The sequence below is a fragment of the Echinococcus granulosus genome, assembly GCF_000524195.1.
Source record: "Echinococcus granulosus chromosome Unknown EG_S00015, whole genome shotgun sequence".
NCBI lineage: Eukaryota > Metazoa > Platyhelminthes > Cestoda > Cyclophyllidea > Taeniidae > Echinococcus > Echinococcus granulosus.
In genome coordinates, this window is record NW_020170395.1 from 842,260 (window position 1) to 902,045 (window position 59,786).

The window sequence follows — 59,786 nt, forward strand, 5'->3', positions numbered from 1 at the left end:
TCAGCTGGATAGAACTCAGGGGGAAATGGCTGAGCAGCACCGAAGTGAGAACAAAGTGGCAAGGAGGAATAGGCGCGAGGCCCTCTTCTCATGGAACTTTTTTGAGCCCCCTTCTCAACTAAACGATTATGCTTTTAGACCTGTGTTCTTACGACTATCGATGGACATGTATGATGGCCTGCACATCCCCCCTCCCCCAGTACAGTTCGCAAACAGGAAGAAACCCCAGGCCCAGTGTAATTGCCAAGAGGGATCAGCGACGCTGCAGTCGAATATATCCTCAGTTGCGCGTAAATTTGATGACTGGCACGATTGATTTGTATGGCATGGACTACACTGTGGTGGTCGATGTGGGAGGAGAGGAACTGTGTAATACAACTTTTCGTTTTAGTGACGTAGACCCTAAAGGCCACGGCCATTGTACGCCCATCCAGTGACGTGGCCTCCAGATCATGCCGGTAGTCTCTTGGTCCATCCTAAAGGTGGTGGAGATGGCCTCTATGTTCAAAATATACTTGCAAATCCGGACAAAGATCGATGGTCCGTAAAATGTTGTCCTTTTGATTTGGGGGAGCATAACTTCCCTCCAGCAACACAAATGAAAATCAGACTTACTAACACCCAGTTCATTGGCCGCGGCTGTGAAGTGTGATTTATTAAAGAAGATTATACCCTTATAATAACACCATCGCTGACCACTCATCCTGTATCCGCTTTCGCTTGCTAAATTGGTAAGAGGTTCTAATTGTGATCTGCAATATCAGTCGAAAACTCAGGACTCAACTGGAAAATAAGTCGCTTCTTAGAATCAGCAATCAAAATCACTCATTTAAAAGGTCTTGGATGCTAATAAATTCATTTTTAATTTCTATAAATGTCCTTAGTTAAATTTGGGTGATGTCCTTATTCGCCTGCGGGCGTTATGCTGTGTTTCACGCAGTGGAGAGGTATTCCGTTCCCCTTTCCTGTAGATCGAATTCCGGGGGAGAAGGGAAAGAAGCATCATAGCAGAAAAGCAGATGAAAAAATGTGCAACTTTTGTCCAAAAGCGATACAAAGTTGTGTACCGACTTGGCCAAGAGAATTGCCCTCTTAACCACTGGGCCGTGACTGAACAAACCCTCGTAACGATGAAAAAAAACTGCAAACACCGTAAAGGCAAATTTCCTGGTGCCAAATTTTCCGATCATTCCCTCCGTATAAACAGGAAGTCAAGCTGAATGTCGAGAGAGAGGTTTAGCTATGAAAACGGTTAGCACTTGTATCTACCCAACTTATCGATGTCTAGTTTTCCAAAGCTTCTATGAGAGAGCAAATTCGGACTAAAAAATTGAGCAACTCATCCTAACTACAGAGAAAAATGCACTTTGAAAAGTAACAAACATCTAACAAAAAGATGCGCATGCTGCCTTGCACTCTCGCCAATGACCAAAAACAAGAATTTACCTGAAAAACTGAAGAAATTTTGCAAGAGAAGCAGGAAAAGGAAGGGGGGAACTGGAAGTGAAATTTATAACACCAGTGTGTGTGCGTGTGTCCTCACACGCTAAAAAAGGCTGACAAAGAGAAAGGTAATAATAAAACCTTTGCCTTCGCCGCCTCTGCATCAGTGTGTCATTCGCTTGTCAGTGGAGTCTGTCTTCACTAGTTCGGTACTGCCACGCTTCATCATCCTTCGTGGGGGGCGTCTGACCTTGGAGGCGACGGCGGTGGGGGGAGAGGATCTTATGGAGCCTAGTGACTCTTCCGACATCGATGTCGTGGCGGTATTCGTGGTATTGCTAGTGGATGAGGAGAAGGCAGAAGAATCTGAGGCACTACTAGCGCTCTTGGAGACCGAAGCGCTACTACCATTCTTCATTCGCTCTAGTAGAGTGGTCTCGCTCTCGGATATTGCTCTGGAAGGGAGAATCGGCCGTTTGGAGGAACAGAGGGTAGAACCGTCCACCAGTTGCTGCGGGCGTCCTATCACACCATTAGAGTTGGCAAAAGATTCAAGGAAGGGGCGGCGGGAAACCTCGCCGCAACGTTTTATGCCGCGGTTGGTGATGTAGGAGTGGCATTCGTAGGAGGTTAGGCGGTTATAATCATATTTGCGTGGAGGCAGACCGCCCAGTGAAGGCCCTGTGTTGGAGTGACATTGCCAGAAACCGCTGAGGACGTCTTGATTCACTGGGTTTGGCTGCTGCATTGCGACCATTTTGGCCTGCAATGAGAAGAGGAGAGGACTCTTACATGACTCATTTCTTTATTTTTACTATCCACTACCTGAGACAAATGAATTCACGTTTCCTCCTTTGTCTCCTACTATGAATGTTTGTTAATCTAACAATAAACAGAGATGGTTTGTCGAAAGAGAGTAAGTGAACTCTGTGCGATTGAACATGAAAGCTTGTTTTTAGTAGCTCCATATTGCATATGGCTACCGATCTAAATGAGTGAGGTTAGAGAGTCTTACATGCCAACTACATCTCTTAAGTAGTCAGCACGAAACATGACGTCCGACTCTGAGTGAACTCACTAAATTTTAGCATACAAAAGTAGGTAACAGATTTTGCCCAACTGTGATGCAAATAAGCAATTAGAACTAGCCTTGTTAGTACGGACACAGAGAATCTTATTGCCTCCAGAGATATCTCACCTTTTGCTGCTGAACTTCGTAAATCCAACCCTTGAGGTCCTTCCCATCACTCGAAAATAGGTAGGCGTCCACGACCAAACCGAGATCGTTAGTTACGATTCCAGCAAACGAGTTCGGATCTGAGAAGGTCAAACAAGGGACAAGGATTTCATTCATTAAAGTCCTAGTACATTTGGCTGCAGTAAATTTAAAATGACTTGCGACAAAACATAAAGGATTAATTGAGCTCACTCGCTCGTTCCATTTTACCATTCGCTTTTTCTCAGCAACGTTCAACAAAATTACGTTACCCTTACCATCCCATTTATTTTGGATTGTCAGGTTGTTAAGAAGGATGGGAGGTCGGTGGACGTAGATGCGTCTCCTTACGACAGAGTGCTTGCAAATGAGGATCATGTCGGAGAGTAGCATGCAGAGAGCATTGGAGATCTGTGGTACCAAAAAAAATACTTGACCATCCACCTCCGATACACACGCTTTACGGGGTGGATGGAATATTCCAGTCACCTATGCAAACCTTTGCTAACCCTGAATGCATTTACTAAAAGCAGTATTTTGATGAAAGCCCTGGACTACATTGATTTCTTAAAACACATTTTTCGATGTTACTTTAGCAGAGGAAAGTAGTTCAATATGTTATCAGCTGTAGTTCTGAAAGAATTTTTAACAAACACTGCACAAAGTGATGAGACGGGGGTTGAAATAGGCCTCCAGAGCAATTCTCAAAGTTTAAAATAATGGAAAAAAAAGCGAATGTAAGACATACAGATTAAAATTTTTATCTGAAATATTCACTGAGCTACTTATCAAAGTTTCGATATAAAAAATGTTCAATTAATAATTTGACACTTGCAATTCAGTTGCCTCTGGACTTCTTCGCTGTTGAAGTGATACTGGTTCGCCATTGCGATAAAGCGGTTTCGTATTTTACTCGTGTTCTCATATAATACTTTAGTGGTTTGTTTGACTCTCGGTTTCGACAATAGGGTAACTTGGAACCGCCGCTTTTATACCTCCACCAGGCGGTCTGACCTCCGGGCCATTTCAGTAGCCCCCAAACCCTTCAATACGTCTATAATGCATATTCTGCCCTAGCATTATGTTTTCTCTCGTCTTCAGGGAAGTCTCAAGGCGCTACACTAGTGACATCGAAATGCGGACTTAATCCTAAAGGACAACTATTCCCAATTCTACTAATAAGTGATAAACCTTCACGGGGCAGAAGTGCATATGCTGTGGATGGGATAATACTACGATCCCTAGAAGAAGGTCTGAAAATGACGTTGACCTTCGGCAACCACTCCGGACTCGTGGTCTACAGGAATGCCATTTACAACTGAATCTACACTAGCTAAGAAACATTTGGAAAAGTTCGTTACGGAACTTGTCTACTGTACCTGTGTGGAACTATCAATTAAGTGAACACGCGATGCCTCCCACCTATCTACTAGCTGGATAGAACCCAGATGGGTAAGGGTTGGGAAGCATTGAAGAGAGAACAAAGTAGTACGGTGGAATAGATGCGAGACCTTATCCAAACGGAACTATGTTGAACACCGCCCTTTATTATATGACTTTCCTTTTATGTCAGTGTTCCTACCACTAGCGATGGGTATGCGTGATGGCCACCACATCCCCCCTTCCTCCAATATAGTTCTTAAACAGGCCGAAACTCCAGATCCAGTAGAATTAGTAAGAGGGATCAGTGAGATAGTCAGATATCCTGTCGGTTTCGCGCAAATTCGGTGACTGGCACCGCTGGCTTGTGAGTGGTTTGTCGCGGCACTGATTATGTTATGACGGCTGACGCAGGAGATTGATCAAGAAAGGCGCCGGCAACGACACTTAAAAGGGGAGGGGGCTGTGTGATGCTTTAATCGGTTCCGGTAACAGGCCGCTTAGAGCCTCTGCTGTTGTACCTTTATCGGACGGCCTGGCATCTGGCTATGCCAGTAGCCTCCTTCCCTTCTGTACGTCGATAATACATATTCTGCCCGAGTGTTGTGTCTTCTTTCGTTTTCAGGGCTGTCGAAGGGCGCTAAACTTACATTAACTACCAAAAACCTACCACCTTCACGTTTATCAAAAACGTAGTAAAAATAAGTTTTATGATGACAAAAAAAATAAGTTACGGATCAATGGCCGATAAAATGCCGTACCAGTGATCATCATATCCCGTCCTTAAGCCTCTCGAAACATCTTGGGACTTCACTAGCGATCTTATGATGTAATCCGTTGAACATTTAATTCTTCATTCCTCGAAAATATTCCTATCAGGTTTCATATTTGAAATAAATTGATTGAAACAATTTATTTCAATAAAAGTAGAGAAAAGAGTAGTATCCGAAACCACTCAATTTTTGAGTCCAATTTACTGGCCGATGACCCTCCCTTTGACGGGTGTCTAAGTTAATTATACGTTCTCGTGATGCAAAGGTATTCATCACTTATTCTCGGTAGCAAAGCTTCTGCTTACTTTTCCTCCTGTATACTTGACCTTGGCCTGGACTTCGGCGATTGGTTTTCGTGTGCGCAACCGTCCGTTAATCCTCATTGGCTGACGCAGAATGGACCTAATATCCGCCGATCCCGCGGGTAACTCCATATTGAGTTCAGATCGGATAGAATCGGTGGTGGTGTATTTGTGGATTCGCTGGATGAATTCGTTAAGTTTTGTCCTAGATTCCTCCTTGGGCTGATTGACATCAACCTCCTTCACAAAATCTTCCACTGCTTCTAGCTGAGTGTAGTAGATATTCATTTCGTAATTCACTTTATTTTATTCCTCAAAGGACTAAATTCCACAACGCTTACCATTTCCGTCAGGTCTGAGGTTTCATATTCATCAGTGGTAGTTTCCTTAATTCGTCGAATGAGAATGCCATATCGGGTTAGCCTCTGGAAGGGTTGTGCCAGCAAACCGCTCAAGCTTTCTCTGGAGTTCAGGGGATTGTTGGATCTTGTCCACTAACAAACCGGGTGAAATAGCTAGTAGTGATGGAGTTTTTAGTTAACTGAGGATGTCTGCCAGTTTTGTAATCACGGATTAACTGAGGACGTTGTTTTGATTATGGAATTCACACTGAATTAATGCATGTCAACTTAATCATTCCATAAAACACTTTGTAACGAAGTTTTCACACAGATTTGAAAAATTAAATGTGCATCGGATTTGACCTTTTCTAAAAAAACACTCAACACACCCTGTGGTAGATGGAAAAGAACTTGTTGTTTTCATCCAAGTATTTGATATTGGAAATGAGGGTACCGTAGGTCTCCAGAAAATTGATGTAGGGATGGAAGTAGCTTGCAAACTGAAAATAAAACACTGAAAATTACTACAGTTTGAAAAAGTCTAGGGAACAAAACAGAATCTCCAAAAAATGTATCCGCGTAGAAATTACGTTTCACATTCTACCATTTGCTGGCTAAATGTCATCGCTGTGGATGGCTGATAATGCAAACGCGCCCAACAAGAGGCTCATTATAATCCCATTCAACATCGCTCCTTAAAAGTACTTCATATTATGTGTTTTGCTAAATAATTTACTTTTGAATATACTCACCATAGAACATTACCCATCCTTAATGAAAAAAGGAGCATGATATTCTGCAGCCGAAACCAAAGTTAAAATAAGAAGCTTTCTCTCACAGATGGAGTATCAGCTAGCTACCACCTCTTTCGTCTAGCGACCAAAGTAGTAGAATAACCAAGTAGTGTCAGGTGCTACGCAATGGAGCGTTATTTCATCTTCTGCCAGTTTGTTTTTTGCTCTCTACGCGGCCATAACGCTACTGGGATAGAGCTAAGGTAGTCTCATCTAAACTACTCTCTCGACCCTTCCGTGCCCTAATAATAAAGATGCTTCGGCGGGGATGAGTAGGGCACTAGAGTTCTACCATAGTGCTTTGCGATTCCATTTGTTTATTAATAGTGGGGAACGAGAGGATGCAAAGGGTCATACTAACCTGAGAGAAGGCCTTTGCCATGCTTCGAATGCAAAATTTCACATCAATCGCGCTTTCATTGGTGATCCCCGGCTCGAAGCAGTCGGTCCAAAACTGATGATTCACCTTATATATAGTGCCGATATTTCCAAAGACGTCTTCAAACGGGGGGGCTGTGAAACCAGGAAAATCATACAGGGAAAGGGTGCTGAGGTTGCTGAGGGAGGAGGTGCAAGAGGTGAGGTCATGGCTCCCACGACCGCGAAACCGTCGATGCATATGAGATCCAGCGGTGCTGGCAGTGGGAGTGCTGGGACCCAGCTCAGTGGGAACAATGGGATCCATGGAGGGTACCATACTTAATCGATTGAGGGAACCACTGCGGGAGGCGTAATCATGAGACCCGGTGGTGGATTTTGTCAGGTCAAGGTAAACGGCGATGTGAACCTATTGCAGCAAATAGAACAGTTGATTGATGAATACTCTCAAAATTCAATGCAATTTAGGAATATCTTCATTATTTAATCTATACGTGCTCATATTGAAGTCAGTAGCAATATAAAGTTGAGCAAAAAAGCAGTTCATATATTTAGCTCCAAATGAATTTCGGGTCATCGGTAAACACTTTTGCTTGACGAACTGTTGGAAATAGCAATTTAGGTTCAGTGGATGAAGTGGTGGAGTGGGGCTGCACCTGCTTTAGTTGTGTACTTGACTACGTAGGACTTTTGAGTTGCACGTGATTTGGTCCACACACCGTCGGGTTGGCGCCTGATCGTTCATTTTGCCTTACCAATTATCTTTACACTCCTTCCAGGATGGCGTTACGGAGTCAGTGGGAAGTAGCTCAGGAATAGCCATAGTCCATTCCAAACATGGTACTAATTGGCATTCATCAATAAGAAATCGGTCAATGATGAGCTATCCGGGTCTTCACAACCAATTGACCGATATAATTTGAGAATTCCTAAGTTCACAAACGTTTTGTTAGGTTGGATTTATGTGTTTCAACCGACAAATGACAGAAAATCCTAAGATTTTAACTCTTAGTGAAATCAGGTGACTGCCTTGTAGGAATCTGGCGCTAAGGGACCAAGAATAACTAGTGAAGTGACTATCTGACCTCCTGCGTATTTTGAATGTGATGTTAGAGCGGGGGCTAGATGAACCCCTTTTTAGCTAGAATTTGTGTCAATGGGTGAAAATCAGTGCTATCGTTTTGTGAATAAGTAAAGTAGCTCTCTGCCTCATTGTTAGCGTTCACTTGGGATGTTGTGTTGGATGACAAAAGCCGGAACGGTATCTTGCGTGTGACAATATTGAAGGTGTTTCGAGCAAGAACACACGCACACCCATAAAAGGGTGGTCGATAGTGGGAAGGTAGTGCACAAGTAGTTGCGCACTAGCAATGGCAACCGAACCGAAGTAAGGCACTTCTTTGCGTGACGTTGGATTCGTGCCACCTACCCCAACGAGGGAAAGCAATGCGCCAAACATGAGAGGTTGTACAGTGGTGACAGAAAGTTTAATGTATTTAGTGGTTGCTAAAGTTACCGAGATCGTGATATGTCACCGTTAACTCTTGTAACGAGCATAGCCTCGTGAGCTCTGCGTCATGTTTGGAGTTCGAAAAAACCTTAAAGAGAACTGTAGGAAATGGTAAACGGTATGTTAGACTCGGATAGCTGGTGCCTCTCTAGGTTGGGCAAACATGTTAAGGCCCATGCAGGTGACCGCAGCTCTTCAAATAATTCGTCATTTAAGCCGACTTTTCTTGGAGAAGAGATCGGTCTACGAATCGGATTTGCTGTAAAACATCGTCGAATGAAATCCAACGATACAGTTCGCCAGAGGTAGACCCACTGAAATCTAAGATGTGCATAATTATCATGGAATTTAGAGAACCTCTAATGTAATGGCCATTCCTTCCATGATATTCTTCTTCATTTCAATGTGGATTTCACTTCACTTGAATACTATCGGAGTACGTAATGCCGGCAAGTAATTGCTTTAGGTGGTGAGTACATAGCTTTAAACACACTGGAGGCTATGACATTGATTAGCTTTTGTTTCAACTATGACGCAATATTGTTGCTTTAATGTTACAGCTGGTAAGGTCACCACCTCGGTGTCATGATAGCTGTGTTTGTGCCTATGCCATCCTGGGTCAGTAACAAACCATCTTTTAGAGCGACACGTCTCAATGCACCATCTCATTGCATCATCTACTACTTTTCCTGCAGAGTTTTTTAAAAAAAGGGGTCTTCCCTCTCCTCAGCCCTCTCCTGCAACCGAAGAAATAAGACCCAAGGAAAGTTCGGCCCACTGAACGATTACAAAAAGTAGGCAACTTAGTTTCCAAGAGAAAAAGGAGACGAAAAATTCAGTCAATTACCAACATATTTGTAGTGATAAGTTAAGATTCATGCTTCTGGAATGGTTTTAACAACCCTAACCACCTTGGGAAATCAAGAACTTTGCTCGAATGATCACATGATCGGACTGCAAAACTAGCCTGTAACTAACAATGTTATCGCTCAAAGGTGTATCTGCCTAGACTTCAGTTATACCGTCCAAAAGCGGGACTTATTATTGTTAAAATGATACGTAAACAATTAGGCAGTTGAAATTCGGTTGTTACAATTGTGAGAAACAAATTCCAAACAGTGGTAACACACATTCGCAATGTGAAAGGAAAACACAAACAGTCGGGGATATCGGCCTAAGGAGGTGCGTCTTAATGTCGCTTAGTCAGGATGCCATGCTGTGGTCTGATGTCGCCTTGCAGCCTCACCAAAGTAAGATGTAGGCATTTGATTCCCTGCTTGTGATTCACAAATGTACAAATCTGCGTGTGTATGTGTGTGCCGTGCTCTGATTAGGCCGTTTAGCCACACTCCACTTTCACACTCAAACACTCCGTCTCGCATTAACCTAAGCAGCATGTTTGAGAGCCATGCAAACCCAGGCCAGAGGTTTGCATTTTTCATGTGATTCCAAAGCTCCTCTCTCTCTCATCCATTGCATTGTGTGCCATATCGGCAGCCTCGTGAGAGTTAGGCAATTAAACAAGAGTCGGTTTTCTTCCACATTTACTAAATTTCTAAATCACTTTTTCTCTAATAAGAGGTACCTTTGGTCCCCTAAGTGGGAGCCAGCTTAGAAAAGGCTTTGGCGAATAAAAAACGGGTGGTTTAGGCACCTACGAGGAGGGTTTAAATAAAGCACTAAAACGAGCATTTAGAGGGAGTTCTTGAGGCAGACTGAGACTCACATCTATCAGCATCTCTAGGGTTTTTATGTAACAGGCTTCGGTATAGAGGAGCTCCATTACGGCGGATAGCTGCAAGTCCTTGGCTTTCTTACTCAAATCCTATAAAATAACAGAAAAATGTCAAATAAGAACCACAATAATATTCAAAATTAGATTGTAACTTAGGGCAGTTACGTTAGGATTTACAACAGTGTCCTGATTTTCTTCCACCGTAAGCTGGTTCCACATTTTCTCAATGACCGAGAAATCATGACGTTGCAGGTTCTGTGGAAAAACTGCCAGCAGATTTTGTGGAATTTTTGGTAGATTCCCTTTTTCAAAGTCTTTCAAGCGATTCTGTAGTCTATCCGTTTGCACCTAAAACACAACAGAGGAGAGGTTCGCCCTCGAAATAAGAATAGACAGAAGGTAAATTGAAGGAGGGATAATTAAGGGGATGTTCTAATGAAAGGATGGTTGACTGAACAAAATAATAATGATGATGTTAGGATGACATGACAGTGGATGCGACCTACCATCAACGAGCCTATCTGATCATAGGAGCGCTCACGTCGACGTATATACGTCGGAGGTCTCTGCCACAAATTATTTCGACTATGTGATTATTCGTACGACACGGGGGTGAAAAAATGAATATTTACGAGTGTCGGCATTTCTTTTAAGCTTACTGTAGCCTGAGGATTGCACGCCGCGTTGATATCAGGAGTAGAGCGAGCGAGCATCTGTCCCGTTTGCCATCGAATAGAGGCTAAAATTGAAATATTACGAGGTAGGTAAAACCACAAAAATCAAGCAATGGCAAACATTCAAGGGACGGATTTTTATGCTCCTCTCATACTTGATTCTCGTCTTTGTGAATCAGATGGGAGGCAAGCATTTGGATAAATTCTCACATGTGTCAGCACAGTGTTAGGTTCCATAAAGAATTGAACTCCAATAGACCTAAGCTTGTCCGTCTTTCGTTGTAGGAACTTCCAGTGAATAGGACAATTTCTTGTGAAATGGGCACAATTTCATGCACTTGATCTGGGTGGGGTTTAAACTAAGATTTGTTGCTTTTTATTTCTACAGGAAGGTTTGGTGGATGGACAGACAGACGGATGGATAGACAGGCAGATCGACAGATAAGCCCATCTAGGAATGGACGGAGGGATGGGCGGATGACCGGATGGTTCTATCTGCTTATAAAACAGATGCTGCACTCCGTGTCAAAATGGTGTTATTGCTATTGCTAAATTTGACTCAAAGTAAGCAATTTTCCTTGATAATAGTGGAATTCATACATGGTGTGTCGAATACGGCATATTCTTCAAAAGCACCTTCGAAGTAAGTTTTCTGGCACACACCAACATCGTCATTGACTAAGGCTTGACTTTTTTCCACCCACCTCTGCGTCGAAAGATTTCCCTTAAGCCCACTTCTCTCTTAAACAAATTCGCCCTAAATTTTAACAAGTTAATCACGTTGCATCCAGCTTACAACTGATTAAGCCAGCAGGCATGCATTATTGATGAAACACACTTTAGATGGAATTCTTGGAAGAAATATAATGGTAAAAGAAGTCGAACTATTCAAACTTGCAATTGAAGTGCTTTTAAATTTCTAACTGGGCTGGTGGTGAGCCGGTCGCAAAATTATCTCCAAAAGATGGCATTATTGAAGGCGTATGAAAGGGACGCAAGCTGAGTCACGTCTAATTTGTGCGTCTTGGAGTGAAATAGGATTTTAAAGTGGCAATCTGAATCCCCCTGCAAAAATCAATAAAATTAAATGCAACTCCATGAAGATCTCGGACTAGACAACAATGAAGTTTTGTCAGCATTTCTGATTTAAATTGTGCTTATTGAAGCCTAAACAAAATTTGATAAAGCGTTGAAGATTGGTGCAAAATTTAACGAAAAGTGGTACAACCGTAAAATGAACAACACGAAAGTTTCCTTAAATCCCAATTTCACAGCCCCTAAATCTACCATAAAGTTACCTCCAAATGCTGGAACATTTACCGTATTTTGGAGAACTCATGAAAAATGTGATGAAACTTCATATCAGCAATCATCATATAAAGTTAGTTATTCCATTTTATTGCCATTTCTGACAGAAATGATGGTAAGTTAACCACTGACTTCTCTCAAATGTAAACAGATCCGAGCCTAAATTGATAGGATTTTCTTTCGCAAATTAAAAAAAAACCTTACCGCAATTGCGTCTAGGTTGTCTAGGCGTAAAGTCAAACATTTAGGAAGTAGAAATTTGCCTTTGTACTTTTACTTACCCTTAGAAGGGAAAACCTGTTCAGGATATGCGCCATTGTAAATGGACCTCCTCTCAGGGGTGATCAGTTCAGAGCCTTTCGAACGATATCGAATACATGACGAGTGAAATCCTGTGGGAGAGTGGGGAGGTTCAGAGGAGCTAGGGCAAGCGTTAGCACCTCCAGGCGCCATTTTCGTCTCTGAGTCGTAATCCCTTGACATCTGCGGAGGAATCGCCTTTCTGCTCGCTAGTATTGTCTTACCAAAACTGTTAAAAATGAAATAGACACTTGTCGTTGTGGTTTTAGCCAATCATTTTGCTAAATAAATCACCATTTGTCAAAGACCCGATTTTCAATAAATCCAAAATTCTTCAAAAGAACTTGAAAATGGCTTTCAGTTACCCCTACCCTATCGGCTACTATGCGGGAATGGTCAAAGGAGAAGGAGTCACTCCCACCCACAATCACGTGTAAATGGATTACTCAAGTTTTTAATGCCCATAAAGGGAAAGGTGATACTCTACTGGACGCATTTCTTTGCATAAAAATCATTCTATATCCTTATACAAAAAATACTAAAAGTGGGTAAAAAAGGAAGTAAGTCTATAGCAGAAAAAGGAACCGAGGGGGAAACTTCATCTCAAATCTTGAAACTCACAAACAGGAAACAAAATCCTAGCCACTGACTCGCCCATGTGTTGCTATGACTGCTCTTCAAGCGAGCCCAATTTCCGTACCGAGTAAGGTGGTGTGAGTACAACTTACGGTGTGCGTGTGCGTGTGTGAGCGCCAATGCGAATGCGTGTAGGTGCGTGCGTGCATGCGTGCACTAGCCGATTAGATTCTGAGAGGAGCATCAGACCTCACTCCTATACCGCTGCATAAGGCAATCGCGCACTGCTGTGGAGGCAGAAACAGATCACTGGGCCTACTGAGGAGGCCACGACTTCAGGGCTCTACACTACAAAACTTTCTCAAGATGTTTTTGCTTTCAAATAAGGCACCGTACGATGGTTTTAAAAAAACGAAACATTAAGCTGGTGAAGATTGACACTGATTCTTAATTATACACCCGTAGAAGGACCAGTGCTCTCTTCCTTGCTGTAGGTGAAAATATTACAGCGTGAAAGGGTTTCGAATTATTAAGGATTTCTTAAAGATATTGATGGCTATTAATGAGTGAAACCTTTTAATATGAAAAGTGACATGGGAAACGTTAAGTGGTGGAATTTTCGAATGCTAAATGAACTTTAATTCATGCAACTCCACTTTGCGTCGGTGGTGCACATTGCGTTAGAGGGCACACCAAACTATTGGTAACATAGTGGTTGTTGTTAATTTACTTAGCTGAAGCCCATCAGCACGCATCTCCTTATCCGAATAGTTATGGTAAACCTCTAGGTAAAACGTTTGTTTTCTGTTTTCAGAGCCATTGCCTTCTCAATGCTAAAGGCTTATTACAATGAGTCACACTCCCACAGTCTTGCCTTAAAGTAGTTTCTCGCAGACCCTTTTGATGTCAAGGTCAAATGTAACAGAGCATTAAGCGCATTGAGTCAAGTCAGACAAATATTTACGTCTGCTTACAATGGCAACAGTACTCTTATGGAATTTTTAAACACACATTGTTGATATTTTGGTTAATGCCTTCTTGACATTAAGGGAAAAGTTCGTCGGCACCGATCTACTGCATTCCCATTGAAAAACTGCAATACATTCTAAATCGTGTAAATGTATCCGAGCAGCTTTGCAACACCGACGATTTTTTAAATCCGACTTTGCTACTTAGCTCTAATTTGGTAAAGTGCCCACGAAACGAGGGCACGAACCATGCTAAAGCTACTAGCTCACTTATTGCTAAAAGATGTCACAACTCTGTTCGATGTATTAAAGAAAGTAAGCGTGAGGTTCGCCTGAAATCGCACTCCGCAATACAAACTCAGGTGCAAATTGTGGTGGATACGATAATTGGTCGATTACGCCACCGCTTGCAGCCCTAAAGCCGCTAGGCAATTCTCAAGGTCGCGACAGAGGGCACTTTAGTCAGTTAAAAACATGCCAACAAGGAGGTGGAGGGGAGGGGGGGAGTGAAGAAGCGAAGTGAAACAGTGGTTATCGTCCACTTATAAAATTTTTTTTCGTGCAATTGTGCACCAAAGTTCAATAGACGCGGCAAGTGAGCATTTGTTTAAAAGTTTTGAATGGAATTTAAGGCGTTAATTGGCCAATTGCGACACATGAAAACTTTACAACACCTCCAACGGAGGTAAAGACACATTGCCACAAGATTAACTGTTATTTCAAGAGTGCTGAAAATGTACAATGTTAAATAGTCCAGTTTGTACTCGATAGGGTTCAGCAGAGCTAATTTATTGAAGAAGTGTCCTTCAGTCAAATATGCACCGTACATAGTTCCTTCTTGTCAATCTAACTTCAGTAGCCCTTCACTGTAGTTGCCAAAGTGCTTTAAAAGCTAAGCACCTACAGAAGGCTAAATGCTCATGTAAGGCTACATTATAAAGATTCGGGCGAGCGTACGATCTATTTCTAACTTCGCGGGATCTAATAGGTCAGTGGGTTACTACGACTAATTCCAGATTAGCCTCTAATTTAGTAAAAGCCATTCAGTCAGTTCGCTTAAAAACAATGCTGATGAATTTGGAAGCGGAAAAGTGACTTGATACAAGTACCATCTTGAGCCTGCTTCATTGATAGGATCTCGAAGTGAAACCACAACTTCTTTGTTTTTAAAAGTCCTGCTGTAATTGGTTGGTTGTTTCCTTAACTTTCAGTTTTAGTAATGGACCACTTACGAGCTCCACGGCTGCGCCCCTGCTGGGCGGCCTGGCCTATAAGACATGCCAGTAGCCTCAAAACCCTACTGTATGCCGGCGTTGCATACTATGTCCGAGTAACATGTCTTCTTTCGTCTTCAGGGAAATCTCGAGGCACCTATGGAATACGTTTAGCTCAAAGGGATGAATTAGTTTGGGAAGGAAAGACACGAAATCAAGGTGATTGATGTTGCGTCAGAGCGGCAGTAAAACGTCTAAAGCTAAGATGATCAAGTCGTCTCTGGGGCGTTTAACTGTCGCACTTTTTCTTCATGTTCAAATTCAGTACATTCGGCCTAAATGCAACATATCTACCTAAGGTTGGGTCAGAAATCCTCACAGAGGTTCCATTCTCGGTTTCTCTCAACAATTTTTAACACAGCGCGAATGAGCATACATCCATCAAAGAATGGCCATAGTTTCAACCATAAAGTAAGATCAAATAAAATTTCGATTCAGCATAGACTGCAGGACATGTTCTCACAGTATCTCGGTGTGTGATCATTTAGACTTGGTGAGAAATCAGAAATCTAATGATCAAATTATGTAGGACCATTTCTGCATTGCATCCCTTTTACCAATAAACTTTCAAACCTGTGGAATTGTCAAACGCACCGAAGTTTTGTTAGGTAATGGAATTTTACAGCGGTGCAGTCAAAGAAGGCAAAAACCCAAAACAATTATGCTAAGAGCTGGTAGTGCACCCTACCTCAGTCTGCATTTAAAAAAACACTTTCAAAAGTTTGACAGGCGTAGCCATTTAACAGCTCCCACGATTAGAGATCAGGAGATTGTGCAAAATATATTTTTCTTTAATGACCCACTTAAAAGGATTGGTTTTCTCCAACATCCTAACCTTGTACTCATTTAACTTATATTTCAAGAACTGGGCCTACGGAGAGAGAGAGCAGAATTTCAATCTAAAGCGAAAGATTCGACTAACTTTCTGCGCTTAATTGTCGGAATAAGATCATTCCCATTCACTTAAAAGGGAAAAAATCGTAGCTCCTCGAGACTTCTTTAAAGGCGAAAGAAGACATCATATCCAGGTAGAATATGTATTGCTGACCTACAGTAGGTGTTTGGGGGCTACTGGTGCAGCCCAGAGGACGGGTTGCCCCGCGGAGGTACAATGGCAGAGCTCCAGGTGACCCGGTACCAAAACCGAGAAGTAAACAAAAAGTTAACTTATTACAGAAATAGAAACAGTGAAACAGGTAAACAATATAATTATCTCATTAATTGACACTTCGTTCTAACGAATTTATGACCCTACAATTTGCTAAATCTCTTCAGTATTTAAACCCGTACTAGCCTAACAGATTCCAATGGCAAAAAATCGAATTATAGGTTGCCATGCGAACATGTGCAATGCTCACCCTACGTCAGAACGGCAGAAAAGAACAAAATTGAGCACCACTCTACGAAAAAAAATGCAGTATGGCTGGATGTATGCAAGACTGGTAACGAATTATGCAATAACACTAATCCATTAATGCTACCTAAGGGGGCGTGGTGCTATTCAATGAATAAAAGTTTTACAGCGTCTGTATAGTGCAAGTTATGCAAATTAAAGGGGCTTCTTTCCTAAAATGCATACAAACTCCCATCCCAGCTTCCAGGCTTTCTTCACGATAGGACTTCAATCCTCTGGAAATGTACAAGACATCTCGATTCACAATGATGAGCTAAACAAACCAGTAGCCATTTCAAAAGCCAATTTGGGTGCAATTTTTGTTGGATAACATGTTTGGACCATAATTAAACTAGCCAAACAATTAGTTTTACTTTACCTCTCTTCAGATTCCAATTTGCATTTAAAAATGATGGTTTGTCATTTAAAATTCACCCAATGGTCTGTTAAGCTGCAGAATGAAAACGGCATCAGTTTCTAGTATGGCTTCCGATACAAAAAAATATAAGCATGCGATATGTGGTTCTCGTAGGTTAATCAGTGTTCTTTCATTTTCTTAAGGATTACCTGAAACATTTTCCTTCAAAACCAAACACTTCAAGTGAGATTGTGCACTTTGCAGCCAACTTTGTTTTCTCCCAAAAAATCACATTTTTAGAATCACATGGAGAAATGGCTGTTTTAAATCACAAGGAGAGAGTAAACGCAAGATTTCGAGGCCACAACTTAGGTGCATTCACTCCATGTTTGGCTTTTATCGATTTATCGATTCATCTATCGACAGGTTTCAGCAGTCGGTTGATTAGGTGCGTATTAGAGTGGTTCGAAGGAGGGTTCTTAAATGAGAAGTTATTTTGCCTTGAAATCACTTTACACCTTAAAAACCAAAAACGTATAATTTGAAGAATAACACAAAGGCAGAGCAGAAAATGAGGACTACTTTGAAGGAAAAAAACTCACTCTAAACGAGAAGGGCGAGCCGACGACCTGATGACGGGTCCTGCGGAGCTGTCTCTCGATATCGTCATCTTTAAAAGAAAGAAATAGAATTTTATTGTAGGTATACATCATGGGAAAAACGTATATACTTGATCTTAGAAATCACCTTCCACTATAATCATTTCATCCCACTTATTTGGGGTGCACTTGTACACATTAAAGTTGGTTAAATCAGTTAAATTTACCTTGGTTTTAATAAACTATCGAAATAGATAAAAATAGAGCCCAGAAAGGTATCATTACTTCTGGATTTCAACAGGTTTAGTCGACTACATCACTAATGCCATGTTAACTACGAATTAATAACTTAAAACAGTCTGGGACATCCAGGAATAGAGTCAAAAATAGCCTTAAGAAAATGCCAACTACGACCGCTTCGAGAGTACTCTGGAGATGACCAGGCTGTGTGAGCTTGGTTCTACTGTTTGCTATTCTGCGGTTGTCGCTTTATTCCCATGCCCGTTTTCGAAAGGTTTAGTAACTCAAATTAGTTTTTAAAACCTTTTTTATTTTACCCGTAGCTCACAACCAAATCTTGATGTTCGTAAATCCACTTACAACTTCAAAATAAAGAGCAATAAAAGATAAGATTGCCTTAAAAAGTAAAATTCCTGTAAGCATATTGTGTTTAAAATGGTCACTTTAACCTCAAGCTCAAGGTTGTCCCTAACTCCTACCTTTTGCGTATAATTATGGTTCATGGAAATGAGCAGCTGTTTTTGGAACCATCCCATTGAAAATATGTAATTCAAACAGCACTTAAAATGCAAACCAGAAGCCTCTGTGTCATTATCTATTTAGTGTACTGATTGAAAGTAATTGTTGACGTTGCAGGACCACAGCCATGACTCTAAATACTAGTGGAGTTTGAAATAGGCTTCCTTCCGGTATTTATCTGGTGAGTAATTTAACTACTTACTTTTCTATTTGCCCCTGTTAAATGCGTTTTTCTTTCGAATACATTCTCTAAACATCCATCTACCTGCGCCTAGTGCATTCATCCATCTGCCCAACCAATTCTAGCGACGGGTACCAATTTATGGATTCATTACTCTCGATAGTCCTTTGTATTTAAGTACTGCCTGGGCTTATTTAGACCGTTATTGGGGGACTGTGGCCACAATTTTCTTTAAAAAGTGGGGGGATTCGGAAACCCACTTTTATAATGCATAAAATCGTAACATTGCCATTTAAGCTTCAAGTTAACGAAACCTAAGTGTTTAAATAAGTATAGTCCAAAGTGCCTTGTTTTTAATTTTTAAATGCCATTGGTTTATTGGCCCTATGGGCAACTTACTACTGCTCAAAGTATTTTTTAACAATGCAAATTTAGGTACGATTCTTGTCTGTGAGTTTTGGTCACAAATTTTAAGCACCCTATTCTTCAGCCACTTCAAAATTTACAATTAAAGCTCATAAAATACTTTACTTCATACTACTTAAGTGATTTGAAATAAGATCTATCAAACCGTTTCTACTGCTTTTGGTTGTGATGATATCGCTCAAGAACTTTTAGGTTATTTGGTTTGGAGCTAGATGTAGGCGGTGACTACTTGTTCAAGCTAACAGATAAAGGCTCGTTGCCTACTTCGAATGCATATCTAATGATTGAGCACTCATTGCCCTCCAAATGGCAGTAGAGTAGTAAAATACTCAAGAAATTAGAGGAAGAAGTCTTACAGCCGAGGGGGAATTGCGACGGTCGGCTCCTGAATTGTGACGAAACGATGATGGCGATGGAAGCAACGATAAATCCTCCTGATCAAATGGCGAAGTTCTAAATAAATACACACAGGCAAATGAATAAAATTTGGGGTACTTTTGTTGAGATCTAGCAAATCAGTTAGCCCTTATTGGGAAGGCAATCTAGTTAATTTTTTTCCCTGAAAATCATTTTTTGCTTTGCATAGTTAATGTTTGTATCAATTGATGCACCTCTCAATGGTTGCCTGCATTACCACTGAGGAGTGTTCACGTAGCAAAGATATAGGTTGACATAAGTCAATCTCAATCTTGCCACTTCTAGTTGAAAAATTAATTGCCGACTCGCCTAGTAAATACCAGTTTTCTAATGCAAAACAGTGGCACTACGGCACTTTGTGATCACCAAGTCACATATCCATTTTTTTAAACATAACGATTTCAGTAAGGAAGTATAAATAACATGTTTTCCATCAGAAAAGTGTAACTTTGCAACATTAACTTGATTTAGGCAACTTCCAGCAAGATTTGCCAGCACCGAACTGAAATCCTTCGGCAGAACTGGCAATACAAAGCTAGAATATTCAAATTAAGAGGAGTCAAGTCCTGTGAAAACACATCTTGCAGGATAAACTGCTTCACACAACCATTTCATCTACAAGAAAGTCCTACCGGAATTTCCGAAATCGGGGCTCACTGTATCCAATACCCTTGAACAGAGCACCAAGGTGGGGTCGTCGTCTGCGTGAGTACGTCCACATAAACGCCACTACGATGAGAGAATGACCACTCGAGTTTTGCATAACCGCACAACTACGCAGCTCAGACAGAGGCCAAAACGCTAAAAACACACGCCATTCAAGCTATGCTAGACCGACCGCACCCATCGCTCACTGTGATCTTTTGAACTATATCGAAGGGGAATACTTGTAGGCGAATACAAACAAGAATAATGCACTTCCGGGACCGCAGACATCAACTTCTGACATTTCGCTGCATTAGTAACTAAGGGAGAAGCCTGACCTTCCCTTCTTGATTGCCACAGAAATCCAGGCAGTGTTGGTGGTAAATTTATAATAAGCTTGCAACTCCAGTGATCAACAAATGATTTGGAAAAGGTCAGCTATTTTCTTTGTCTTTTGATCCGAAAATTAGAAGTCCTGAAAGAGAGTCTCTTAATGAATGGGTTGTTTGTATCACGTAACCTTTAGCATGCGGTGCATCTTGTAGGGGGAGGATGGGAAAAAGACAATTCCCTTGTAACGCTCACACGATAAACAGTGCGGAACTACCCTTACCTCCTTACTATTTGTCAAAAATAATCCGCGAATTTGATCGGGCCATTAATCCTTTTGCCTACTAATAATTAATCTCAAAAATCGGATTCTGATCTCTTTCGTATTTCAATTTTTATAACAGAAGGTGGATGTTTATTGACTCACACTTCAGTCATCTCCTGCGAGGCCATTCTAGGTCGACTATCAGCGATTTCATAGAGGCGAGATCTGTGGCTAGAGCGGCTTGCTCTCCCGCTGTCATATCCGGGACCAGAAGGGATTCTCCCTAATCGGGCATGTTGAGGATGGTTGGAGTGGACATTGGTAGGGGTCTTGCCATCTTTGTCCTGAGGACTAGACGAGGATGATTGACTTAGGCAATGCCACTGGCGCTTGAGATTTGAAGCAACCAGCAAGTGTGGGGAGGCAGGTCTTGAATTGCCAAAGGGAGTTTGTGCAGGCATCGCAGTGCTGAATTTTGCCATTTTGTCTGACAATGCTCCTGTGTGCGTTTGTGGAAAGAACCTCGAATAGTTGTGAAAGGCAAGTAGTGAAGTGAAAAGCGAAGGCGGTGAGGAGACACTAAGTGAAGCTCCAAGGTTGTCACTTATTGGCGCAAATCGTTGTTATATGCACACACGCACGCGTGCACAAACCATACAGGAGAAGGAGGCCTTATTGCTGAAAGAGATGGAGCATTCACTCGCTTGTTGAACTCAACCACCCACGCAAATGTGGAGGCGGGGTTATAGAGGGGCACTCTGGCGCACTTTTGCCTCACTTTCTATCGCTTAGTGAGCGATCTACCCATTGACCTCCATAGCACAAAGGTATTTTAAATTCCAGTGAAAATCCTGACCTAGTTCTAAGATGTTCGATTAATCTGCCTAATACAGGAGACATGAAAGTACCTTTTTTCAAGCACTTTTAGGATACTGTTAATTATAAAAGAAACTCTACGTCGATCGCTGGTACTAGGTGGCGATAGATTCCCATCCATTGGGTGAAATTAAAGTAATAAACGGTCAGTTGTAGCATTCAACTTCAGTGCTTGTTCCAAAGATATTCTCTCAGATGACGGTACTACCATTGCCTAACCTAATGTCATTTCATGAGTTTTGACAAGGAATTCCATAGTTGTTAATCTCAGAAGACGAGGCGGGAAGTGTATACTGACTACAATTGATGATCACAGTGGCCTCGTAGTTACCCGTCAATTTGAAGGTGTTCTTGCCAAAGGAGAGTTTATGGCATCTTTAAATACACAAAGTTCATGTTATAGAAAAAGTGTGAAAGATCTCTTTCATTACAATAGTACAGGTTCGTAGTCAAGTTGTTGTTGGTCAGTTGGGGGGGGGGGGGGGAAGTTGGCTCAGCAAGCCTCCCTGTGTGTAGAGAAGCCTTAATTGTTGATTAAATGGACATCAACTGTACATCGACATACATTGAACAGTCGCACATGCCATGGTGAATGCAAATGCAGCGGTGGATTTGTGTTTAACACAGTGAATGCTGCATCTTATACTCGGATCGCGCAACACTCATAGGCTCCAACGCATTCACTCCCTCTCCCACTCTAGCTAAGGTTTGGGGTAAGTAGATACCGGGACGAGAGAGCGCAGCCTACTGCATTCACAGACTAGCGGGTGTATGTGACTCGAAGTGGGATCGGATAGAGACATTGTGGAATAATAATGAGGCGCTTTTTGGGTGGCATTATGAATTCGGCTACTCTTTGGAATCTCTTTGTTTCTGTCGGCTATATAATATGGCCAACCGGCTAGAATGCGACGAATGGCTAACATATAACCGGTGTCAGCAGTAATCAAAGGTACGTAAAGTGTCGAATGACTTTTAACACCAAACAGGATTGACACCCAATGGCAGACAGTAACCACTGATGATGGTGACAATGGAATATTGCTGTGCTTGTGGGAGGTTATGCATACCAAATCTTGAATGCATAGATATGGGTTTACATTTAATACTTTGTAGTTTCCTCAATTTAAAATCACATTAACTGATGAGTGGTTAAACTGCTGTGAAATTGGTCTTTAACGTAAAGCGGTGCAATGATTTTGCCTCACCTTTCTCATGAAATAGCATTACTCTTCGTGTCCGTCTCCTGGCCAATCATTAGGGAGGTCGAAATATTGGGGTCCTGGGGTCAGAGTAATTTCCTGACACTTTTTATATTGCGAAATCTAACTTAGCAGCCCTAAGAGGCATGTATGCAGAAAAGGGTGGGAGAAGCGTTTCAAGATTTGGGAGTATTTTACTAAAGGAAAACTTGAAATCTGAGTTTGATGCCTCGGATTTAGTTTCTTGGGCTCACATTCCATATTATGGAATGACTGGATAGCCACTACACACCTCGAGGTCGGTTTCATAACCTTAACTTGGATTTATTTTTCTGAGGGCTTTTTCGCTTCATAAATATCTTTTCCAGGTAAAACTTTGTGCATGGCATCTAAATGTCTTTAGGGTAATATTTGAGCCCGCTTTAAGGTTTAGGACAGGAAAAATGCTTATTTTTGAATACTATAGAAATTCACCACACTTGGTTTAAATTCACCCTTTAATAACATGAAAACACTACTATTGTAACCTTTCTAGTAAGGATTGCATTTTTATGATTCCGAATAGTAAAAAAACGAGTTAATCTTGTACATTTCTATTATGAAAGCAATCGCGGATCCCACAGGCATTTACCTGCTTGACTAAAAGGATGTTGAGCCAGTTTCAGTAAAGAGAAGTCTAGAATTGGAACGTTCAATCTGGGTTTACGCCAACGTGATTAAGGTGATTGGTAAGTGGTTATTATTCCATCTATATGCTAGAACTTTGCAGGAACTTCTCAACATCATCTGCACCAAGTTCAAATATTTTCTTAGAAATGAAGAGTGATTACGCAATGTGGGTGGCGAAAGCATTCCCTCCGAATTGAGAAAAGTGACAATGACAAAACGACATTTCTTCCTACCTCACCTCACGATCCGGTCCTTAGGGGTCTCGTGCAATTCGATCTTCACGCCTGCCGTGTAGAATTTTACCTATATCATCTGGGCTACTAATCTTCCGAAGTTTCCCCGTGTTAATGCTATTACTTACATCCAGACTCGCGTATGCCCCAACATCCTCGAAGGTAACTTAAATGGCCGCAAGCAACTACTTCAACAGGCTCATACCTGTTGATAACAGATTTTCAACAACTGTCTAAATCATGAAAAAAAAACTTATGAGTGTCTTCTAGTGGAGGGGTTGAGTTAAATACTGAGAAGTAATGTGGTAGTTGAGTGCTTTGGTAGATCCCACCTATTTCGGTTAGTAAACAATGTCGAGAGCCTGAAACAAACTGAATTGGGGTCAAACAATTCCACCATTAAGTAGACCCAAGGATGTTAGAGCCCCACATCCGCATACCGCCGCCTCTTTCGCGACCCACCACAGAGGCGTCGAGTCGGCGTTGATCAGCGCTTAAGTTCTTGACACAGAGTAAAGTACCTTTGTCAGTTTGTAGGCAGAGAATGGCATCGGCATGTTTCCACTTGAACAACTTGGCGCCATTTATCTCAAGGTGTATCAGTACCACTTGCCGTGACGAATTTAATCTACGCGCAGCGGATCCAAGAGACCACTTAAAGCTGCACATCAGATCGAAATCGAGCACTTTGATTGGTCATCCATATTTGGAACGAGTGTAGGGGCTTTCCTGCACCATCAACCGTCAGCACGTCAAGTTGATGTGGTTGCGGCCTCTACGAGTAGTCACGATGTAAGTGATCAAGGGGTAAACAGACAATTAGGGGGCCTTTAATTTGAGCGCCAAATTGTCACTAGACCTGGTGTACAAAGCTTCCCTTCAGGCATATGCCCTACTACTATTCAGCGTCATTTATAAAATTGACATTTAAGCACCAGCAATCTCTTAGAATGTGGAGTTTGTTTAGGGGCAACCAGTACCCCCGCATTAACACCCCAGTTTGAATTTCATCTTGTGCAAGGCAAGTTTTATGGGCTAGTAACGCCACTCATTGGCACAAAACAAACTTCCCCACTGTTTTAGCAGTCCTGCATTAAAAAAACTTTTCTTCTTTTATTGATAGCACAACTGTGTATTCCCATTCCAAATTCTCATCTTTTATCCGTCGATGTGAAAATCGGTTTTATGAGACCCACCAGCTAATTATTTGTGATTTATATTCCCTGGATTTTTAGATAACAATTGCATTTTGGGCTACATGAAGCTTTTGATTTTGATTACCATTAAAGGTAATAAAAACAGGAATCTCCACCGTTTTTTTAAGACAAGAATATCTACCTTAGAAGTTGTGTTTTACTTCTACCTTCAAGGAGGAACCGACGTGTTTTTGGACATGGTATTTACCAATGAAGTCCAGAGAAAAATTACATCAAATAGTAATCTTTTGGATGACATCGTGAACCAGGCTGCAGTTTGCATTCTGGCGACAATTTTTTAGAAAGGTTTCAAGTAGCCGACACACTTGTATGGCGTTTTGATACCGGTTCTCTCGCTCCCTAGACCCACTTATTTCAACATTCCTTCGAAACATTTGGCGAAAGCTGACGGCGTGAAAAGACCTCGGGCTAAAGACTACGCCCTGTTTGGCAAAACAGCGCCAAGCCACAAAGCCTCGTGACGCCTCTCGGAAGTTAGTCGAATTTGCAAGTTAAAAAAGGCTAGCTAATCAAGGTGACCCACCTCTGCTATCCACCAAATAGTAAGTGATTAGGTGACTAATCAAAATATCTTCGGGTAAGGATTATTGCGAATCTACAGCCATGCTATTCTACACCAATATTACAAAAAAATATAAAGGATTTTTAGTTCTAGCTTTGTTACTAGTTTCCTAGCATTAAAATATCGCGCTATATCGATGTTTGGATCACTGCTTATAATTAGTCCTTTTCTACACAAAAAGATATCTACTTTGCTTCATTTATGTAGGTTCCGTATAACATGGGTCTGAACTTACATGTGCCTATAAGTTGAAGACCAAATTTGGGTTAATTAAAAAGCTAGGCCTTTTTCAATTCCTGTAGTTGCGTGAGTGCACTAAATGACATTTCATGTCTAACAAATTGCATTGCAACTTCAAATCTTTGTGTAAAATCTACTCACAAAATACATAATTGCTAACCCTATTCTAAAACTAGTTCAAATGACTGAACATTCTTTCCCTAAAACATCCATTCGTACTCCATCCTTGCATCAATACCCAATCCTGACAATTCGAATTGTTCTTGATGCTCCGACTAATGTTGGTGTCCCCTATTCTTCCATTTTGGTGTAAATTTTTCCCACAAAATGTTGCTTTGTAGTTGGTCGCAAAAAAAGGTTCCATGAGAAATGAGGATCCGTTCCTGTTGCCATGGCTAGCGGATTCTAACTGCTCTTTCTACCACCATGTGTGCACTGCATGCATTTATGTTTTTTGAATAGGATTACATAAACGTTTTTCCCATGTGCTTAGTAATACTTAAAATACTAAAATAGAGTCATGAACACAGCAGTGACCCGGTGTGATTATGGTGGTATCTGGGACATTCGGGTTATGTTTATGCCAATGCAATAAAATCACTGCCGCAAGGCGTGTTTGTGATCTTGCAGTACGCGTCTGCGGACGGTCTACCGGTCTCACAGTACGAATTTTCGTTGAACAGGGACACTTTAGTGATCATTAAGAAACAAACTTACTCCCGCTTGCATGCCTAAGCGCTTACCACTAAGGCGAATTACGTCCTTTATTGATCGGGTGATTAATCGATTGCAGGTGACTCATTTGGTAGATACACTAGGACGAACGACAGCGACATTAATAAATGATCAATAATTAGTATTGATTTATCGATCTAGCGTTGCATTTATTGCACTCGTAATTGGGAAGGGTTAGTTTTTCTTCAACACCCAGCAGTGCGATTTTGAGAAAAATACTCAACAAACATTTAAAGAAGCTGCCCAAATTTTTCAATGAGAAAACAAGATTTTAGTGTTTGTAAAGAACAAAAATAAAACCTTAAATTAACTTTGTGGACCTTTAAAAAGGAACACCAGACTTGAGGTTAATGGCTCTGATCAGGGTGATTCTCATGAAAAAGCAAAAAATGAATCATTAAAAACTGATGCCTACGGGTAGCTCAAACATTGAGGGATGCCAATCTGCATTCAAATTTTTGGGGTGTGTATTCAGGTATTTGGCAAGAGTACTTATCCGGTGTTGAAGGAGGGGCTGAGGTAAAAACCTGAATAGCATCGGTGAACAGTGCGGGCGTAGCTATTTCAATCTACGTGGACTTGAGTAGTGACGGAAAGATTATGTGCTGGTTATAAGGTCTTTGCTTTCCTCTTTATGGGCACTGTAAAAAGGTAGGTTTTAAAACACTTCCATGAAGGCTTGAACGTCTTTGACTTAAAAACGTGAAAGATAGTGCTTTCTCAACCCCAATGGGAATCCTCCTCTTTTTTGAATCATGTTTTTATCTTTGCATGTGAATTCCGGAACAAAAAACGTGCAACCCTATCCAAACTGAAAACCCATCAGAAATTAATGTTCGAATTATACCATGTCAGTAGCCCTTAGCCCTTCTGTACATCGACAATGCATATTCTGCTCGGGTATTATGTCCTTTTTCGTCTTCAAGGCAATCTAAGGGCGGTGCAACGGTACAGTAATGAAAATGAATAGCATTTCTGCATAATTCGTTGTCGATATTTCCAGTGTGGTAACACGAAAAATGTACATTTTTTTAAAATCATTATCCGACCTACATACATCACTTTGAGCCTCTTGGGAGGAAAACTAAGTCATGCCTCATCGAGGGCAGTAAAAGAATTCAAGAAAAAGAGATTAGATATTTGGCACCGGAGACTAGGTCTCGAGAAACACTCCGTCAACCTAATGATGATAATCTCAGATTTGGTGTTCTATTTATTTATTTTCTTTGAGTATCAATGACAGAAGGAGGATAAAAACAAGACATCACCCAGAGTACTGAGTGAAAGTAGAGGATAAAAAGGGAAAGCTCTTACTTACAAAATGGGCAAATGACTATAAAATACGTATCAGCTGCATGCAAAATATTACTGGAAAAGTCTTTCATGCATTCGATTATGACTAACACATATATGGTAGATTTTAATAATTAGGTTGAATTTTCCATAAGAGCTTGATGCGAAAATTTATCAGCGCTTTCAACATACCCAGTGTAAATTGTAGCAGTCGTTTGTTGTTTGTGCAATTTATTGGGTGATTTTTCCAACACTTTGTAACAACTTTACTTTTACCGGTTTCGGTATGAATTCAAGAGGGCATGTTACGGTGTTTGATACATACCCCTGATCCAACTTCTGGCTGCTCTATATTCACGCATGGCCACACCCACCGTTAAGAAGTAAACCACAAACAGTATTGGATATGCACAAATTAAAAAGCACTCGCATTACAGATAAATTGTGTAGGACAAAAGCAGCAGAATCTGGCATGTTTAACATCGCAAACTCTTGATCTTCCGCCTAACGGTTTATTACGACTTCGAGAAAGACTCAGGATGCCAAAATGGTAGTGACGGCAAGCAATCCCTATCCAAAGGCAAACTCCTCATTTCCATAGTTAATGATCTAGTTTTGGCTAGAAAACTACTAAGGGGAAGGTTGAAAAAGGCATGCATCCCTGCTAATTTTCTCAATCTTGTATTCTGCAATAAGCTTATCAATAACATGGGCGACGCTAAAGTTAAACTATTTAAAAAGTTTGTTGTGGAGTTTTATACGGTGCCTAGAGGAAGATGTTAAATGCATGAGTAAGCTACAACACCACGTCGCTTTTAGCTGAGCAAAAGCCACATAAACGGGCGGGCAGCACTGGAATGAAGGCGAGGTTGATTGAGGAACAGATATGGAATACTAACTAAATAAAACTACTTGGATTTCGGTTTTATCGGGCGGCAATGCCTTTAGGCTGATATTCCTAAGCCAACAATGTAGAGGGAGGGAGGGGGCGGGGGCTCCGTCTAGTCGCGAGCAGTCCAGAGTCAGTAAGTCGGCTCTACTCAAGGGCATTACACACACAGGCAAAGCTTTGCATATAATGGAGTGTAGAGCTGCATCTATGGAGTTAGAACGAATATCTCACCTCAGTCAAACCACAATGGCTAGAGATTCTGATTCGTAAGAGGTTTATAAATCACCAACTATATTGTGGTCGACACAGGAGAGTAATATAGGGGGTCGTTAAGGGCGGCAATCAAAAGAAGTAGGGACAGCTTGATTGACTTCACAAGACTCAGGGTCTAAAGAGGTTGAATTTCCGCTCGACTGTATGGTCCTCCGGCCCTGCCTGTATCCTCTCATCTCTTCAGTTCATTAAGTATAACTAATTCCTAGTATTAATATGGTCTATTACAGATTCGAAAATGACTTACTGGTTGTTAATCCGTGGATAAGTGAGCGTTATTTTGGATGCGAGTCACGTTTTCAGAGTTTGTGGACATTGGGGATGATGGCGGATTCCATCATATTCAACGCATTTCGCCCTCGAAAGCGACATCTGATAATAGCCTCACCAATGAGTCAAATCGTGCTGCGATTACAGTGCATAAACATTTTTTTTCGTGTGACTCTGTAGCTGCCAATTAAAGCAGAAAATCGGTGCCATGCTGGTACACTTGTACATACATTTATTTAATCAACTTCATCAAGTTCCTGGGAGTGACACAAAGACTTATGATATCACTTTTACACACCAGGTAGAAAATCGGGAACATTAAGTTATCTAATATTTGTTTTTAAAAATAGGCGTTGGTGTTAGCTATTAATCCTAAAGCTTCAGAAGACAATGCATTTGTGCGAATGGTTAGGTAATTTAGTCAAGAGGCGAAATTACAACTAATTTTTGGCAAAAATCTTTTGCAAGTTGGTAAACCTGTCTCCTATTCTATTATGCTGACTTGTTTGTCTTCGTAAAGGAGCGTTTGAGGTCACTCCTGATTCATCAAGCATGATGAAGGTCTACGAAAGGATTGATAGACTCTCAAGGCTCCCCGGCACTTTGCAGGAGTATGAAGACCTTTACATCATGCTTCGGAATTTATCGCGTAGTGAACTCGAAGCTGCAGTGTCAAAACACAACCTCCTGGATATCTTTGGTCACATTGATCTGGGCAACAAGTTCGATGTTCTGCTTATAATATTAAAGTGATTTTTCTGAGGTAGCCTTGAATATAGCTGAGGTCGTCTTTTCAACGTTTCGTCTGACTGAATTTTCGCGTTCCCACGAAACTGAGTTGTTAATGTCGATAACGTCCAGAAATATTCCCCTCAGGGATTTTGTTATTGCGAGGGTGCGCTCTTCTCCTCACTTTAATTTTTAGCTAGTAGATGGTGTTGAAAATTCACCCCCAGAAGATATAGATATGCCCATGAAAATCCTACTAGAGATAAGTAAGATAGCTACTACAGAGGAAATCACTACGGCGTCGTCCGCTCGTGCATTTCTAATGGCTTTTGGTACTCAGAACATAGTTTCTAACACGTCTTCTAGGTATAAACTATCCCGAAGGAGTAAAGACACTTCTAAAGGACCCGTCCCTGAGGAGTTACTTTGAATCACTTACTGGTGATGAGGAGGTTATTCGGTTGTCGGAGGTAATGTCCAATGTTTTGAATTCAGTTGCGTAGATTTTTGCATACATTGCTTCCCAACAGAAGGGAACTTTCATAGAGATGATAGATTGCTCGGTGTTTGATCGCTTAATTTCTGTCCTCAAAAAAGATGACCCTCTGCTACAACTTAACACCTTGGCTGTTCTAAAGTTGTTACTCACTTTTCCTGATGGTCGAGCATTTCTAAAATCACGCGGAGCTGTCGCACACCTGTTTTCTAGCCTCCAAACCTTGAAAGAAAACCCATTACATGATATTCTCCTTCCTGGTGGGTCTGTCTTCCTTCTCTCACAGCTACTTAGGATACCTCAGTTTCTTTGCAACACTGGCCGAGGAAGAACCGATCGATTTTCTCACAAATCCAATTTACAGGCAACCCCTTGTCAGCTGCCTTGCAAGCTACCTCACCACCTCTGACCCAACCATTACTGTAGCTGTCACAGAAACGGTTGCACAAATTTGCAGGACCACGGATGGGAAAAGAGCTCTCGCTGCTTACCTAGGCAAGACTCCAGCATTCCTATTTACTAATTTAAACTGATGGTGATTAGGATGCAACTTCCTTGCTCTGTAGAACCAGGTGCGTGTCTCACTCCGCTGCTTTCAAAGGCCGCCTCCGTAATGCTAAACGCATCAGCAAGCACCCTCCCCAGAATCCTTCTTGCTCTAGCGGATATTTTGAGTCTACCTAACGTGGATGCTGTCTCCGCACTGATACCAATTTCTGAATTAACCTACCAATGGTTCAATCTCATCAGTGCTCCATCACCACCCACTCGTCTTCTCGGCCGTATTTGGGAAATAGCCAGGCAACCTTTCAAGGAAGTCCGCTTGGCTGCTCTGAACTTCCTGCGCGCCATAGCAACCGAGGTAAGATGCTTTTGATTATGATGGCCCTTAAGCCATGGGGAGTTGCGTTATTTGCACAGGTATCTGGCTTTCTGGAGTATCTCTTCAATCCCACTACGGAGGTGGGCACAGCTGTGGACGGCTCTAGCTTGCAGCCGGAAAAATTTAAAATCATCGAACAGTGTGACCTGACCCAGGGGCGCTGGAAAGGTTATGTCACGCAATGGACTCTGCTAGATGACGAGACAGCCGCGAAGTTAAAAAAGCGTGTCAAGGACGGAGTGTGGGGACATACGCGAGCCCAGGCTGCAGTAGCCATGGAGAATGAGTAGGGAATGCCTTTTTACAAAATCATTCTCAATAAAGTGATGATTCCTCCTTAATAGAGTTTTCATGTACGTCAAGTAACCAAATACATACAAGGTGGAGCTTATTCGTAGTCGAAATCATCTAGCATGCCGTTGTATTCCTGAACTTTCTTCTTAATTTTGGAGCCAGGAGCCCATGTGACGTAGTCTTCCATAGGCCTAAAAGGATGGAAATTTAGGAGTCAGATAAAAATCTACGAACAAGACGACTGAACAATAATACGGGAGTGGGATTTATTAAAAACACATCTCCCACACCCTCCCGTGAATTATTGGCTATCACTTTGGGGGAAGCTCAACAGAATCGTGGGCGGGTGGTAATTAGGAAGAAACTGGCCCATAGAATACAGAATAGCGGTGACGTGAGGAACGCCTGCACGCGAAGACATACCGGGTTACGAGAAATGCGGGGTCGCGGATGGTGTCTGGACCGACTCTGACGTGCCCCTGCTCAATAAAAGTTACAGCAGCTTTGAGGGTTTCAGCCATGTGCGCGCGGACCATCACGACCGGAAGTCGTCTTCTGCAAAACGACGACGCGCTAACTTTAGAAGCCAGCATTAATGATGATTTTGTTGGGACCAGGCCAAGATTGTGCCTAAAAGGGGCGTAAACCAGACCTTTACATACAATTTATTCAAAAGCATGTTGGTCATTTCTGCTCGCCATGGGTCCTTTCCGTCAGTATCCTTCAGCTTATCTGCTATTTCGCGTATGTGCCTTGACAGCTTGTTATATCTAACTGTGCGTAAAAGTTGGAAAGATGCGCATACAATGTGTAATCTTCGCGTTTTTGAATGTAAAATCTCTTGACTACCTTTAGTTCATGAAGATTGTTGTCTGCAGACCAATTGATGAAATCGAACTTCTTCAGAAGTTTCTTCTCGTGGTGTCTAAGCTTTCGCACCATGGCTTTCAAAGTGACCGGTTCCGATAGTACTAATATAAAATATGTAAAATAGGGGAAGACTTGGGATAATTAAACATTTAAAGCAGCAACGTTTTAAAAAGGCTTTCGAAAAAAAACTTTACTTAGGCTTCCAATGCTTTTACTGTTTCGGAGTGTTAGTGAAAACTAGTTATAGAATTTTTGCTTTAAAATTTGTTTCAGCCATTCTTGAGTGCCAATTCGCTTGGTTAAACATCATGTAAGAGTTTCAGTGCAATGCTGCTATGACGCATGGGAGGCCCGATTCCAATCGCGGAGCTAGTTTGAGGAAGAATAAACAGTAGAATTCTCAGCTTCCTTTGCTCTTCCAGAGTTCTGCCTTCAGCAGCAAACGTTGGATCTGCAATGAACCTAAATTTTGGTCGATAGGAAGTTGTCTACTATACTCTTGGTGAGCGGAACACCGCCGAGGTTTGTAATTAGCCATATAAAAATATGTGTAATACGATGGTGGTTTATTCCTCGGCATGGGTGAGGTGTCACTTTTGTACTTTGAATTAGTCTTCTTGTATTTCGCTGGGTGGGCTGGCCTTCGGGCCGTGCCAATAGACCAAACACCTCTGTACTATATGTATATTCTGACCGAGTATTGTCTTCTTTCGTCTTCAGGGAAGTCTCGGGACGCTACATATGCGTAGCGTTTGACTACGCCTCTTGTTGGTTAGTGTTCATCCCCTCGTACCACAGGGCTTTTGCTAAGTCCAGCCAAGCTGGTAGCTGGTGAATGTGAAAAGATCAGACCAACAGGGAGAAAATTAAGACGTAAAGTTTAAAAAGAGTATTAAAGAAAGTTAGATCTGCCAAAGCATCATCAAAAGAAGTCTATTGATAGGCATTATTCAAGTCAAATGTAGAGAGGGAATCTGAAATGTACAATCATCCCAACATCGTTGCGGTAATAGGACAACCACCACAAATCTGATGAGTCTTACCATTCACATTTGCGAGGAGTCGCATGTGGTGTTACCCGGACTGATGCCTAAAGTGGTGTGAGCATTCCCTTCCTTGCTAGGTAATCCAACGCTTTCTAAGTGCACTCATCCCCTTCCGAATGGAGTAACGCACCTATTCATCCATAAATGCTGGAAAACCTTTAATATCGAGCAATGGTAGCTCAATTTCCACCCCTGTCAGATGCCTTTCAGCAGCAATACAATAACTGGGGAAGCTCCGTCTGAATATCGGTGGAAAATGTTGAGATAGGAATGCTCCAAACTCTCATACCTCTCAAACCAATTCTGGGGGCCTTATAGATGACCGAAGACTGACGTCTACTAGGTTTAAGATGGACATCAGCAATCATTTGTTGGAAGTGCAGAATCATCAGCGAGTGTCTTGTAATGCCTCTCACATAAGCATCAGGCATCTACGCGAAGTTTAGGGCTTCTAAGGAAAGCACGGCAAACAAGGGGTTCAGCGCTGCCTGTGTTCACAAGGGAATACCATTTTCGCACTGTCGACCGGACAAGATGTCGTAATGTAGCTGGATGGACAGATAGGAACGAAAATACGAGAGAGTACGAAGGTTAAGTTGTTTAAGCTGTTTGATGAATCGGGGATACCCCTGTTAACCACACTCATGACATTTTGTATTTTAAACCGACTCACCAGAGGCGGATAACTTAAACTGCACAACTCATCGTTGTCCCATCGCCATGGCATTTAAATGTGCTACCTGGATGTCAATGGGACGTAAAGTAGGTTGTCACACTCTTGAATTACCTAACGTGTTGGTCTCCTAGCCTTTTTGAGCTGGTTTAGTTTAGAATCCACGTCTCAACTGTCCCAAAATTGTGATACTACCCACACGGCGTCCAATGGATTGAAATTTATGATGTGTTACCGACAAGACCTCTTGTTGAAGTTCCGATAAATCTACCGGCAACTGGTCACCGAAATTGCAACAGGCCGCTTCTATTTGAAATTGAAAAGTGAAGTTTCTGATAGGTCTGCTCATTTGACTTCCTTGATGCGCACAGACTGTTCATGGCCCATTGGATTTCCCTCGGATTTTCACACAGGTGATACTGGCTATTCTAGAAACGGTAGATCATTCACCGGTGCGTCAGCATCTTATCAGGCCCCCCATAAAGAAGCGAGCTATCTGCCTTGCCACCTTTAGGTCCTTACGAGCCGCCCTCAAATCTCGAAACGTTTAAGATCAAAGAAGGCAAAATGAACAGTATAGGTGAACACTTGTAATAGCATGATCCAAGTTCTCCTAGACGCACGACGAATTCCTTTCTTCCAAAGTTAAACAAGGAGTTGTTCCTGTCGCCTTGATCCCATGGATTCCCTCGCATAAGGTGCACTCTTGCTCATCATAAGGCGAGACAACTCCTCACTGAAGTAGCGGTAGAGCACGGTAATTGCGCGTGGAGAGCCCGTTACCATGGCAGTGTCATCCTCTTCCTCTTCGTCCTCCTCGGTACCTGCGGCCCCCAGGCTGCTATTGCTCCCGTTGGTGCCACCAAACACCGTACCACTCACTTGCGTGGAGACGCGACTAGAGGAGAAGACGGCAGATGTAGAGAGATCCTGTCGGCTGCTTCGTGGCGTCGCTACTAACGAAGCTTCCGGGTAGAGGGGGATTTTTAAGTTCCTATGTTGACCTTTGATCATCATCTCGTCAACCCAAATAATGAGAAGGCGGTAGAGGAAGCGCAATTGGGACTAAAAGCGATGAAAATGGAGAACTTTTGTGCCTCCACTTGATTCTGCAGGAGTCACTGTAACAAAGGGATTCATAAGCCATGAGGTTGCATGCCGCGTGACAGAAAACTGACAATATAGTATAGCTAGAAAGTTAAGCACGCATGTAATGCTAATTGAAAGGAAAATGGAAAAGAGGACAAAAATGAAACACGGATATTTATGGTAACCTAATTTGATTCACGTCAGCATCGTTCGTACCTTAGTCCCATGTTTGGTTTCCCATTCTACAACCTGGTCACGTGGAAGATTTGAGTTAGGGCTGAAGTAGTGGACCACGGATGAGCTGGAAGTATGGACAGTTGAAAAGGAAATGCTCTGAATTTTGTATAGATGAATGTTATGACTTTATGCAGTTGGTATTTGAACAGTATTTGAGATTCTAGAATAACTTGGTAAAGCAAAGCAGCCAGACATACAGTTGCGTCTCACTGTGAAATAATCAGGTAAGGGACCGGAAGTGAAGCCTCCTCAAAGCCTACTTTTTTTCCGCTTTTAATGCTGTATAACTGTATAGCAGTAAAACATTGTATTCCTCCTTATAATAAAAAGACTTTGTTTCTTTTCCTGATCAGAGACACCATCGAAGTCCGATTGTTCGAGCTGCCTACCTCTCGAGGAGCTTAGTGCGTATGAGTTAAGTGGATGGGTAATTTAGTGGGGCTGAGCCGGTGACAAAAGGTTGGGTAGGTTATTTATTTTCTAAATTTGCTCGTGTTTGTATTCTTCGTCAACTGTCACACCATAGGGATTTTAGGCATGATTGTGCTGGGGATGCTTCCTAGTAGACAGACTCTAAGCCGCTGCGATTTCGTTCAATTCTCTCGTACTAGTGGTTACGATAATATCAAGGCCAATCAAATACCACAAGTACGCAATACTAGAACCGCCTCGTGTCGCCAGCATTCCGCATCATTTAGCAAGCAGTCGGAAAGTAGAAGCTTACCCAATACACGTCGACAAATGAAGACGCTCATATGGATGTCCGATTACTCAGGCTAGGGGACCGACAAATTCCTAAAGCTCGATCGCCTAGACAACAGATTATAAAAGAATGAGTAACTGGATGCTACCTCGTGCCGGAATCCATAGGTCTTCATCGACTCATAGATCACAGCCCCCAGGGCTTTAGACTACTGTCGCCGTCTGTAGTTTCACACCTGGCTCGCCGCAAGCTGCACGAATTAACCACTGTAATATTTTAACTGAAACAACCAGGATTATTCCACTATTTTAAGAAACCCCAATTTTAAGCAAACGCAGAGTGAAGTGATGCTTTGTCGAGAAGTGGGAGAGGCATAACAGACTAAAGCGCTCAAAACCTGATAACTTTAAAAAAAGACAAGGTGAGGAGGAGAAGAGGACGTTGCATGCGTGACTCACCACAGAGGCGACTGCAGCGCGGCGACGTAGTTTCAGAGACTTAAGGGTGTGAAAGAGGTCGACAAAGCGGTCTCGGTCCAGACATTCGATGAGAAGGTGAGCGGCGAGAAAGAGACCGCTACGCGTCGCTCCGTCAGCGCAGAGCACTACCGCGGGGCCGATTCCACGCGCCGCCGCAAACGTCTCTATTGCCTGTAGCATCGCCCTCCGAGGTGGTACCTATCGAATTACAGACATTTGATTCAAAGTTAACGGAATTGGACGTTTAGGTGTCCTACTACTATTTAATTCCATCTTACGATGTAGATAAACAGATACAGGCTTTCACAATTGCCCTGAACACCTAACCATATTTAAAAATCATCTTTTTATCAGATTTGTAAAGTTTATCTAGAAAATCTTGCTGAATTTCTTCTCAACTAACAATTTATCCTCCTGATTGATCCAGCTCTGCACAGGCTGCTAAACAAAGTAACCATCACGATCCCACCTATAACTACAACACATGCTCAATATTCCCTCCTAGCTATTCGTATCTAGCCTTGAGTTTACGGTTAATTTAACCATTTTTTTTGACCCGTTTAAAACTGTTGAACAAGAGGATTACCACGAGAGGTTACCATTAAGGTGAGATCGTACACCGCAGCGCTTCTATAAATAATCTCTACTAGAATGCAGGCTTCTCACAAATTCTGCTCAAAACTGGGTAGCAGATATCGTAGGACTTCCGTGAATATAATAAAGGGACTTGTAAAAATCATCTCATTTACTGACATGTATTAAGACTTGTAAAGTACGTCGGTTGACTCATCACGTCATCGACTGTAGCGAGAAAAACACGTCGCAGACGAATTCGCGATCCAGGAGGCATGTAGTAATGACTCCCTGTAGGAAGCTCATCACGATCCTCAGTGAAAATACAACTTTTAGAAAGCAAAACACCCGTACAATGATGCATGTCTGCAAACGTTTCTATCTCTCGACTGATTACACTCCACTGGAGAGCTTTTGATGGTCAAAGCGGCTAAAATGACCACAAGGAGCGCTGCAAAGTATGCTTTACTTTTGAGCCGGTTAGCGATCAACTTTCTGGATCTTCTAAGAAAAACCATCTTCAGAGTCGAAGAAAAAAGCAAACCTCTATAAGTTAGCCGACGCTAAATTGTCCGACCTTTTAGAGCAATCTGACACGTAAGGTCTCTTGCCAAAATGTTTAATCTTAAAAGCATTTATAACCATAATATTTTTCTTGCCTACCTTAATAGCACGACAAAACGTGCGAAGTTACCCTTAGTTATCATATAAAAGCTGAAATAAAGACGTTAAAATCCTTTTTTGAATTACAGATTGCAGACCTGGTTACCCTGCCTCCAGTGCGCCTTGAAGTGTAATATGTTCACTGTGCGGAACTCAGCTCTTCGTGGAGCTGAAATGTGCTGCTGTTGTTGCGGTAGGAGTCGTCGAATAATGATGCGCCGCTTGAAGAGACACCCAGTGGCTCTTCTACAATCACTCTGATGCTGCTGTTGGCGCCGACGCCGACGATTACGCCTGGGTGACAGAGCTAAGGAAGGTGGAGGAAGAGACTCCAACCGACCCACCTGCGCCAACTGGAACTCGGCGAGGTGGAACCAGGCTCCAGTGTCACGTGGCACCGCCATCTCACCCTCGCTATCCACCACGCCGCCGACATCGAGCACGCGAGTGAAGGCAGTAGCAGTGGTGCTATTGTAGGTGCCCAATAGGGCCTCCTCTTCCATGTCACCCGCAGCACCACCGATGTATGGAGGCCAAAATGGAAACGCGTCGCTATCTGCTTCGTAGCACGAGGGCTCCATGTCCACCACACAGGAGATCTGCATTGAAGAAGGAAGCAGACATATGATTAAAATGATGTTTATGGGGTACAACGGGAAACTATCAGATTTACTTCTTGTCTAGCGTTTGGATGTGGCAGTACTTTGTGTCGTTTCAAGCAGCAGACTAACCATTGAGAGGTTTGAGCATAACACTTGAAATTAGGTTAGCAACTTTTTACGAATAATAATTTGTCCATGCAGTCCATTAGGGTCTATATTGTTTGTACGGAGTTATTTCTTTTTTCTGACTCTTCTACATGCTTACCCGTGTCGCACAACGTTTTCACAGCTACCATGAACGGTACATTGGTGTCAAGATGATGAATTGACCTACCTAGCGTTCTGAGAAAGCTTGTATCCAAATGGACCAACTAAGCGCCACCCAAAAAATAATAAAGAAGGGCATTTGCTGCAAAGCGATGGAACTGCGGGGATTTACAACACAAGACTGTCAAAACCACAACACTTGGAAACGGAAAAAATGAGGCTAGGTGATACAACACAATTATGCAACACAGTGGGGTATATCGTCAAGCGACGAAAAAAGTACGTGGAACCATTTGACAATGAAGAAGGAAAATGAGAGTTTGGAAACCATCTAGTTCCACTCTGCATACTTAACAGCACCAATAGAGAATAACTGAAAAAATGAAAGGAAACCTTGCAAGTGGAGTGTAATAAGAAGGCCGCACCCTATGTTGGAAGACGAGACGCCAGAAAGCCGCCACGGCGGTGATAGGAGAGCGAGCAAGAATCACGTCCTCTTGTACCGTCAATCCGTCCACCCACACTGCGGCCAATTCGTTCTCGCCTTCACCGCTCGTAGTGGCGGAAGAGGGCAGTGACGGCGACGGCGTGTAGTTGTGCAGCAAGTACCACTGCTCCTGCAAGTACGTGAAGCCCGCTGTCACGTTCCGCTGGCTTAGCTAAAGGGCCAACAGTCATGAATAATTAACAAACCATAAATGCTTGTACGTCCATTCAGTTTGCTTGTGAGAACATGGTACAAAAGCAGAAGAAATAAGTAAATGAAGAGAAAGTGCGAGCACGACACCTTATAAACTTTAGCTAGAATGTCCCGAAGCAGCTCCTACATTCTTGAAATACTTAGTCAAGAAAAATTCATTAACCGAGGCTAAAGAATCTACAGAAACAGTTAAAAAGACGGCGAACATTTCACTTACTTAGATCATAGTCGAGAATAAATCTACTCAAGAACACCCCTGTGACAAAATTACAATCTAAGAGTAGACAATGGAAGAGATAAATGGGTTAGCAATTAATAAAGAGTAGCTGATCAGACCATTCTATTTGTGCGAAGCTTATAGCGTGTAAATTAAGATGCTCAACCAGTTAATTTCTCCGCCAAAACGAAGCTGGCCACTCAAATTGAGGAGGAAGAGGTGGGAGCACAAACGCACCGAAGCGAGGGCGGAGCGAATGTCAAGGTCAAGAAGAGCGTGTCCAGCAATGCCAGCCTCAAATAGGAGGTCATAGAGGAGGGCAAAGCGACGCGGCGAGGGTATCGCGCGTTGTCGCGCGCGTCGCAGCACCGCGCACGTCCGCACCACCGTAACCGCGTGCTCGTACATCAACTGTTGGAAGAGCGTGTCAAAGGCCACGAACACCGAAGAACGCGACACCCCTGTGAGGTGAGAGATGAAAAATGCCATTTAGCTATTTATCTTAATATTGGAACAGTAAAAGAAGCCGACTTCTCCCCTTTCACTTATTTGCTTAATTAAAGCAGCGGAATTAGTGCAGCTAACCATCCAAATTCCTTGCCCCATCGGCTGACTAAAAAGTGTCTCTGGGAAAGCGACCACTCTGATGGTTGATACTTTTTATATTCTCCTTGACTTTTTTTCATATGGTTACAGTCACCCATTGAAAGGAACTTATGCACGTGGGGCTGCATGAGTTACACGCTAGCCAAGAATAAAGCCTCTTGGCATGGCTATGGGCTTCAACACTTCATTTCGTAATATTATTTTGACTAACTCCGTCACAAAAAGCCTTCCAGACACATCTCTGGTATCAAATTTCCCGACCACACTGAATCATTTCGAGCAAAGGAATATTACTGCCATAATGCCAAGGTCCATTCTCGCCATCAATTTGTCGCTTATTTTCACTGAAGATGTATTACTGACAGTCTTTAAACTCGCTTACCGTCCTCACAGTGCACCAGGATGGGTCCATCCTCCAAGCGTGTGGCCATCTTCACATGGAAGTAGAAGTCAATAAAGGCAAGGTGATCGAATCCATCCACGAGGTCGTCTTCATTCTCGTTGTCGTAGACACGCCATCGGTGGTAATGGTACTGCGTCACACATTGCCTCGAGCCTCCTGTTGCTGACAGATCAGTAACGCGGAAGCGTCGCACGCTGAAGTGTGCGTATTCCACAGTATCCACCGCCTCAATCACCACGCTATCGTACTGACGGCGCTCGCTCCCACCTCCGCCTCCTCCTTCCACATTCCCCGGCTTCACGTAGAAAGGTTAAAAATAGGTGATAAATTCTAACATCGTCACAAGTGGCGAAGCAATGCACATACATGCATACAAACGGAAAAAAATACCCAATGAAGCCTAAACATACATCTTAGACGATGAGCAAACGCCTTTCCAGGTGGTAGTTGTTGATTTTAGTTACGTTTTCCTAGCACGAGCAGATACCAACAAAATGTGAACACGAGTGTTGACGATCCCCTTCACGATGTTTCGAAGGCGGCAATCCAAAAGTTCAAATTAGGCGAGGTGCTAGACCAAATAAGCCGCTAAAAATATAATTATCATAATTTTCGGCTATGTGAGTAGGTTGTCATTCACTACTGATTTTATGCCCTGAATACCGCCTCCAGTAGCCCCATGGTGTAAAAGATCCGTTCTTAAAGGCGTAAAGTTATTAAGCACAATGCGCTTGTAGTAGATGAGATATGGCAGGACTTTGAGCCTCCTCAGAAGTTGTAATAAGTTGTCCAAATATATAAGAAGATCCACCACTAGCATGAAGGGCGAAGGATGGAAGGTTGCAAGCCGTGTCGCCGCGAGCACAAAAAGAGTCCGTGTAGTTAAACGTATATAAAAACGGTACGAAGCCACGAATACGCTAGTGGATGCAAAGTAGGTATCCTGGTACTGGTGCAAAGTTGAGCTTTTTCAAATACATGTGGTTTCATGTAAGTCATAGGAGAGGTAACGTTAGACAAACTGGTGGCCTTGGTAAATGACTGCAAGTGAGATCTCCCTTTCTCCACCGCATTGGCTGCTTCGATTCTCGTTTGACATAAATAAGATGGACCGCCTGTTAACCAAAGTAACTTGTCTTCCTCCAGTTATTCGATCGCCATGACTTTAGTATAGAGTTTTGTCCCTTTTGCATATGCTTCCAGTCTGCTCGTCCTTCTCTGCATCAGTAATAATAACGTTTGGTACTATCGGTGGTGACTCAAGCGCTGTTTCCTCAATGTGTCTACCTAATCAAACGGACTGAAATACAAATAGTTTTTACAAAAGAAATACAAAGTAAGTTATTGAATATTTGTAAAGATGAATAAATACTTTGACTCCTGATGGACCCTGCTTCAACGGACAGGACTCACATCTGGCCAGTACTTTGTGCATTTCACCACTCCAGCCTCAATCTGGTTATCGAGGAGGACAATCTGGGCAACATTGCACTGGACCACCATGGTCCAGAAGTCACTCGCCGTCGCTGCGTTGAAGGGACTCTGAGCACTTATGTAAACGCGTCGACGCAGGTAGCTGTCCATATAGCTTGCGTTAATGTAGTCCGTCTGGCAGTCGCCCATTTCACAATGACGTCGCAGATGCACGCGGTTGTGGTCAAATGGGAGGGATTCAAGGCACCGATTCTTGCCCCGATTCACCGCTCGTCTTGCTTGAATCTGAGATAGGGCTTTGTTCACTGGCAGACTGTGTGACAAATAAGCAAACGAAGAGATTGCTCAGGGCATCAAACGATCAACATTGCGGCATTACTTATACCTAAAGAACTGCGTCCAAGTACAGCGGGTGTTCATGTTAAAGCGGGACACTCGGTTACACTGATAAAAAAATCCGACACAAAGTACCTTGTCAAATTTATGTGCTCATCTGAAACTGAACTGATATCTACAGCGTTTTGGCATGGTGGGACTTGCCGCTGTGGCTGATCCACCCCGAGGTACCCGAAAGAGCTTACTACTCAAAATAACTAATACTCGTGGATACGTTTCTACAGCTTCTCCCTTGTGCAATTTTATTGCAGGCTATACGTTGGTCGGACTTCCAAGACCAGGGTATTACATGCTGAATGTTCACGGGAATGACCGCTGCGCTGATAAACTGCAAACCATCACGACCCCCTATCGTTACTAACTTGTACACTGTCCAAATACCTTACTGCTGAGTGGCCAAGCATTCCATCAGTCTTCCGTCCTTAATATCTTTTGCAGAAGTTCATATTTTGGTTTGGTGTATTTGCTCACAAGAATCTCCGTTCATCACAACACGCTATCGCATTATCCTACCATCCTAAATGAGGATACTTAGAGACTGGCCCATAAAATGATCCTCGGGTCGTTGCAAAGGAGCACATCCCCCACTTGCCACTGTGTGTGGTATGGTAGTCTGTACGAGTTGCCAGTTGTAAGGGTTCCGAAGCTCCTATATGTTTCAAGATCGAGGTCACCAGACAGAGGAGAACCTCTCAGACCACCAATCGGCGTACAATGCATTCTACTTATAAGGAAAGAAAAATTCAAGGGCTCTAATCTGCATGTGAAAGTATTGCCATCTAGTCAGCCAGTAAGTCTATACACCTCAATTTGTTTCAGTGGTACGTCGTCGTCAAAACAACTGCCAAACTACCTATCTGGTCTCAGCTATCCAAGTCTTCCACGCGATGTATAAATCAGGTTCCTTTAATAAAAGCGTCTGCATGAATGTAGCCTACATTATTAGCAAAATATGGGCGTTGTGAAGAATATTGCACCCCGAGCTATGAAACCCGTCCAGCTGCTGTTAATTTGCCTGTAATTCGTGATGGATGCATCTGCTTCGCTCCAATGCTGCTGCTTCTAGCGCATCGTTGTTTACCATCCTTATCTCGACTCAGAACCACTGTAAATGTCGAAACTGGCTAGGCCTACATCGCTTCCGGACCCTGCAAGTTCCTTTTCAACAGTGCAATGTTGTGGCAGTAGCCACAATTTCAGGCATCAAACTCCGGCTCCGTAAAAACAGGATTGATTTTCGACGGATATACATCACCCTTATGAACCGTATCTTCAACGACCGACTTCTGCATTTTATCACAAACCAAACCTTGTGTGTGAATGTTAATAAAAATATACCCATAGATATCCCCAAATCTTTTGTCTAGCGAAAAGACAACAGTACACGGCTGGAGAGGATGAAAACCGCCTAAACACGCAGACTAACCTCTTATATTCCCTGAAAAATGTTTCAGCAATCTCCCGAAGATCCTTGGTGCCCAGTAAGGTGTTATCTGGTCCGCGTTCAGGATCGATGACAAGGAAGCGAGGATCACGCAGATTTAGGGGAAAGCTCCAAGCCCCGTAGGAATTTGGCATCGCTGCCATGCAATCCTCGATGGGGGATGAAGTAAAGGTCCCACTGAGGCGTCGTTTGGGACGCATGTTGAGGGAGTACTGCTTGGACTGAAGGTAAAATTGCTAGATATCAAAATCAAAAATTAAATGAAAAATAGATTAATTTTTAACAAAATTATGCGAAAGGTGTCAATGCAGTATACGTGCGATTTAACGGCAACATGGCAGCTAAAAAGGGTGGGGAGTGGATTAAAATAAGAGCTGAGGATAATCATCAAGCAACAAATGAGGAACAGGCAGATAAAACAACAGAAGATGAGTGTAGTGGAGATGCAGAGACAACATCCAACATACTTGACTAGGGCCTTGAAATTTAACCATAAGGGTGCATGAATGCAGATGGTAAGTTTTCACAGTGGACGTTATTTTATTTCTAGTTAACCATTGTTGTCGCATCATCTCCGTTTTTTGCAGCTTCTACCTGGAAACCGCCTTTTGTTAAAGGATTCAGTTGTACTTCCTCATTATGCGCAATTATCACCTTTAAAGTAGAATGCTCGGAATTTTTTAGTGAAAAGTGAAAATACAAGCAATTTAGTGAGGATATTAGGGCACTGAATTCGAGTTCCCGTAATCTTGGACTCGTAACATTCAACGAGTCTGTGCAAGTCAAATCCGGTTTTACCAGCTTCACTTATAATTTCTTCACTGGGTATGAGTAAAACGCAAGTGGGATCCAAGACCAACCTGTGGAGCCCGCAATCCATCTACTTGTTTTTTTTTCACTGTCCTTCATAACAGTCGACATTCCAAAGTGCATTCCACTGTTGGGTAAACAGGATGAATGATTGCCACCACAGTTTGCTAGAGAAGAGCAGAAAGACAAACCTTTTGCCAAAGTAGCGACTGATCCCTCAAGCACCGCCACCAGACGAAGAGGGCAAGGAGAAGGATACAGACGACGAAGAGGAAAATAGCGACCCCAGTACCCACAGCTGTAGCAGCGGTGCCAGAAGACCGTGCAATCAGTAACGGCGCCGTGCGGACTACTTTTGTCCCTTTTGGTGACACTACGAAGTCCTCCTCCTCCACTGCGTCTACGACATCGCAAAGACTCGAGGCGACAAGAGCAAATAGAGTATACTTGGAGTCTGGTTCGAGAGGCGGGTCGGCGAACATTCGGAGATCCGGATTTTTGGTGCGGAAATCCATCTCCACCTCCACTACCCCATCCCCTACCACCACTACGTGGCTAGGATAAGATCGTGAGTGCAATACAATACTCGCACTTGATGGAAGGGTGAGACGACGACGCAGAACAGAGGAAATGCCAGCTAGAGTAGGAAAACAGGCTTGGATTTTAGCGATATCAACGAGTAATCTTTAGCAGATTATTGTAGGGATGAACCATTCCAAATCACAAGGACGTTCTGACAGACAAAAGGAAAAAAACTTGAACGAATTTTAATTGTCTCCTTTGGAAGATTAGAAGGACACACCGCAAAATACAGAGTTGATTCCACTTATTCTTCACCAAATAAATCAGTAAAGCTGGATTTTAAATGTAATCTTTAATGTTAAACTTCAACAATGTTGAAATCGCGTGAATTGTCAAATACGGAGTGACAAAACTCCTGTCAAACCAACCTAGTTCCGAGCCCGTAGCCATAGCAGCATGATCCGAACTGACAGCGAGGAAGAAGTCAGTGAGGGGACCACCAGCGTAGCCGGAGATATTAGGAAAGCGGAGGTGCAGAGTGCGGTCGAGCACTTCCAGCACCTGTGGCGGTGGCATCACAAAGTTGGGAATAGCTTCGAAGGGCTTTGGAGCTGTCCAAAACTCCATCGTCACACCCACAAAACGCGCCTCTAAATAGCCGAATTGATGAATGAGTTGAGTGAATGCGCACATTACGACCGCTGATTGAGGAATTAGTACCAGGTACTCGATTTGATTAGTGGAATTGAAATTGAATAATTTAGGTAGGTGAACGATTCTCCATATGTATATGAATAGAATGACAGATGAATGAATTGATCTGAGACAAATAAGTCTGGTGCAAATGCATTTGGAGCGGAGGAATTTATCAGGGATAAACATTTGATTGCCGGATAGATGGATGGATCACTAATGAGTAAGCGCCTGAAAGGTGGATAAGAAATGAAGTGTATCAGCGACAGGTGAATGATTGAGGACGATAGGAAGCGGAATAAGAGAACATGTGGGTTAATTGGTCGACTTAGGATGGATGAAAGGAGGTAGGCTATAGCTTAAATTGGAATCAAACAACCTTGTTTAATGTCCAATGACTTAGTTAATGAAGTAGTGTAACGGCTGCTGCCTCTAATTATTCCCAAAGATCAACATTAGTCACGGGACAACACCTACTGATTACTAAAACACGCCTTCAAGATAGGAAATCATGACGCTAAACTCACTGGGGGTGGAAGAAGCCCAAGCGTAGAGGCGGTAGCGAGTGGCGGGATGGATGTTAGCGGCAAAGGAGAAGTGGTGTCTCATTCCTAACGCCGTCTGAACCAAGACATCACCTCCTCCAAATCCAACAGTCTGGGGTATTCGGGTCTCCACTGGGAAAGCCGACACCTACAAAGCAAAAATGTAAACTCGATAATGGCTTCTTACAATGGAAGGGAACTTGGGAGACGACCGAGAAGAGAGCTGGGGTAAAAGTGAGTGTCTAAACGGAACACACAAATAAATAAGCTTTCCTCGACGACCATTTGCTGCTGGGCTGGCTTGCAGTAGAATTCCACCTCGTCTCCGAACCAGTGAATTTCACAAATCAGACTGTGGAGTGGGAATTGTAACAGGCTAATCGTAAGTTACCAATAATACGGCCCTTTTCTTTGCCGCAAAATTTATTCCACTTCCAAGTCGAAGAATCAAATGCATTCAGCGACTAGAATGATTAAGAAACGACGCTTAAAGGCAGAGAAGACTTACCTGTTTTGGATGAGATCTGTCAATTTGGCTGTGGGACGACTAGAGAATCGTAATGAGATCGCTCTGTCTCAAAATATGGCTGTACTACGCACTTTGGACCATGGTAAGGCAAGAGCAAGGGATCGTCAACGCCGTGCGAACCATAGGGGCAGACAAGTGAATTTGGAACATGCGAAAAGAGCAGATAAGATAAAATCTCTCTTCCTCCCTCCTCTAGCTAGTTAGTTTGACAACTCTTATGATTAAGTTGCAAAACATTATTTAAGAATACGAACTTTTCATTTGTGTAGTGGAGGACCTGTGGGACAAATCAAATTCGTTATACTATCTCCACTCCTGTCGCGTGAGCGCATCAAATCCAACCGAAAGGCATTGTGGAATACACTTAAAACAGGAAAAGAAACGTGTGACAAGGAGAGAGGGAGCATTCGTACACCATTGAGGTGGCTTGTGATTTCCCAATTATTTGACCTTTCTCGCAAAACGACTTTCAACTTCACCGTTGGGCCATGGATGAGAAGACGGCGAGTGGGAGTGGCCGACAGTCACACGACTTTTCATCGTCATTATCACCGTCACCGTGCTAAAGCTGCGTCATTTGTCCGTCTTTGTTTACTCTGGCCCCTGTGCCATGCAACCCTGGATTTGAGCTGCTCAGACAAGGATGATCGATTGAGGGCTGACTTGTCAAAGCTGGATGCGATTCATTGAAAGTTGGGTCGGTGCTTGCTCAACCGACCCTGCAACCAATTCACAACTTGCATATCAGCGTAAATGTGCCCACTCAAATTCACTCTACCTAGCAAAGGTGAAGGGGGAAGTTGACTTATCAGTCGACAAAAAAAAACGAGTTTGGAAGATGCAACGGCTTGGAGGCTCGGTCACGGGACAATCAAGAAGTGAAAACTCACATGGCTCGTTCCAAACAGCATCGCAGAGAGAGGAGTAAAATAACACGTTTTGGCCATCTGTTACCCTATTGATCGCCGTAGAAACGAATAAGCATATCTTGGGCCCTCAAATCAAGACCGCAACCCACTAATCAATCAATTAATTAATCGATTGACATTGCTTTTTAGACGTTCTCACGCCACACTGAAACCAATAACTGAGTCACCATGACCGCATTTTTATCCCAAGCCATTGCCAATGCAAAAGTTTTTGCTTTGGAGGCTTGACTACTCCAGAGCCTACAAAATCAGTCTCCGCTTTTGACTTACCCAAAGTTGACTAAGCTCCAGTGGGAGAACATCGAGGAGGTGGAGGCGCACAACGAAGCTATCGTAGTGACGCTCCAGCAGACTCATTTGCAACTTTGGAGGTGCCGTGGTGTCGGCCGCGGTGAATGTGCTGAATTCAATGCTGCCACTACTGCCACCACTGACGTCGTTCTCCTCGCCACCCACCGAGACGTCAGAGCATGCTACGCTGCCCTGCTCGTAAAGAGCAAACACCTGTGGAAAGAACCGGAGAGAATGCAAAAACTAGCTCCTGAACCATGTTTTACTCTCGACTAAAGATGGCCTTAGGCAATTTGGGGCACCAACAGATTTTAAATTCTGCATCTAAAAAATTGTTTCTTACTTTCTTTAGATCACGACGATTGTTTTCATCTTACAGTGCAGACTCGGTGAACCGTAAACGAGCAGTAAATTGAATTGAAGTGACCCACTTGTACCAAATGGGGACCCGGTGACCCCATTTCGATGGATGTCGCACTAATCACATATCCCAAACTTACGTGTAGTAGGGTAAACATTTTCATTCAGCTCTCAAAAAATGCACTTTCAAAGCTGGATCCCCAACGAAAACAATTACAATTAAATGGTTCATTTTTTTTTCCTTCATCTCCAACAAGAACATACTCACGGAGTTTACACGATTCATACTACACGTGATAAAACCTCAACACCTCTCAATCAAGGCATCAATTTGACTATGTGCAAAAAAGGGGACGCTTGATCACCATTGTGGTCAATGAACTGACCTCTGAACTTCAATTCCTCAAGGGGGTATTAGACAAGGAAAGTGGGGTATTGCGCCATGTCTCTGTGCACAAGTGAATGGCGGCATAGCCGTCACATTATACACTACTTTTTACAAAATTCACCCACTTGAGCTCTGTACTTGATCCCTGGAGTGAGATCCGCAGCCACGATGGCGGTGGTTAGGGAGTTGGTGCGGTAGTGCTTGACGACCATCTCGCCCTCCATTGCTCCGTTGCCTTCGAAGGAAGTAAGACTCAACTCATAGCCCGTCAGCTCACCCAGCCCGCAGGAGTGGAGGCCGTGATGCCACTGAAACACAGCCCATGTCCCAGCCAGCCCCACCAGGGCACAACTACGCGGCCCCGTCAGGCGCTCTGCAACAGACGAAGAGGGAAAGGATAGAGTGGAAGGGGTGGTGAAGCAAATGACAACGTCATAGGTGAACAAGAAAACAAACAGGTGGCCGGAATTGGGGTGGACACTTTGTCAGAACAATGATAACATGGAGATTGGTAACAGCCAGGGAGAGCATTCGAAATGAGCCTTCCACTTTGTTACATCTGTAGGATTACCAATCAAGAGTTCAACAGGAGGTAGTTAATAATGGTTGGAGTTTGTTTGCCGTACTTCAGATTTAAAAAGAACCAAGAGGGCTACCTAATCGCCTGAACAGAGCACCATTAGACTATCTAAAGAGGCAAAGGGTGTGAAATCACATCGGTATGAGATTATCAACTTGGAAATGACTTGGCTGCGCTACGGACCCGAAATACAACTACGGCAGTGAATACTGGCAAGCTAAAAATAGCTTTTGTATTTGCGAAGCAAAGTATCATAAGGAAGCGAACAACACAACACAGACAGGTCTAGGCAGGAGAGAAAGGCACTAACTGGTCAGTAATGCGATGACAAACCAAACCTATTAGTTAATGAAGGCAAAAGGTAAAGGTTTAGCATCAACCAGTGAGCAGAATCCAAAATAAATTGCAAATCTTGAGCGATTTACTTCACAATACTTGACCTTTACCAAAACACGAAACCTTGTGCCTTTTGACACTTGGGCATTTGATCAAGTCGTCTTTTCGACAAAAAAGAACGGGCAACATAGCAAACAATTAACTTTCTACGAAACGCGGATTACAAAACACATGCACGCCTACTGAAGGGGTTCTTGGGCACGACCTTTCTAGCTAAATGGCGAGAAGTGAGCAAACGAACGACAGCAATGATGCATATATGTAAGGCGCTTGAGAAGGGATTGAATGACGCAGGTCGACATACCTCGTGGTGTAGATGTGGATGTGGGAGCGAGTCTGGTGACGCCTGTCGTCACCGCTACCCCCTTTGTTTCCAGAGCGGATGGATGTTGAAAGCAGGCTAAGCGGGTGAGACAAAGAGAGAGGTAATGACTGAGCTCAAGGCACCCTTTTTGTCTGCCTTCAAAACTACCACTTTCTTCGTCCTATTTCTTACGTAGGGGATGTTGTTACCCCAACCTACTTCGTATAGTTAATTCCAGAAAGAACGAGTCAGCCCAGATCCCCGACTTGACATTGCTGAAACATCAACGCATTTTGCTTGTAAATTAAAAGTTTAGACTTTAGTAAGAAATTTTTTACGTTACAGCTTAAAAAAGCTAGAAATTGCTGACCAAAGAGGAAGATGGTTAAATGGATTGGGCTAAAGCTTGAACAAGCCATCTAATGCGCAAAAGTTAAGCTATTTTGAAACCGGAGACTGTTTGTCTGCTCTACATCCATTTAGTTTACTTTGACGCAGAGAAAATACCGAACACTTTCCTTCACATTCCACCTACAGTTTACAACTTCAAAGTTAGAATAATTGGCAAAATTCCAATGCAACACATCTTCTACACCGATCAAAAGAAACCTTTCTTAAAATAAGACGAAGAACCACCTTATCCTGTTCTGAACCTATTATATTCATTAAGACTACTCAAACGCACATCACATCGCATTACTAAACGTCTCGAGACGTCACTTACCCAACATGGCGTCCCTCAATATCCAAGTCTAGTCCAGCTTAACGAAAGAATCCCCAAGCTAACTTTGAAATCGGCTGAATGATGGGAAATCTCATGTGTCACACAAAAGCACTTTGTGATTTTTTACTCTATAGGAAAGAAACTAATGATCAAAACACTCTTCAGCTTAAAAAGATTGCTTGGGGGAGTTCCGGATTACTATACTTTATCATGACTGCCCCATTGTGTTCCATTTTACCACTTTTATGAATTGGCTAAGTACGAAAATAAACCACCTAGGATTTCCCCTAACTGGTTTGCTTACTTATCTGCGAAAGAAAATCATTAGGTGCAGCTCTAAATTTACTTTGTTCAGGGACACTGCAGACAGGCATCACCCAAAAGATCCTCGATGTGCTTCCGATCGATCACTCTTGCAATAAACAAGCACAACTAAGTTAACCTCCCTTTAAATAAAGTGTCTAATCCTGTTTCACATTTATACACCAACATAAAAACTTTCCATAAATTTACCTCTTTTGGGTATGAAAGCTTTCTGCGAAGGTGGACTCGCGATGCCCTCCTCCAGGTAGCCATCGCCCCCACCCATGTCAAGAAAGAAAATTGGCACAACGCGAGCCCAATAGCTCTTGCCGGGTGCAGCATCTAAGACGTCCACACTGTACAACCCGTTCACCGCCTGTTCTCTAGACACTGTTTGTAACTCTGTAAAGTTTGTTGATGTATCTGTGCGCAGTTCAATTCTAAACGTCGACAATTAAGGAACTTTGTCATTCACTAACCGGTATTTCTGAACATCAGAAACGCCGCTATCGACAGAATTGTTGAATGCTGACCAGGAAATTGTAAGTGAAGTGCAAGTGACTTTCAGATTCGGTGCAGTAGTTAATTTTGAACGAACTAAATGAATAAGAAAGTGAGAAAAAGGGAAGGAAAACTTACTTATTTGACAACCTGGACCACTACGATTTGGCGTACAGTGATTGGGAGGTATGCAGTTCCCGTTGATAGGAGAACATCGATTTTCTGGAGTACAGCTGCATTTATGCTCACAGCCCAAGCCGAATTTGCCCGATTCACATTCTGATGAATGATAAAGGGCATTGTACAATTAGGATGCAAGTAAGATATACAAATCCAAGCAATTTACGAGTTTGACAAGCAGGAAAGCCAATGTAGCCAGGACTGCAAGAACCTGTGATGCACCCCAGACTATTGACAGTGTTTTGGCAGCTGTTGTCCAAGCAACGACAAGGAAAAGAGCACCTTTCACCAAAAAACCCCGGTGAACACAGTTCTACAAAAGAGCCTTACATATTAAAAGCAGATATAATAGGCTAGCACAAAGGAACAAAGAGAAATTAGAATTAGAGGGCATCCTAGACGAACATAGGAATTTGTATTTTAGTAAACAGGAATTAGGGCTATTCTGGTAGAATACTCCAAATAAGACATGTGGACCAAAAGATTTCAAAGAGAAACACTTGTAATAACATCTAAAACTTATGAAACAGTTATGTGGTAGATTAGATCATATGCTGCTATTCCAAGTTAGGTTTTCTGAAACAAGAATCCAATAATTTTTAGATTGTGATTTAGTGCGAAAAAACAAAAGCAGTCGAAACCTTCTTTAGACGAACAAGATGACTAATTTTGTTAGCGAAGCTGTTAGTGTACATATGTCTGTCGCAAATCTGTTCACAAGATTCCAAAGTTCATAGTTCAACACTATACTTTGCGTGAACTGGGCATCATAATTAGGACATCAGCGCCATACCTGGAGAGGCAGAAGAAAAAGAAGTCAGGAGAAAAATCCACAGGAAACCCGCCTTCATATTCTCTATAGGTACATAGGAAAACATGGAACTTTAAAACTCGAGAATTCGAAATTGCGAAAACAGAGAGGTGAATACTATTGGCCCAAATTTGCAAGCATAACCTTATAAACACACTTTGGCAAAGTCAAACACTTTGTCTTATTTAGCAACCCCGTCCTCTACTTCTCCCAGTAATTTGGATGCGCCTAAGATGTACCATCAAGTGGTCAAAAAGGTATTTTGATCTATAAGCTCATTTATGTTGCCTTCAATTTATAGGATGACTAAAGTAAAATAAAATCAAACTTACCAAATACTATCTGCTACAAAGCTGAATATTTAGCTTAAGTTCATAAGAATAACCGCATTCAAACTTTACTAATGCCTACAAGTTAGTGGATGGATTAAGCTCCAGTGATCAGAATTTAATTTCGAAATGTGGGTGTTTTGATGAGGCATGTCTTATTCCGCGTGTACTACTTTGTGTGCTGTTGCCTATTCTTACCCGCTTTACACTCCCACTTATACTGCTTTCCGGAATCGTCCATCTGATCAATTCTTTTTGCCTTCAGGAGACGAGATAGTCTATTCACCTAGAATTTAGCAAAACCCAGACGCTTAGCAAATACATTACTAGGAATAATCCTGATAGAATATATGGACCTGCTAGGATGTCCATAACCTTTACTCACTACCCACCACTTATCTAGCGGTGAACAGCGTTAGGCCTTCCTCGGAAGCTATTGCTGCTGCGAACGCGGTTTCAGGGGGAAGGGGTCAGTAGCGAACGCTTGCTACAGCTACAGCCATCGAGAGCCAGCAGATTGCGGGTGAGGTGCTCTACCAACCACTTAGTACTACTTTATTAGTAATCAACTGATGTACGAAAACATTTATTTGAGTCCACAAGGAATGTAGACTGACCCAGTGAGGGCATATTTATTAACAAACTTTAGCAGGGGGTTTAGTAAAATCTGTTATTTGAGCTCCCTTCTGCCTCGGGGAAATCTGACGCCGCCTTCATTACAAGATTAATGCTAATCAAACTCTTCTCGCCTAAACGGTATATTTAAACAATATATGTATATATTACAACAACGAATAAGACGGATTAGAGGAAGTTGTGTTCCATGATGCAAATTAATGGCTTAAGCAAAAGCCTAGTTGAACTCAAGAAAATTGAACCAAAAGTTTTGGGCTTACATCCAAGCACAGAGTTTCATTTCTATGGGTTTCAGTGGGAATTTACATTTGTACATGCTCGAAAAAAGCACAGCTGCCAAAGAAATTGTTCACCGAGGGGTTCCAGTGGGCCCGTTATTGTTAACAAGCTGTAATACATGTTATTTTAAATAACCTTTCAAAAGCAAAGCGTTTTGACACCACAAATCCCATGACGGGGTGGTCATCATTTGACTCCGAGGAAAAAGTGAACCTTGTACGGGCTGAACCCTGATCACTGGACCCCATTCACCATATTACCAACGAAGAATGCCACTGCATGGTCACTTCACTCGCTCCAAGGGAATGGAGGTCCAAGGTGAAGAGGGAAACACCAAACTTATTATTGCTGGCGATAGGGTCGGCAAATCTCCTTGCAATGAAGAGGCGTCCGGAGTTACTTACGGTCCTTCGCTACAACAACTGCAACAGATAGCCGAACCCAAAACCCTCATCATGAGGCCATCCGTGTCTTAACCCAAATTAAGTAGTCCTTCCTTTTCTCTATTTCCTTTGCTCCTAAACAGCTCACATTGATTCGTACGAACCTCTGGCGTGACTAGATCATTAGTAAACCCTAAGGCCTTCTTAATCCTGCGTGACAAGATTAGGATCACCTCATCATCACTCACAGTACTTTCAGCAGAAGGAAAGGTGGCAGTAAAACAAAGACCTCTCTAAGAGTGAGCGTAGGTAGGAATACTTGGAAAGTGAAAAATGGTATGGGCAGAACTGCCTGAAAATGTGATTCTTGGCGTGGATTTTCCGCGCAATACCAAAGCTATCTTATATTTTGTGATAGGCACCCTCTCCACCCATTAAGACACTGAAGCATCAATAACCCTTTCGTTAGAGATAGAGAAAGTTGATGACGACATTTGCAATACCCTATGCTAAGCTGCAGCTCTACCCAAGAACAGACCTACTATCTCACAAACAAGGCGAGTTAAGAACTTCGTAGGCTACTGGTGAAGTTTGTATGTATGTTCACATGACAAGGTGGTAGGAAACTGGAAGAACGAGGATAGTGAAGCACATGAGACACCGGGAACGCTAGATCGATCCGACGGTCATTCAGACCCACACCACTCCTTCTGCTGGAGAAAGTAAACCATCTGGTGGCAGAGATGATAAGAGATGAGATAGTCAATCGTCAAAAAAGTCACCATGGACCTCACTAATTGCTATGGTAAGAAAAGGGACAGAAGTATGCAGCTGTGCTTCGACCACAGGAATCTGAATGTAATAGCAAGGAAGGATGCCTTCTGGCCACTCTACACTAACGAATCATTAAACTTCTTACACCGGTCAAAGTGGTTCTCTACCCTAGGCCTAACAAACAAGATAATGGCAAGTAGAAACAGGCCGAAGGAACAGAGAGAAGACAGTTTTTTGATTGCTGAACGGCCTCTATAAGTTACGGACAATGCCTTTCAAGATCTGTAATGCAGCGGTCACTTTCCGACGTCTTATACAAACTTTACTAATGGGATTATTCCGGAAACGTAATATAATGTACCTACATGACGTTCTTGTCTTCGACAGAGACATTGGGGAGCCTAACACCAAACCAAGATTAGTGTTGGAGAGTCTACGAGATACAGGTTTGACCCTAAACCCAAGGCGATGCCGATTTCCGCAATGCTCGGACAACTTCTTAGGACACACTATAATTGTCTCGTCAGATTTGATGGTGGTTGCCGAGGTCAGTACAAAGTAAGTGAGGACCTGGACAATGAAAACCAGTCAGGTGGAGTTGCATAGTTTCTTAGACTTAGCAAGTTACTGCAGGTGTTTTACCAAAGGTTTTGCTAAGACCGCAAGCCCACTGCATCAACTGATCAAAAAGTAGTCGAATGGGTAAATCAGCCTGGAGAAAGAGCAAAATGAAGCATTTAAAGAAGTGAAGCGAATGCTCTATTCCGCGCTGATTCCAGCATTGCTAAACTGCGAATTAAGCGCCTCATTATTGGTACTGAATACTGTGGCTAACAATGCAGCTGTGGGCGGTGTGCTTGCTCACAAGGTCAAGGAAGGAGAGGAACACGTCACAGCCTACGCAAGTACCAAACTCAGCCTAATGTAACAGAAAAGTGCAACATGACGTAAACAGTTCGCTATATTCACAGTAGTTGGGCATTACAGACAAGGTGAGACCTCCTCATATCTTCTTCTAACGCAAAATTAACTCTAGGGGAGAATTTTCACTTTAGCGGAAGTGGAAAGGCGATGCCGCCCCGCCTCATTCTTGACCTCATCCTCCATATTCTCCTGATTCTACCCTTTTTCTCTACATTACCATTTGACTATCACTTGTGAAAAAGTATGGGTACTTGATGGATAAAAGTGGGAGTACTTGTAGTACTTTAACTGTATGTTTGCATCTTGTTTCTGGTGTTTGGTCACATGGGGACTCCACCATTGTATCCCCACTGGGCGTCCTGGCCTTCGGGCTGTGTCAGTGGCCGCCAGACCCTACCGTACATAGGTAATACGTGTTATGTTCGACTGTTGTCTTCTTACGTCCTTAGGGAAATTCTGGCGGTGCTACAGTAGCACTATGAATTGACGCCGTACGTTCTATCCTCTCTGAAACGAAGGCACAAATAGCATGTGTAAGAATGAATGTGAAGTCTGAATTATAGAGCACTTCGTTTGCATTAAAAGGGGGAATTTTATCGTCTAAGTTTGGGATTCACGAAGACAATTAATAATAATCGGAAGAAACTAAGTTCGGAATTCATCCGTTCCTTCATACCTTACAGTTGGATATGTCTGTTTTATGCTCTTAATCGCCTTATAGATTTAAGAATGTAAAAACGGGATCAAGGTGAAGATCAGATCGACAACTTACTGTTGTAGGCCAGCGCATGCTCCAGGTACCATGCGGCCACCTCAAAATTCAGGAAGAAGAAGAAAAAGATAGGTTTTTAAGGATTTTTTCATCGGTTGTTAGCGCATCCAGCGGGTGTTGTCATGACCTTTCGGGGTAGCAGAAAGCATAAGTTTATAACTCATAGTAGACAGATAAAGGCAAATCTTTATAAATTTATTGACTCAGGACTCATTTTAGTAACACATTACGGCGAATGATCGAAAACAAGTAAAAAATTTTCATTGAACTGCAATGCGTGTTTGTTTGAGTGCATCTTTTAGGCGACAAGCGGTCGGTTTACGCCTTTAACCCCTGAGAAGGAAACTAATGCCGGTTCCCTCCAGGCCTTGACAACCTGTCGGCACTCACATTACTGCTCAAATAAAGGGTGACATCCTCTGTACACGCCTCCCATTAAAAGGTTACAAAACCAGACGTAGAGGTACACATTCTACAGCTATTGAAGGTATCCGCTCTGCCATGTAGTTAACGTAACCTGACAGCTTCTCTCCTAATTTATATGTTGTTGGCTTCTTCGGTTTTGTAAGCACTGGTGAATGTGCATCTGTTCATTTATTGGATGCTTACGGTGGGTCACAATGGGCCATTTACCCGGCCATCAATCATTTGGTAGGCCCCGTAGATGAAAACGGAATCCACATCACCTGCCGTTTCAAAGCCATGAGTGATCTGCTGGAGGGAGAATACTGCAGGCGGTAACTGCCATTTTATTAGAAACTAGAGAAAATTGGAGAAGACTATGGATTACTGCGAGTTGTCGTGAATAGTGGTAGCTGCTGCGGTTTTCAGTAGAAGCATAAGATTGATAAGAACCTAACTGGTGATGAGATGTAAGTAGGATTTAACCTAACATGCCCTTAAGTATCGTCGAGCACTTCGAAGTGAGTCGTCATCAATCCCCAGTCTATTCAATTCGTCGAGGGCTGGGATTCGGTTGCGACGAAGAGGAGTTAATTCTATCCGATTTGAGAATAGCAAATGATCTTCATCCTCATTTGCTTTGAAACTAGATCATTTGTGGTCGCTTTCTACTTAGTATACACGTTTTTCCCCACCATTCTCTTTTGGTGGAGTTTACTCCTCCGGATTATATAAACAATGAAATCGCCTTTTTCTAGGATTCTAAGCCCGAGGTTGAAGGGAAGTATCACGTTAAAACAGCCAGTAAAGATGGTGCCTTCAGGGGGGCTCCTTAAAGAAACCCCCAAATCAACTTTATTGGAGACCTCAGAATCACAGTCTACCACTAAACTGGTTAAAACTTTGTAATAGCAACAATGCCGACGACAGGAAACACCGAAGAAGCTTATCCGCCGATTTTGAGGGGGAACTGGGGTCCCAGCTCAAAAAATTAGGAGGCTGATGCTTTGCTGAATAGTCCTACTAAATCGTTTGTAGTGGCGCCATCTGAGACTGCAGAGGAACTCGTAAGTCAAAGCCCCGTAGGCCACTGTGATTGTAAGGTAGTGGTATGATTACTATCTGATTTGAGCAGGAAAATCTTGTTTTGACTAGGGCATACATTTTTTCGGTGCGGAGTATCCTTTTGACTGGACCTTCTCCGAATCAAAAATCTCGCGCCTATTGAAAAAGAGTTTTCATGCAATTATTATGGAGTTCAAGTGGTGGGTATCTTTCACTGCTCCTAGTAGACTGTTCTTCTTGTTTCGCTAATATATTCGTTCATCCAAGTCTCCAGATGACTGTTATCTCCTTACTTATAGCTTCAACATTATCTTCCGACTGTTTGACTTCCTATTAGCTCTGACGAGTTACAGCAAAAAGTTCATTGTCGACACGGCTCCGCTGACCACATCCACATGCGTCCCAACTGTATTGAAGTTACTTCACCAATCTCTTTTGCAAAAAGTCTCTTGTGCTACGAGTACCCGGACGTGAACTCGTGAACAATTAATGCTGGTTCCTGTACATGCGATCTGACGATCCTTCTACCTGCTGGTAAGATGCGTGGTCGCACCACTTCCTTTGAATATGCTCCCACTTCATTTGTTGTGCGCTCCTTTAGTTATGTAAGCACTGGTAGAGGAATGCCAGTTCGTCTGTGAAACGCTCACGATGGGCCACAACGAGCCGAATTTGGCAAATATTCTTTTATCCTGCATGTCCCAGTGCTTGCATTTTGAATCGATGCTGGAGTCATTTTGCATTCAGACCTTCAGCGATTTGCGTTGAAGGTGTGGTACCCATTTTGCTCTGGATTTTAGTGGTGTGTTATGGTGACAGCAAATACGGCTAGGTAGCTTACGTTTCCTGGATTTCTATTGACTAGTGTGATGTAATAAAGTGTGGTTTTTGATATACGAATCAAATAAGTGCGGCATGTCTATCAGCACATTTGTCGAAATGCTTTTCAAAAGCTCCAATCCTCACCTTCGGCTCCGGTTTCTAGGACAAAATGACCTGCCCTCTTACATTCGAACTGTCCTTCTCACATGTGATAGTATAATGCCGAGGAGAGTTGGCAATCACTTGGAGAACTATGAGGGGAATACAGAGGATGAGGCGGTCTCCCCCTCATCCCAAAATGCGGTATGGGATCTTCTCGCAGGTCAATTTTACGGCCTAAATTTTTGTTAGAATGGAATTTTCTCTCGGTTGGTTGACTTTTCTGGATGTTCCCCAAGAAGCCTTCTTACACTGCCTAGAGATGTCATTTAGAATAATTGTTGTTTGGCTCCCAACGGCGAATTCGTAGCTCGTTCTTTGTGGGCTTATATAGCGATCCAAATAACTAAGATTGTGGATATTGTTCAGTTATTGAAGCAGTTCATCGTTGGAAAAGGTGGCGAGTCGACATTCCCACAGCGCACTGAGAAGTCCTGCGAAAGGCGAGAAATGGGCAAGCTCTCAGTGCCAAACTTCGTAGTCCTGTGCTGATTACTAAACGATTGCAGCATACGTCTGCGGTTCATATCAATTCGGGGACAAGAAGGCAGGTGTCGATGTACTCATGAAATCACCGTTCCTAGGTTCGCTGCTTTTGTCGATGAGGATTCCATCACTTTCCACGAGAGATTGTTTAATATATTACTTATTTTACGTGCTGTTCGGTATTTCAAGTAATGAGATTAGTAGAGCATTTTTAAGAGACTATCTACATCTAGTAGGGAATTCGAATTTGAAGTAAAATCTTTTCTCTAGGCATGTCT

The 59,786-nt window shown here is 42.7% G+C and overlaps 4 protein-coding genes across 4 annotated transcripts; 1 reads left to right on the forward strand and 3 right to left on the reverse strand. All coding sequences in view use genetic code 11, as the record gives it.

The window, feature by feature from the left end:
* Nucleotides 1-1,606: 1,606 nt before the first annotated feature.
* EGR_03089 (Pleckstriny domain-containing family G member) lies at nucleotides 1,607-17,393 on the reverse strand (the record flags this gene model as incomplete). Its single annotated transcript, XM_024492338.1, has 13 exons — nucleotides 1,607-2,206; nucleotides 2,642-2,760; nucleotides 2,938-3,070; nucleotides 5,118-5,381; nucleotides 5,456-5,608; nucleotides 5,845-5,955; nucleotides 6,611-7,036; nucleotides 9,864-9,962; nucleotides 10,038-10,220; nucleotides 10,379-10,438; nucleotides 10,532-10,611; nucleotides 12,136-12,383; nucleotides 17,326-17,393. The coding sequence occupies 13 exons, from the start codon at nucleotides 17,391-17,393 to the stop codon at nucleotides 1,607-1,609; spliced, it is 2,544 nt and encodes an 847-aa protein (XP_024353264.1).
* Nucleotides 17,394-17,459: 66 nt separating this feature from the next.
* On the reverse strand, nucleotides 17,460-21,245 carry EGR_03090 (hypothetical protein; the record flags this gene model as incomplete). Its single annotated transcript, XM_024492339.1, has 4 exons — nucleotides 17,460-17,564; nucleotides 17,923-17,975; nucleotides 19,456-19,640; nucleotides 21,124-21,245. The coding sequence occupies 4 exons, from the start codon at nucleotides 21,243-21,245 to the stop codon at nucleotides 17,460-17,462; spliced, it is 465 nt and encodes a 154-aa protein (XP_024353265.1).
* An 8,117-nt stretch (nucleotides 21,246-29,362) lies between these two features.
* Nucleotides 29,363-31,205, forward strand: EGR_03091 (26S proteasome non-ATPase regulatory; the record flags this gene model as incomplete). The annotated part of the gene is made up of 7 exons (XM_024492340.1): nucleotides 29,363-29,529; nucleotides 29,558-29,702; nucleotides 29,733-29,868; nucleotides 29,903-30,006; nucleotides 30,040-30,292; nucleotides 30,599-30,894; nucleotides 30,954-31,205. The coding sequence occupies 7 exons, from the start codon at nucleotides 29,363-29,365 to the stop codon at nucleotides 31,203-31,205; spliced, it is 1,353 nt and encodes a 450-aa protein (XP_024353266.1).
* Nucleotides 31,206-31,303: 98 nt separating this feature from the next.
* Nucleotides 31,304-55,985, reverse strand: EGR_03092 (U3 small nucleolar ribonucleoprotein IMP3; the record flags this gene model as incomplete). The annotated part of the gene is made up of 24 exons (XM_024492341.1): nucleotides 31,304-31,400; nucleotides 31,633-31,839; nucleotides 31,872-31,979; nucleotides 32,015-32,180; nucleotides 34,536-34,863; nucleotides 36,286-36,504; nucleotides 37,641-38,141; nucleotides 38,837-39,070; nucleotides 39,566-39,789; nucleotides 40,317-40,632; nucleotides 41,751-42,084; nucleotides 43,594-43,847; nucleotides 44,613-45,058; nucleotides 45,372-45,644; nucleotides 46,164-46,329; nucleotides 47,910-48,143; nucleotides 48,804-49,051; nucleotides 49,959-50,054; nucleotides 51,196-51,425; nucleotides 51,465-51,582; nucleotides 51,625-51,765; nucleotides 51,833-51,979; nucleotides 53,005-53,092; nucleotides 55,929-55,985. 24 exons carry the CDS (start codon nucleotides 55,983-55,985, stop codon nucleotides 31,304-31,306), a joined length of 5,232 nt encoding a protein of 1,743 aa, XP_024353267.1.
* Between the last annotated feature and the right edge of the window lie 3,801 nt (nucleotides 55,986-59,786).